Genomic DNA, 72,089 nt, shown 5'->3' with positions numbered 1-72,089 from the left:
GATTATGGAATTGTCGTCCTGTAGAACCGTTAGAGCATGACTTTCCTCTAACGTGAGGTTGGATGGATAGAACAGGGCACCTCTTTCTATATCATATCTCAACGTTTGGAATGAGTTTTGTACGAATGTCACAAAGGTTTCTACCGCATGTGAGGTATGGGGAGGACGAAAACAACTCTTATTACATAGGCCCTGTGATGCAGCGATGTCCTTGCTGTGCAGTGAGAAGGCAGTGACCCACATAAAGTTCAAAAACAAAGTCTTGTTTATTTTATTGCATACTCACAACCCGGGAAAAAAAATAAGCAAACAAGTCCTTCGGCATGCAGCCGGGAAAATAAAGATAGTCCACAATCCGTTGCTGTGAACGAAAACACCACCGTGTACGTTGGGGTGTCCGGCTTTTTAGGCTCTGCCTGGCCCGTGTTGCTCCACACGGAAAGAGCTCCTCATAAGCCTCCTGCAAGGTCTGACTCCCAGACCAATACTGACACACCCCAAACTCTCTTGCAAGGTTTTTTTTTCTTTCCTCCAGAAATGGCTATGGGCCACTATAAGATCTGGGCTGGAGGAACGGACCGGCCCCACTCCGTCCTGAATAATTTCTGGGTCAAATAACGACCCAGTTCACACTCACTTTTATTCTTCCCTGTGTTTCACAGGCAACCTGCTGTGAGCACAGGGCACTCCAACGGATCTAATATGTTTCTAAGCACATCCTGGGGGATACATAGCGACCCTCGCATATGACACCGGTCACTACCTCTCATACCCCCCCTGTTCAGACTTGTAGGGTTGAACATTTGTCAGCATACATGGTGGCCGTGACAGGGCATCTGCATTTCCCTGTGATTTCCTAGCCCGATGTTCCACAGAGAAGCTGAAGTTTTGTAGGGACAAGAACTATCTGGTGACTCAGGCATTCCTCTCTTTTGCATTTCTCATCCAGACGAGGGGTGAATGGTCCGTTACCAATCGCAACTGAGGCCCGAGCAAATAGTAGCGTAGGAACTCCAAGGCCCATTTAATCGCCAAGCACTCCTTCTCCACTACGCTATAATTTTTCTCTGCCGGGGTCAGTTTCCTGCTTATATAGGTGACTGGATGCTCATCCTCGTTCACCTCTTGCGACAGCACCACTCCTAAGCCTACCTCTGAGGCATCGGTTTGCACAACAAAGGTTTTCTTGAAGTCGGGGCTGATGAGGACCGTTTGTCCACACAACGCCGACTTCAGAGACTGGAATGCTTCCTCTGCTTGAGGATTCCACTTGACCATTACCGTTTTCTTCCCTTTTAACAGGTCCGTTAGGGAAGCCGATTAACCAGCAAAGTTGGGTATAAATCGACGGTAATACCCAATGATGCCAAGGAATGCCCTCACTTGTTTGGTACTTAAGGGCTTGGGCCAGTTTTGAATGGCCTCAATTTTGTTCACTTGAGGTTTGATAACCCCCTGGCCGATCACGTATCCCAAATACCGAGCTTCCGTGAGACCTATCGCGCATTTCTTTGGGTTTGCTGTTAACCCTGTGACTAGGGTTGAGCGAAACGGGTCGAACATTTTCAAAAGTCGCCGACTTTTGGCTAAGTCGGGGTTTCATGAAACCCGATCCGACCCCTGTGCGGGGTCGGCCATGCGGTACGCGACTTTCGCGCCAAAGTCGCGTTTCAATGACGCGAAAAGCGCCATTTCTCAGCCAATGAAGGTAAACGCAGAGTGTGGGCAGCGTGATGACATAGGTCCTGGTCCCCACCATCTTAGAGAAGGGCATTGCAGTGATTGGCTTGCTGTCTGCGACGTCACAGGGGCTATAAAGAGGCGTTCCCGCCGACCGCCATCTTACTGCTGCTGATCTGAGCTTAGGGAGAGGTTGCTGCCGCTTTGTCAGAAGCAGGGATAGCGTTAGGCAGGGTCCATTAACCACAAAACCGCTTGTGCTGCAGCGATTTGCACTGTCCAACACCACCCTCGGTGTGCAGGGACAGTGGAATTTTTTTTTTTTTTTTTTTTCCCCTCAGCGCTGTAGCTCATTGGGCTGCCCTAGAAGGCTCCCTGATAGCTGCATTGCTGTGTGTACGCCGCTGTGCAAACCAACTGCTTTTTTCAAAGCACAAATCCTCTTGTTCCTTCCTTTCTGCACAGCTATCTTTTTTGTTTGTCCACACTTTTTATTTCATTTGTGCATCAGTCCACTCCTTATTGCTGCCTGCCATACCTGGCTGAGATTACTGCAGGCAGGGAGATAGTAGCTGCCTGCCATACCTGGCTGAGATTACTGCAGGCAGGGAGATAGTAATTGTAGGACATTCCCTGTTTTTTTTTTTTTTTTTTTTTTGGTGGGAGATTAAGATTGGCAATTTGGCATTTCTGCTAGAGTGCCATCCCTGTGTGTGCCATCTCTCTCACATAGTGGGCCATAGAAAGCCTTTTCATTTTTCTGTATTTTTTTTTGTGGGGTGTATAAATTCTCCCTGATAAAAATACAGTGGGAGATTAATATTGGCCTTTGGGCTTGTGTGCCAGTCCTGAGTGTGCCATCTCTCTCACAAATAGTGGGCCATAGAAAGCCTATTTTATTTTTTTTTGGGTTTTATAAATTCTCCCTGAAAAAAAGGGAGATTAATATTGGCCTCTGGGCTTCTGTGCCAGTCCTGAGCGTGCCATCTGTGCCAGTCCTGAGCGTCCCATCTCTCTCACAAATAGTGGGCCATAGAAAGCCTATTTAATTTTTTTTTTGGTTTTATAAATTTTCCCTGAAAAAAGGGAGATTAATATTGGCCTCTGGGCTTGTGTGCCAGTTGTGAGCGTGCCATCTGTGCCAGTCCTGAGCGTGCCATCTCTCTCACAAATAGTGGGCCATAGAAAGCCTATTTAATTTTTTTTTTGGTTTTATAAATTTTCCCTGAAAAAAGGGAGATTAATATTGGCCTCTGGGCTTGTGTGCCAGTTGTGAGCGTGCCATCTGTGCCAGTCCTGAGCGTGCCATCTCTCTCACAAATAGTGGGCCATAGAAAGCCTATTTAAATATTTTTTTGGTTTTATAAATTCTCCCAGAAAAAAAGGGAGATTAATATTGGCCTCTGGGCTTCTGTGCCAGTTGTGAGCGTGCCATCTGTGCCAGTCCTGAGCGTGCCATCTCTCTCACAAATAGTGGGCCATAGAAAGCCTATTTAAATATTTTTTTGGTTTTATAAATTCTCCCAGAAAAAAAGGGAGATTAATATTGGCCTCTGGGCTTCTGTGCCAGTCCTGAGCGTGCCATCTGTGCCAGTCCTGAGCGTCCCATCTCTCTCACAAATAGTGGGCCATAGAAAGCCTATTTTATTTTTTTTTTGGGTTTCAGAAATTCTCCCTGGAAAAAAAAAGGGAGATTAATATTGCCCTTTGGGCTTGTGTGCCAGTACTAAGCGTTCCATCTCTCTCTCTCTCTCAGTCAGTGGGCCATAGAACGCATATTTTTGGTTTTATTTGTTTTCTAAATTCTCCCTGAAAAAATCATTTTATTTTATTTGGTTTCTAAATTCTTCCTGATAAAATCATATTTTTTTTATTATTTTTATTTCTAAAGTCTCCCTGAAAAAAAAAAAAAAAAAAAACAACCAAAAAAACAGTGGGAGATTAATATTGGCCTTTCTGCTTGTGTGCCAGTCTTGACTCCTGGGTGTGCCATCTCTCTCTCTCTCTCTCTCTCTCTCTCTCTCTCTCTCTCTCTCTCCAATTGTGGTCCATAGAAAGCCTATATTTTTTTTCCTTGATTTGGGTTCTAAAATCTACCAGAGAAAATAACTACATCAATCATTGGTAGAAAAATATTGGCCTCTGGGTTTGTGTGCCACTCCTGACTCCTGTGTGCGTCATCTCTCAGTCAGTGGGCCATAGAACGCCTATTTTTGGTTTTATTTGTTTTCTAAATTCTCCCTGAAAAAATTATTTTATTTTATTTGGTTTCTAAATTCTTCCTGATAAAATCATATTTTTTTTATTATTTTTTTTTCTAAAGTCTCCCTGAAAAAAAAAAAAAAAAACAGTGGGAGATTAATATTGGCCTTTCTGCTTGTGTGCCAGTCTTGACTCCTGGGTGCGTCATCTCTCAGTCAGTGGGCCATAGAACGCCTATTTTTGGTTTTATTTGTTTTATAAATTCTCCCTGAAAAAATCATTTTATTTTATTTGGTTTCTAAATTCTTCCTGATAAAATCATATTTTTTTTATTATTTTTTTTTCTAAAGTCTCCCTGAAAAAAAAAAAAAAAAAACAACCAAAAAAAACAGTGGGAGATTAATATTGGCCTTTCTGCTTGTGTGCCAGTCTTGACTCCTGGGTGCGTCATCTCTCAGTCAGTGGGCCATAGAACGCCTATTTTTGGTTTTATTTGTTTTCTAAATTCTCCCTGAAAAAATCATTTTATTTTATTTGGTTTCTAAATTCTTCCTGATAAAATCATATTTTTTTTATTATTTTTTTTTCTAAAGTCTCCCTGAAAAAAAAAAAAAAAAAAACAACCAAAAAAAACAGTGGGAGATTAATATTGGCCTTTCTGCTTGTGTGCCAGTCTTGACTCCTGGGTGTGCCATCTCTCTCTCTCTCTCTCTCCAATTGTGGTCCATAGAAAGCCTACATTTTTTTTCCTTGATTTGGGTTCCAAAATCTACCAGAGAAAATAACTCCATCAATCATTGGTAGAAAAATATTGGCCTCTGGGCTTGTGTGCCACTCCTGATTCCTGTGTGCGTCATCTCTCACTCAGTGGCCCATAGAAAGCATATAGTTTGTTACATTTGTTTTCTAAATTCTCCCTGCAAAAATCTATTTTTTTTTTTTTGGGGGGTTTCTAAAGTGTTCCTGAAAAAAATAAAAATAAAAAAAAAATAATAGTGTGACATTAATATTAACATTTGTGCTTCAGTGACAGTCCTGCGTGTGGGGCATCTCTCTAATTTGCAGCCACCAAAAAAAGAGTGTGTAACATTGGGCCTGATTTTCGCTGTGGTCTCACCAACCTGTAAAGGGGTAGCTAAATCATACAGAAGTTATAGCTCACCGTGTAAGTTGTGTGACTGCAACAAATAACGTTAGTTTGGTTACGTTTTTAAAACAATGAGGAAGTCTAGTGGAAGAGGTCGTGGCCGGGGGCGTTCATTGTCAGCTGGTAATGAGGGTAGTGGTAGTGGTGGAGCATCAGGTGGTCGTGGGGGAAAAAATATTGCACCTAAGTCTGGAGCTGTGGAGCCAGGTTCGTCGTCCGGCTACACAAGGCCTCGAACGCTCCCTTTTCTGGGATTAGGAAAACCGCTTTTAAAGCCGGAGCAGCAAGAGCAAGTTTTGGCTTATCTTGCTGACTCAGCCTCTAGCTCTTTTGCCTCATCTCGTGAAACTGGTAAAAGTAAAAGCAGCGCGTCGTTAGTGGATGTTCACGGTCAGGGACAAGTCACTTCCTTGTCCTCTTCAGCAAAAACAACAACAGAGAAGAATGCAGCAGGCGACACAACGGGTTACTCCATGGAGCTCTTTACACATACCGTCCCTGGCTTAGAAAGTGAAGCAGTTAACAGTCCATGCCCATTACAAATTGAATCTGACATGGAGTGCACTGACGCACAGCCACAGCCAGACTACTATGCTGGTCCTTTGACTCAGACCACAACATTGCCCTCGCAGGGTGCTGATCAAGAATCAGACCCTGATGAGACTATGTTGCCCCATCACGAACGCTATACCACCGAACGACACGGTGACACAGACGAAGTTGCGCAGGAGGTACAAGAAGAGTTATTAGATGACCCAGTTCTTGACCCCGATTGGCAGCCATTGGGGGAACAGGGTGCAGGCGGCAGCAGTTCTGAAGCAGAGGAGGAGGAGGGGCCGCAGCAGGCATCAACATCGCCACAGGTTCCATCTGCCGGGCCCGTATCTTGCCCAAAACGCGTGGCAAAGCCAAAACCTGGTGGAGGACAGCGTGGCCATCCGGTTAAAGCTCAGTCTGCAATGCCTGAAAAGGTATCCGATGCTAGAAAGAGTGCAGTCTGGCATTTTTTTAAACAACATCCAATTGATCAGCGCAAAGTCATCTGTCAAAAATGTTCTACTTCCTTAAGCAGAGGTCAGAATCTGAAAAGTCTCAATACTAGTTGCATGCATAGACATTTAACCACCATGCATTTGAAAGCTTGGACTAACTACCAAACGTCCCTTAAGGTTGTTGCACCCTCGGCCAATGAAGCTAGTCATCAACGCAACATCCCTTCCGGCAGTGTAGGACCACCATTTAGCGCACCACCTGCTGTATCTGTGCAGGTATCTTTGCCAGGCCAAAGCAGTCAGGGTCAGGGAATCACCAGTTTCGTAGTAGGAAACACTGCATCTAGGGCACCGGCGGCAACAATACCATCTCCCACCGTCTCTCAGTCTGCCATGTCCACCGGCACCCCCGCTAGTTCCACGATCTCCAGCTCTCCAGTCCAGCTCACCCTACATGAGACTATGGTTAGAAAAAGGAAATACTTAGCCTCGCATCCGCGTACACAGGGTTTGAACGCCCACATAGCTAGACTAATCTCGTTAGAGATGATGCCCTACCGGTTAGTTGAAAGCGAAGCTTTCAAAGACCTGATGGACTACGCTGTACCACGCTACGAGCTACCCAGTCGACACTTTTTTTCCAGAAAAGCCATCCCAGCCCTCCACCAGCATGTTAAAGAGCGCATCGTCCATGCACTCAGGCAATCTGTGAGCACAAAGGTGCACCTGACAACAGATGCATGGACCAGTAGGCATGGCCAGGGACGTTACGTGTCCATCACGGCACACTGGGTAAATGTGGTGGATTCAGGGTCCACAGGGGACAGCAAGTTTGGGACAGTTCTGCCTAGCCCACGGTCTAGTAAACAGTTGTCTGTAGCCGTTCGCACCCCCTCCTCCTCCTCCTCCTCGTCCTCCTGCAGAAGCAAGAGCTCGTCCACAGACCGCAGTCGCACAAACACTCCATCCGCACCTGCCACTGTTGCACACCAGGTCTCCCATTATGGGGCAGCTACTGGCATACGTCAGCAGGCTGTATTGGCTATGAAGTGTTTGGGCGACAATAGACACACCGCGGAAGTTCTGTCCGAGTTCTTGCAGCAAGAAACGCAGTCGTGGCTGGGCACTGTAGATCTTGAGGCAGGCAAGGTAGTGAGTGATAACGGAAGGAATTTCATGGCTGCCATCTCCCTTTCCCAACTGAAACACATTCCTTGCCTGGCTCACACCTTAAACCTGGTGGTGCAGTGCTTCCTGAAAAGTTATCCGGGGTTATCCGACCTGCTCCTCAAAGTGCGTGGACTTTGCGCACATATCCGCCGTTCGCCTGTACACTCCAGCCGTATGCAGACCTATCAGCGTTCTTTGAACCTTCCCCAGCATCGCCTAATCATAGACGTTGCAACAAGGTGGAACTCAACACTGCACATGCTTCAGAGACTGTGCGAACAGAGGCGGGCTGTTATGTTTTTGTGGGAGGATACACATACACGGGCAGGCAGTAGGATGGCAGACATGGAGTTGTCAGGTGTGCAGTGGTCGAAGATTCAAGACATGTGTCAAGTCCTTCAGTGTTTTGAGGAATGCACACGGCTGGTTAGTGCAGACAACGCCATAATAAGCATGAGCATCCCCCTAATGCGTCTGCTGATGCAAAGTTTGACGCACATAAAGGATCAGGCGTCTGCACCAGAGGAAGAGGAAAGCCTTGATGACAGTCAGCGATTGTCTGGTCAGGGCAGTGTACATGACGAGGTACCGGGCGAAGAGGAGGTGGAGGATGAGGAGGATGATGGGGATGAGTATATTTTTAATGAGGAAGCTTTCCCGGGGGCACGGGAAATTGGTGGCGTGGCAAGGCCGGGTTCTGGTTTTTTGAGGGACACAAGTGACGTAGATTTGCCTGCAACTGCCCCTCAACCAAGCACAACCGCAGATTTGACAACGGGAACTTTGGCCCACATGGCGGATTATGCCTTGCGTATCCTCAAAAGGGACACACGCATTACAAAAATGATGAACGATGACGATTACTGGTTGGCCTGCCTCCTTGATCCTCGCTATAAAGGCAAATTGCAAAATATTATGCCACATGAGAACTTGGAACTAATATTAGCAACAAAACAATCAACTCTTGTTGACCGTTTGCTTCTGGCATTCCCTGCACACAGCGCCCGTGATCGTTCTCACACGAGCTCCAGGGGCCAGCAGACCAGAGGTGTTAGAGGGGCAGAAATCAGAAGTGGCGTTGGACAGAGGGGTTTTCTGACCAGGTTGTGGAGTGATTTTTCTATGACCGCAGACAGGACAGGTACTGCAGCATCAATTCAAAGTGACAGGAGACAACATTTGTCCAGTATGGTTACAAACTATTTTTCATCCCTTATCGACGTTCTCCCTCAACCGTCATTCCCATTTGATTACTGGGCATCCAAATTAGACACCTGGCCAGAATTGGCAGAATATGCATTGCAGGAGCTTGCTTGCCCGGCAGCTAGTGTCCTATCAGAAAGAGTATTCAGTGCTGCAGGTTCAATACTAACAGAAAAAAGGACTCGTCTGGCTACCCAAAATGTAGATGATCTAACCTTCATTAAAATGAACCACAACTGGATTTCAAAATCTTTTGCCCCACCCTGCCCGGCTGACACCTAGCTTTCCTATGAAAAGGTCTTGCCTGTGGACTATTCTGAATGACTTTTCCAATCTCGTAATTTTCTTCACCTGATTGTCCAGCATACGACATGTTTCCACCTCACGAAATGGCCAAACTCCCCACACGGGGCCGTGCTATCGCCACTTTGCGCTTGGACCCTTGAGAGTGCTGTTTGTCTGAAGAGGTGGGTGTGGCCGCTTTTGGTCGACGGCACTGCCACTGGGTCCCTCATAGTACAATAAAGTGTCTCTGGCGGTGGTGGTGCGCACCCAACGTCAGACACACCGTTGTAATATGAGGGGCCCTGTGCCTGTACCGCCGGCCACAAGACAGTTCCCCCCCCCAGCTCAAACAGTGCTCTACCACTAGCAAAATTATCTCTCACAGCTTCACCAATGTGTAGTCTAGCCGCTGACATCCTTCAATGCCTGGCACTGACAATACCATTGTTTTGACATTTTTGTTATGTTAGGCCTTCGAAGCCTGTCTGCGGTCCCTTCTTTCTACAACTACTACACTGACCAGGCCACTGCTGGCCGTGTTACCCTGGAACCAATTTAAAAGTGCCTACAGTCAGCCCAATTTTGTTATGTTAGGCCTTCGAAGACTGTCTGCCGTCACTCCTTCCACTAGACTTCCACTGACCATACACTGCTGCCCATGTACCCCTGGAACCAATTTAAAGTGCCTACAGCCAGCCCAATTTTGTTATGTTAGGCCTTCGAAGCCTGTCTGCGGTCACTCCTTCCACTAGACTTCCACTGACCAGACCACTGCTGCCCGTGTACCCCTGGAACCAATTTAAAAGTGCCTACAGCCATGTGTTATTATTTTAGGCCTTCGATGCCTGTCTGCGGTCACTCCTTCCACTAGGCCTCCACTGACCACACCACTGCTGCCCGTGTACCCCTGGAACCAATTTAAAATTGCCTACAGCCAGCCCAATTTTTTTATTTTAGGCCTTCGATGCCTGTCTGCGGTCCATTCTTTCAACTACTACTACACTGACCAGGTCACTGCTGCCCGTGTACCCCTGGAACCAATTTAAAATTGCCTACAGCCAGCCCAATTTTTTTATTTTAGGCCTTCGATGCCTGTCTGCGGTCCATTCTTTCAACTACTACTACACTGACCAGGTCACTGCTGCCCGTGTACCCCTGGAACCAATTTAAAATTGCCTACAGCCAGCCCAATTTTTTTATTTTAGGCCTTCGATGCCTGTCTGCGGTCCATTCTTTCAACTACTACTACACTGACCAGGTCACTGCTGCCCGTGTACCCCTGGAACCAATTTAAAATTGCCTACAGCCAGCCCAATTTTTTTATTTTAGGCCTTCGATGCCTGTCTGCGGTCCATTCTTTCAACTACTACTACACTGACCAGGTCACTGCTGCCCGTGTACCCCTGGAACCAATTTAAAATTGCCTACAGCCAGCCCAATTTTTTTATTTTAGGCCTTCGATGCCTGTCTGCGGTCCATTCTTTCAACTACTACTACACTGACCAGGTCACTGCTGCCCGTGTACCCCTGGAACCAATTTAAAATTGCCTACAGCCATGTGTTATTATTTTAGGCCTTCGATGCCTGTCTGCGGTCACTCCTTCCACTAGGCCTCCACTGACCACACCACTGCTGTCCGTGTACCCCTGGAACCAATTTAAAATTGCCTACAGCCATGTGTTATTATTTTAGGCCTTCGATGCCTGTCTGCGGTCACTCCTTCCACTAGACTTCCACTGACCAGACCACTGCTGCCCGTGTACCCCTGGAACCAATTTAAAAGTGCCTACAGCCAGCCCAAGTTTGTTATGTTAGGCCTTCGATGCCTGTCTGCGGTCCATTCTTTCAACTACTACTACACTGACCAGGTCACTGCTGCCCGTGTACCCCTGGAACCAATTTAAAATTGCCTACAGCCAGCCCAATTTTTTTATTTTAGGCCTTCGATGCCTGTCTGCGGTCCATTCTTTCAACTACTACTACACTGACCAGGTCACTGCTGCCCGTGTACCCCTGGAACCAATTTAAAATTGCCTACAGCCATGTGTTATTATTTTAGGCCTTCGATGCCTGTCTGCGGTCACTCCTTCCACTAGGCCTCCACTGACCACACCACTGCTGCCCGTGTACCCCTGGAACCAATTTAAAATTGCCTACAGCCAGCCCAATTTTTTTATTTTAGGCCTTCGATGCCTGTCTGCGGTCCATTCTTTCAACTACTACTACACTGACCAGGTCACTGCTGCCCGTGTACCCCTGGAACCAATTTAAAATTGCCTACAGCCAGCCCAATTTTTTTATTTTAGGCCTTCGATGCCTGTCTGCGGTCCATTCTTTCAACTACTACTACACTGACCAGGTCACTGCTGCCCGTGTACCCCTGGAACCAATTTAAAATTGCCTACAGCCATGTGTTATTATTTTAGGCCTTCGATGCCTGTCTGCGGTCACTCCTTCCACTAGGCCTCCACTGACCACACCACTGCTGTCCGTGTACCCCTGGAACCAATTTAAAATTGCCTACAGCCATGTGTTATTATTTTAGGCCTTCGATGCCTGTCTGCGGTCACTCCTTCCACTAGGCCTCCACTGACCACACCACTGCTGTCCGTGTACCCCTGGAACCAATTTAAAATTGCCTACAGCCATGTGTTATTATTTTAGGCCTTCGATGCCTGTCTGCGGTCCATTCTTTCAACTACTACTACACTGACCAGGGCACTGCTGGCCGTGTACCCCTGGAACCAACATCAGAAAATATAAAAATAAGTATTTTGCTTATAAAAAAGAAAATACTGGTGAGATATCAAATGCAGACATTTTAACATTAAAAACAAACACACAACTCTAATCTGGTACAGTACTAAAAATGGCCACCAGCTACAATTACTTTCTCCTGCAAGTAGTTAACTGAAAGTTTTTTTAAATTGAAAACACACATATGGCATCCACCGAGTGTTGTCCTGTCGCGTCTTCTTTATATTATTGCCGAGAAGATGCAAAATAATGAAAATAATAAAATCATTAATTACCAAAATAATAGAGAAAGTCAACACCACATTGCAAATAAACATTCATTCCAAATAAAGAAGCAGGGCGCGTCCGAGGGTGAGTATATACCTAATAAGAATATAATCACCCTCGGACGCGCAATGCTTATTTCCAACAGCCTTCCTTCCTAAGAATCAGCCCTTCCGTCGTGTAGAGAGACGTTGTGTTACACTCCAAGGTGTTCCCCAGGTTGCCTTTCCTGAGCTTCGATCTTCCGGCTCTCGTTTAGTAGTTCTTGGAAACTACTCTGCATTAGGCCTTCAAATTGGGTATGGGGTGTAGAGAGATGGTGTGTTCCACTCCAAGGTGTTCCCCAGGTTGCCTTTCCTGAGCTTCGATCTTCCGGCTCTCGTTTAGTAGTTGTTGGAAACTACGCTGCATTAGGCCTTCAAATTGGGTATGGGGTGTAGCGAGAGGGTGTGTTACACTCCAAGGTGTTCCCCAGGTTGCCTTTCCTGAGCTTCGATCTTCCGGCTCTCGTTTAGTAGTTCTTGGAAACTACACTGCATTAGGCCTTCAAATTGGGTATGGGGTGTAGAGAGAGGGTGTGTTACACTCCAAGGTGTTCCCCAGGTTGCCTTTCCTGAGCTTCGATCTTCCGGCTCTCGTTTAGTAGTTGTTGGAAACTACGCTGCATTAGGCCTTCAAATTGGGTATGGGGTGTAGCGAGAGGGTGTGTTACACTCCAAGGTGTTCCCCAGGTTGCCTTTCCTGAGCTTCGATCTTCCGGCTCTCGTTTAGTAGTTCTTGGAAACTACACTGCATTAGGCCTTCAAATTGGGTATGGGGTGTAGAGAGAGGGTGTGTTACACTCTAAGGTGTTCCCCAGGTTTCCTTGCCATTGCTTCGGTCTTCCGACTCTCGTTTAGTAGTTGTAGAAAAGTACACTGCATTAGGCCATACAAAATGGGTATGGGGTGGAGAGAGATGGTGTGTTACACTCCAAGGTGTTCCCCAGGTTGCCTTTCCTGAGCTTCTATCTTCAGGCTCTCATTAAATTGTGGTTAAATGGAACAACTGCATTTGGCGTACTAGTTGGTTTGGGGCCTACTATCGGTGTCTGCCACTCCTTGCTGTTCTCCTCCACTGAACAAAGCTGTGCCGCCTGTTTACTACGGTTGCCAATTTTGAACTGCATTTCGACTACTTACTGATTTGGCCCTACTCTCTGTGTCAGCCTCTCATTCCAGTTGTCCTCCACTGCAATGCCCCCTGGTTATTCCTGTGTTACCAATTTTGAACTGCATTTAGCCCACTTTCTTCTTTGGGCCTATATCTGTGTTTCCACTTCATCGTGCCCATTGCCCAGCCAGTGATAGATGAGTCTGCTGGTACATTGACCCATAACGCAACATTCCCCGTGCACGCTACACAACAACATTGTGACCCTGCTGAAAGTCAGGTTGCTCTTCCCGCATACCATACCACCTTACACGGGGACAAAGAGGAAGGTGCAGATGAAAGTGCAGGTTCCTTCATCAGGTGGGGGGAGGAATACTAGTTGGCGACGTCACTGGCACAGGGCCTCTCATAGTACGCAAAAGTGTTGCTGCCGGTGGGAGGCGCCCCCGCCGTGCAAACACACCGCTGTACTTTGAGGGGCCCTGTGCCAGTGCCAATGCCAACGAGTGGGCCCCCCCTGCTTGCTCAGGTTCACAGCACTTGCAAAGTTGAAATACTTACCTCTCCCTGCTCCACTGCCGTGACGTGGTCCAGATTTCCTGGGCCCACTAATTACTTGAACCAGCCCTACCCCCCACAACTTTAGCCAAATGACCCCCAATTTCAAATGCCTTCCAATTATTATAAGGTAAATTACGCTTGACAAGCTTCATTAAGAAGAATGGATGGTTTTGACATTAAAATGGCCACTCTAGGTGTTTTCCTGGCCCCCACTCACTGCCGACTATGCTGCCCCATTGACTTGCATTGGGTTTCGTGTTTCGGTCGATCCCGACTTTACGTCATAATCGGCCGATTTCACTCGACCCGACTTTGGACATAGTCGGGTTTCGCAAAACCCGGCTCGACTCTAAAAAGGTCAAGGTCGCTCAACTCTACCTGTGACTCTAAGAGATTCCAACACTGCTTGTACCTGGGACAGATGGGTATCCCAGTCGGTACTAAAGATGACTATGTCATCCAAATAGGCCGACGTGTAATCTCTATGTGGCGCTAACACAATGTCCATCAGCCTCTGGAATGTGGCCGGAGCCCCATGTAAGCCAAAAGGTAAGACAACGTATTGATAGAGACCCTCTGGGGTTATAAAAGCAGTCTTTTCTTTTGCTGAGTCTGTCAAGGAAACCTGCCAGTAACCTTTTGTGAGATCCAGCGTGGTGAAGTACTGGGCCTCCCCCAGTCTCTCAATTAGCTCATCCACCTGTGGCATGGGATAGAGGTCAAATTTTGACACTTCATTTAACTTCCTAAAGCCATTACAGAAGCATAATGACCCATCTGGTTTTGTTATTAGAACAATGGGGCTAGTCCACTCACTTTGGAACTCCTCAATGACTCCCAACTGAAGCATTTGCTTTACCTCAGCTGTGATGGCTTGCCTTCGGGCTTCTGGCACTCGATACGGTTTCATCCGCACCTTTTCCCGGGGCTCAGTGACAATGTCATGCTGAATCACCGAGGTTCGCCCTGGCAGCAGTGAGAATACATCCATATTCTGCTGTACCAAAGCTCAAGCCTCCCGCTGCTGCTGTTTTGTGAGGGCATCATTCACTTTTACCTCACATCCGGCTGTGTCCTTGGCCAGTGCCAGAGGGACCTCCGATTGTATTACCGTAGGTGCTTCTGTGACCAAACAGTCTCGGTCCTTCCAGGCCTTTAGCAGGTTTACATGGTACAGCTGCTCGGGTTTTCTTTTCCTGGGTTGGTACACTTTGTAATTCACTTCCCCCACCTTCTCCCGTATCTCATAAGGCCCTTGCCACTTGGCCATGAGTTTACTCTCTGGGGTGGGTACTAGTACCAACACCCGGTCTCCTTCTTTAAAGGTCCTGACCGTGGCCCTTTTATTATATGTACGGCTCTGAGCGGCCTGGGCATCCAACAGATGCTTCTTTACTATGGGTTGCACGACCGCAATCTGATCCTTTATACTTGCCACATACTCGATAACATTCTTATGTGGAGTGGGCTCCTGTTCCCACGTCTCTTTGGCTACATTCAGCAGTCCCCTCGGGTGCCTGCCATACAATAGCTCAAATGGGAAGAATCCCGTGGACGCCTGCGGTACTTCGCGTATGGCGAACATTAAATATGGCAATAACATATCCCAATCCCTCCCATCCTTGGCGACCACCTTTTTGAGCATGGCCTTGAGGGTCTTATTAAACCTCTCAACCAACCCATCAGTTTGTGGATGGTACACTGACGTTCGTAATTGTTTAATTTGGAGCAATTTACATAGCTCCCTAGTCACTTTAGACATAAAAGGGGGTCCCTGATCTGTAAGAATCTCCTTGGGTAGCCCAAGGCGACAAAACATGGCAAACAGTGCACGGGCTATTAGTTTAGCCGAAGTGTGCCGGAGCGGTATTGCCTCTGGGCTGGAGGAACGGACCGACCCCACTCCCTTTCTGAATAATTTCTGGGTCAAATAACTTGACGCAGTTCACACTCACTTTTATTCTTCCCTGTGTCTCACAGGCAACCTGCTGTGAGCGCAGGGCACTCCAACGGATCTAATATGTTCCTAAGCACATCCTGGGGGATACATAGCGACCCTCGCATATGACACCGGTCACTACCTCACAGCCCAAACTAGAGGCCGAAATACATTTGGAATTGGTAGTAACCGGAGGATTGACGACAGAGGGTGATATACAAGAGAAGTGGGCCTTAAGTCTAATAAGTCTAAAGAACCGTTGTAGGTCCATCTCAAGATCGAATGTACGACAACGGTAGGAGGGGCAGTAAGACAGCCCCTTCTGTAACAAGAGATGTTCCGAGATACTCAGCGTTCTTGATGAAATGTTGACTACCAAGTTGTCCGTACCTTAGAGCAGGTGATGCGCCCCTTTCTGGTCCCTTCTTGTGTTTCTGTCCCCGTCTCGTTTTCGTCTGTAGTTGGGACGTCCTCGTTGACCTAAAAAGGGACTACAGTAGAAGAAATTAGTCCTTGCTCCTGCTCGGAGCCTGAAGTAGAGAAGTCTGATGTTTGTGGATGTTGAAGAGTGGTGGTGCGCCTCGAGCTGTCCTGCCATCTATACACCCGATTTAGTTTACAGTCACCGGCGTCCCTGTTTGTTCCGCTTTCTTGTCTCAATGTCCCGTTTATGGCGGTTGATGTGGTCCTCTATCTCGGTTTTTAGAGAGCTAAGTTCTCCCGGAGTGCCTGTTGTTGACAGCTGGGCCTCGATGACCTTAATCTTCTCCGAGCTGGAAACAATTGCTTATGGTGGAGTCATGAACACTGATCTTAACTGAGGCAAGTAAGGCCTGCAGTTCTTTGCCTGTTGTTGTGGGCTCTTTTGAAACCTCTTGGATGAGTGGTCACTGCACTCTTGTGGTAATTTTAGTTGGCTTGCCACTCCTGGAAAGATTTACCACTGTTTAATGTTTTTGCAATTTGTGGATAATGGCTCTCACTATGGTTCACTGGAGTCCCAAAGCTTGAGAAATGGCTTTATAACATTTTCCAAATTGATAGATCTCAAATACTTTGTTTCTCATTTGTTCCACAATTTCTTTGGATCACATTACAATGTCTAGGTTTCGTGGGCTCCTTCTATGAACTCTGAGCTTTAGTTTATTCCATAAATTTTCTATTGGATTCAGGTCAGGTGACTGGCTGAGTCATTCTAGCAGCTTTATTTTCTTTCTTTGAAACCAATTGAGAGTTTCCTTGGCTGTGTGTTTGGGATTATTGTCTTACTGAAATGTCCACTCACGTTTCACCTTCAATATTGTGGTAGATTGAAGCAAATTTTTTTTATAACATAGTAACATAGTTAGCAAGGCCGAAAAAAGACATTTGTCCATCCAGTTCAGCCTATATTCCATCAGAATAAATCCCCAGATCTACTTCCTTCTAAAGAAACTAATAACATGTCTCATCTGTTCATTCATCATTCCTTCAATTTCATGAAGTTTGCCAGTGCTGTATACTGAAAAACAGCCCCAGATCATGATGTTTCCCAATCCAAACTTCACTTTCAGTTTGGTGTTTTATCATGGTGTGCATTATGGCATCCAAAGAGTTACATTTCAGTCTCATCTGACCACATTATATTCTGCCAGTATTTCACAGGCTTGCTAAAGTTGTTGAACAAACTTTAAGCATGCTTGAACGTGGTTTTTGCTCAGTAATGGAATCTTGCGTGGTGAGCGTGCATACAGGCCATGCAGGTTCAGTGCATTGCTTATTGTTTTCTTTTAAACAATTGTACCTGGTGATTTCCAGTCCTTTCTTTGGCTTTCCAAATGTGGTTTTTGGACAACTCTTTGATAATTCTTTTCACTCCTCTGTCAGAAATTTTATGGGGAGCACCTGGTCATGGCTTGTTTATGGTAAAATTATGATCTTTCCACTTACAGATTATCACCCTAAAAGTGTTCACTGGAATCTTCCATAGTTTAGAAATTCTTCTGTCATTGACATCAGTATGTTTTTCAAAAAAGGCTGCCAAGGTCTTAAGACCACTTCCTGGTTTTACCCATTATCAGATATTTCTTGTGTGGCACATTGGTAATGAGTCACCTTTTTGTAGGCCATTAGTTAAACCAGATGACATTATTTTTCACTAAAGCTGGAGTCACACATAACGATATCGTTAACGATATCGTTGCAACGTCACGCTTTTTGTGATGTAACAACGATCCCGCTAACAATCTCGTTATGTGTGATAGCGACCAACGATCAGGCCCCTGCTGGGAGATCGTTGGTCGTTGGGGAATGATCAGGACCATTTTTTGGTCGCTGATCAACCGCTGTCATCGCTGGATCGGCGTGTGTGACGCCGATCCAGCAATGTGTTCACTTGTAACCAGGGTAAATATCGGGTTACTAAGTGCAGGGCTGCGCTTAGTAACCCGATATTTACCCTGGTTACCATTGTAAAAGTAAAAAAAAAAAAACACTACATACTCACATTCTGATGTCTGTCACGTCCCCCGCCGTCAGCTTCTCTGCACTGACAGTGTCAGCGCCAGCCGTAAAGCAGAGCACAGCGGTGACGTCACCGCTGTTACTGCCAGCGCTGACACAGTCAGTGCGGGAAGCTGACGGCGGGGGACGTGACAGACATCAGAATGTCAGTATGTAGTGTTTTTTTTTTTTTTTTACTTTTACAATGGTAACCAGGGTAAATATCGGGTTACTAAGCGCGGCCCTGCACTTAGTAACCCAATGTTTACCCTGGTTACCCGGGGACTTCGGCATAGTTGAAGACAGTTTCAACGATGCCGAAGTCGTTCCCCTGATCGTTGGTCGCTGGCGAGAGCTGTCTGTGTGACAGCTCCCCAGCGACCACACAACGACTTACCAACGATCACGGCCAGGTCGTATCGCTGGTCGTGATCGTTGGTAAGTCGTTTAGTGTGACTAAAGCTTAAGTGGCAGGAATGCTTTTTAATGACTGATAAATTTCAGCTGTTGTCATGATTACCCATGGCTTTTTGCATCTTTCTTTCTTCATGTATTGAATACTTTTTTCCTGTGTAATTTCCCATTAATACACATAGCTTAAATTGTGGTCATCTATGGTTTGACTTCTTGGCCTGTGCGGATTGGATGGATTATTACCGACATCTGGTGAAAATTTCATGTCAGCAGCATTTTTAGAAATGTATTTATTCAATACTTATTTCACCCACCGTGTGTATATATATATATATATATATATATATATATATATATATAGACTAAAAGTTTGGACACGCCTTCTCATTTAAAGATTTTTCTGTATTTCCATGACTATGAAAATTGTACATTCACACTGAAGTCATCAAAACTATGAATTAACACATGTGGAATTATATATTTAACAAAAAAGTGTGAAACAACTGAAAATATGTCTTATATTCTATGTTCTTCAAAGTAGCCACCTTTTGCTTTGATGACTGCTTTGCACACTCTTGGCATTCTCTTGATGAGCTTCAAAAGGTAGTCACCAAGAATGGTTTTCACTTCACAGGTGTGCCCTGTTAGGTTTAATAAGTGTGATTTCTTGCCTTATAAATGGAGTCGGACCATCAGTTGTGTTGTGCAGAAGTCTGGTGGATACACAGCTGATAGTCCTACTGAATAGACTGTTAGAATTTGTATTATGGCAAGAAAAAAGCAGCTAAGTAAAGAAAAACTAGTGGCCATCATTACTTTAAGAAATGAAGGTCAGTCAGTCCGAAAAATTTGGAAAACTTTGAAAGTGTCCCCAAGTGCAGTGGCAAAAACCATCAAGCGCTACAAAGAAACTGGCTCACATGAGGACCGCCCCAGGAAAGGAAGACCAAGAGTCACCTCTGCTTCTGAGGATAAGTTTACCCGAGTCACCAGCCTCAGAAATTGCAGGTTAACAGGAGCTCGGATTAGAGTCCAGGTCAATGCCACACAGAGTTCTAGCAGCAGACACATCTCTATAACAACTGTAAAGAGGAGACTTTGTGCAGCAGGCCTTCATGGTAGAATAGCTGGTAAAATAGCTGCTAGGAAACCACAACTAAGGACAGGCAACAAGCAGAAGAGACTTGTTTGGGCTAAAGAACACAAGGAATGGACATTAGACCAGTGGAAATCTGTGCTTTGGTCTGATGAGTCCAAATTTGAGATCTTTGGTTCCAACCACCTTGTATTTGTGCGACGCAGAAGAGGTGAACGGATGGACTCTACATGCCTGGTTCCCACCGTGAAGCATGGAGGAGGAGGTGTGATGGTGTGGGGGTGCTTTGCTGGTGACACTGTTGGGGATTTATTCAAAATTGAAGGTATACTGAACCAGCATGGCTACCACAGTATCTTGCAGCGGCATGCTATTCCATTCGGTTTGCGTTTAGTTGGACCATCATTTATTTTTCAACAGGACAATGACCCCAAACACACCTCCAGGATGTATAAGGGCTATTTGACCAAGAAGGAGAGTGATGGGGTGCTACGCCAGATGACCTGGCCTCCACTGTCACCAGACCTGAACCCAATCAAGATGGTTTGGGGTGAGCTGGACAACAGAGGGAAGGCAAAAGGGCAAACAAGTGCTAAGGATCTCTGGGAACTTTTTCAAGATTGTTGGAAGACCACTCCTGGTGACTACCTCTTGAAGCTCATCAAGACAATGCCAAGAGTGTGCAAAGCAGTCATCAAAGCAAAATGTGGCTACTTTGAAGAACCTAGAATATAAGACATAATTTCAGCTGTTTCACACTTTTTTGTTAAGTATATAATTCCACATGTGTTAATTCATAGTTTTGATGCCTTCAGTGTGAATGTACAATTTTCATAGTCATGAAAATACAGAAAAATCTTTAAATGAGAAGGTGTGTCCAAACTTTTGGTCTGTACTATATATATACACACACACACACACACATATATATTAAAATATATACCGTATATACTCGAGTGTAAGCCGAGATTTTCAGCCCACTTTTTTGGGCTGAAAGTCCCCCTCTCGGCTTATACTCGAGTCATACCCAGGGGTTGGCAGGGGAGGCGGAGCGGGGGCTGTGTAATTATACTTACCTACTCCTGGCGCGGTCCCTGCTTCTTCCAGCGCTGCAGCTTCTTCCTGTAGTGAGCAGTCACATGGTACCGCTCAATACAGTAATGAATATGTGGCTCCACCTCACATAGAGGTGGAGCTGCATATTCATTACTGTAATGAGCGGTAACGGTGACCGTTCACTACAGGAAGAAAATGCGGCGCTGGGAAACAGGCCTGCAGCGGTGGTGCCAGGAGCAGGTAAGTATGATGGGGGGCAGAGCGCGATACTCACCTGCTCCTCGTGCCACCGGCGGCGCCGCTGTGTCTTCCGCGTCCTCTGCAGTGACGCTCAGGTCAGAGGGCGTGGTGACGTGATTAGTGTGCGCCGCCCTCTTCCTGAACATCGGTGCAGAGGATGGGAAGACACAGCGGCGGTCAGCGGTGGAACGGGAAAGGTGAGTATGTAATTTTTTATTTTTTTAATCGCAGCAACAGCTTTTGGGCCAAATATCTGTATGCAGCATGTTATGTGGCCATGTGCAGCATTATATGGGGGCAAATGTCTGTATGGGGCATCTTATCCGGCCATGTGCAGCATTATATGGGGGCAAATGTCTGTATGGGGCATCTTATCCGGCCATGTGCAGCATTATATGGGGGCAAATGTCTGTATGGGGCATCTTACGTGGCCATGTGCAGCATTATATGGGGCAAATATCTGTATGGGGCATCTTATCCGGCCATCTGGCCATGTGCAGCATTATATGGGGGCAGATGTCTGTATGGGGCATCTTATCTGGCCATGTGCAGCATTATATGGGGGCAAATGTCTGTATGGGGCATCTTATGTGGCCATGTGCAGCATTATATGGGACAAATATCTGTATGGGACATCTTATCCGGCCATGTGCAGCATTATATGGGGGAAAATATCTGTATGGGGCATCTTATGTGGCCATGTGCAGAATGATATGGGGGCAAATATCTGTATGGGGCATCTTATGTGGCCATGTGCAGCATTATATGGGACAGTTATCTGTATGGAGCATCTTATGTGGCCATGTGCAGCATTATATGGGGCAGTTATCTGTATGGAGCATCTTATGTGGCCATGTGCAGCATTATATGGGGCAGTTATCTGTATGGAGCATCTTATGTGGCTATGTGCAGCATTATATGGGGCAATTATCTGTATGGAGCATCTTATGTGGCTATGTGCAGCATTATATGGGGCAAATATCTGTATGGAGCATCTTATGTGGCCATGTGCAGCATTATATGGGGCAGTTATCTGTATGGAGCATCTTATGTGGCTATGTGCAGCATTATATGGGGCAAATATCTGTATGGAGCATCTTATGGGGCCATGTGCAGCATTATATGGGGCAAATATCTGTATGGAGCATCTTATGTGGCCATGTGCAGCATTATATGGGGCAGTTATCTGCATGGAGCATCTTATGGGGCCATAATCCACGTTTGTGGAGCATTATACGGGGCAAATGTCTGTATGGAGCATCTTATGGGGTCATAATCAACATTTGTGCAGCATTATATGGGGCATATTTTAATATGGAGCATCTTATGGAGCCATCATGAACTGTATGGAGCATTATATGGGGCTCCTGATTCAATATGGATATTCAAAAACATGTAACCTACTGATGTCTCAATTAATTTTACTTTTATTGGTATCTATTTTTATTTTTGAAATTTACCGGTAGCTGCTGCATTTTCCACCTTAGGCTTATACTCGAGTCATTAAGTTTTCCCAGTTTTTTGTGGCAAAATTAGGGGGGTCGGCTTATACTCGAGTATATACGGTATTTATGTATGCATTCATTTTTACTTATACTTGTTACCTCATATTATAAATTGGGCTAGCTTTTTTGGCATATACGGTAAGTTAAATAAAGTAGTAAATGATACATTGTTAGAATCAGTGCCCGAGCCCCTACATCATGCTGCTCAGATTACATATCAAAAACCTGATCACAGATTCTTTTTAAGAACAATGTCTTGTTAACCATTAATTAAAAATTAATTTACTGTTTCCAGCACAGTATTAAGACTACTTTACATTATTAGTACAGTAAGTCAAATACTTCTAGATTATACAGATATTGTACACACCCACATTGAGCCATCTAATATATAATTGCCTAGAATACTACTTCCTGCAATTTGTGCCAACTTCCGTGGCTTTGCCCGGAGCTAATGTCCGGAGCTAATGTCCGGAGCTAATGTCCGGAGCTAATGTCCGGAGATTAATTGCCTAGAATACTACTTCCTGCAATTTGTGCCAACTTCCGTGGCTTTGTCCGGAGCTAATGTCCGGAGCTAATGTCCGGAGATTAATTGCCTAGAATACTACTTCCTGCAATTTGTGCCAACTTCCGTGGCTTTGTCTGGAGCTAATGTCCGGAGCTAATGTCCGGAGCTAATGTGCGGAGATAATGTCCGGAGCTAATGTCCGGAGCTAATGTCCGGAGCTAATGTCCGGAGATAAGTGACGTCAACAGTGTCCAGTGTCTGATTGGTTGCCGCCTGCTGCGAGCGACCAATCAGAAACGTGCCGTACTGTGACACACTCCGCCCGCCATTTTGGTGTGATTTTTGAATTTTTACCTCACAGCAAGTTTCTACTGCGTGGAGGCGGGCCCAGTGACGTTGCTCTTCAAGCTCCTGCCGAATTTCGTCAAAAAAATGATAATACCATTTACCAAAACTATATATATTTAGTTGTGAAGTGGTTCAGTAACATTTTCACACCAATTTTGAACTTTTGTTTGGTGTTTTCTCCATATACTGCCTATTATTCACTGACTGTTATACTGAGAGACTGCCGTTTATTAACCTCTTCTTTGCCACATTGGGTATATTGCTCTATTATTTGCCACATAAGGACATTGTCCATTATTGCCCAGCAATTTCTCTGCAATATAAACTGCCTATTTATTAATATCTGCATTCCTGCAAAGAACTATTGCCTATTATTAACTGGCTATTTTCCTACTACCTGACACTGCCTCTTATTAACCTGTTGTTTGCCACCACCACGCTTAAAGCTGTTTAGCTTAGCCAACATGAGCTCTAATAGTAAGGATACTAATGACACAGAGCCCAAAGCTGCTGATGGCGCACGTAAGATTAGGTCTGATAGAAAGTATACTAATAATGCAGAGCAAAAAGACGCCGATGCCGCTGCCATTTTTTGTTCTTTCTTACTATTATTTATTAATTGTATTATTCTTATATTTGAATAAATAAAGTATATATGGATTCTAGACTCCCGATTCTTTAGAATCGGGCTGCCATCTAGTCTATTATAATAACGTAAAGGGAAATTATGGCGAAAACCACATGCTTACAATACTGAGATAGGAATTACTACGAAGGTAAGGTAATCAAGTTGTAAAACTGACATCACCTGTACCCTTAAATAAATCATACAAATAGTTTGCTTGCATGTATGAAAGATAAATGTGTTTATGACGGAATAATAGTTTTATTGCTGTAACTAGAAGCTTGATAAATGCTGTGTATGTGACAGAAGGCACTCTCACCTGTTGTGCTTTTGTCTAGGAATACAATGAATATTGTGAGCATACACAAGGCCATGTGTCAAAAAAACATTAAGACATAACAAGGACATTTTAACCCCTTCATGACCAGAGGTATTTTTGGTTTTGCATTTTCGTTTTTTGCTCCCCTTCTACCCAGAATCATAACTTTTTCTATTTTTCCGTCAATATGGCCTTGTGTTTTTTACGGGACAAGTTGAACTTTTGAACGACACCACTGGTTTTAACATATCCTGTACTGGAAAACAGGAAAAAAATTCAAAGTGCGGATGAATTGCAAAAACAGTGCAATCCCACAATTGTTTTTTGTTTTGCCTTTTTACTATGTTCACTAAATGCTAAAACTGACCTGCCAATATGATTCTCCAGGTCATTACGAGTTCATAGACACCAAACATGTCTATGTTCTTTTCTATCTAAATGGTGAAAAAAAATTCCACACTTTGTAAAAAAGAAAAATTGCGCCATTTTCTGATACCTGTAGCATCTCCATTTTTCGTGATCTTGGATTGGCTGAGGGATTATTTTTTGCGCGCTGAGCTGACGTTTTTAATGATACCATTTTGGTGCAGATATTGCAACCAAAAAAACGTAATTCTGAATTTTTTTCTCGTTATGCTGTTTAGTGATCAGGTCATCCTTTTTTAATATAGATCGGGCGATTCTGAACGCTGTTATACCAAATATGTGTAGGTTTGATTTTTTTTATTGTTTAATTTTGAATGAGGCGACAGGTGATTTGAACTTTTTATTTTTTTATTTTTAAAAACATTTTTTTTTTTTACTTTTGGCACGCTTCAATAGTCTCCATGGGAGACTAGAAGCTGCCATAACCCGATCGGCTCTGCTACATACAGGTGATAATCAGATCGCCTCTATATAGCAGAGTTACCCACTTGCTACGAGCGCCATTCACCGGGTGGTGCGCAAAGCAAGCCGGCAGTGACAACCATAGAGGTCTCCAGGAGACCTCTGGTTGTCATGCCAACCCATCGGTGATCCATGATCACATGACGTGGGTCACCGATGGGCGGATTTCTGGCACGATTGCCGTAAGCGCATGTTAAATGCCGCTGTCAGCGTTTAACAGCAGCATTTAGTGGGTTAAATGCCGCGGGTGGATCACAATTCCACTCGCGTCTGTTCTGGGCACATGTCAGCTGTTCAAAACAGCTGACATGTGATGGGAAAGATGTGGGCTCACCGCAGGAGCCCATATCAAAGGGAGGGAGTCCGACGTGGGCGTACTATTATGCCCAACATCGGAAAGGGGTTGAAGGATCTGTTCACTACTGCACTACTTGCTCCAGTGTTGGCACTCTGTTCACCAGTAGTCACGCGACATAATCAATTTCATTTGACTGCCATAGCGAATCAGTGGCAACTTATCGCCTGCAGCCTTCACACGACATACAAATGTCATGTAACCGCCAGGGGACATACCACTGTCACTGTCGAAAAGTTGCCAGTCTAAGGCCGGCGTCACACTAGCGAGTTTTACGGACGTATGAGCGCAAAAAATACGTCCGTAAAACACGCCTAACAAACGTCCCAATTATTCTCTATGCCCCTGCTCCTATCTGCCGTATTTTACTGATCCTCTGCTGGTTGTTCCTGGAGCGTGGGAACTTTCCTAGAAAGCTCCCAGGCTCGAGTTCATATGAGGACAACCAGCAGAGGGCGCCTCACCGCAAATGAAGGTAAATATAGGTCATTGACCTACTTCACCTTCATTCCCGGGGTTTTGCAGCTAGGAGCACCGCTGCATTAACAGAGCTCCTGGCTGCAAAATATTTTAACCCCTTCAGGTGGATTTACATCGTGGGACCTTAGAGATCTTCGGAAGGTATGTATATTGTTGGTTTATTATTTGTTCTATGTTACAGAGCGAGGGTCTTCAGATGGATTGAGCGTAGAATAAATTATTACAACAACCTTTGTTTTTATTTCATTAAAATAATTTTTAATAATGTGTTTGTGTTTTTTTAACCCTTTACTACTATTGGATTAATAATGGATAGGTGTCATAATTGACGCCTCTCCATTATTAATTTGGCTTAATGTCACCTTACAATAGCAAGGTGGCATTAACCCTTCATTACCCCATATCCCACCGCTACACGGGAATGGGAAGAGAGTGACCAAGTGCCAGAATAGGCGCATCTTCCAGATGTGCCTTTTCTGGGGAGGTTGGGGGCAGATGTTTTTAGCCAGGGGGGGGGCCAATAACCGTGGACCCTCTTCAGGCTATTAATATCTGCTCTCAGTCACTGGCTTTACTACTCTGGCGGAGAAAATTGCACAGGAGCCCACACCAATTTTTTCCGCCATTTAACCCTTTAATTTAATAGCTAGAACGGCCAAATTTTGCATATACACATTACTAACATTAGTAGTGTGGGATATGCAAAAAAAATGGTGATATGAGATGGTTTACTGTATGTAAACCATGTCTCATATCATGTCGAGTTTAGGAAGGAGATAGCAAAAGCCGGCAATTGAATTACCGGCTTTAAAGCTATCTAGCGCTGTATGAAGTAATAATATATATACATATATGTGTCTACTGACATATATATATATATATATATATATATATATATATATATATATATATATATATATATATATATATATACAGTATATATGTTTTTTTTTTTTTTTTAAAACATGGATCCTTTGTATAGCTGTATGTCGGTTTTGCAAGCCTGCGAGAAAAACACGCAGTACGGATGCCATACGGATTACATACGGAGGATGCCATGCGCAAAATACGCTGATACACCCTGCCTACGGAGGAGCTACGGACCACTATTTTGGGGACTTTTCAGCGTATTACGGCCGTAATTTACGGACCGTATTGTCTTACGCTGAGTGTGACGCCGGCCTAAGAAGTATACAATTTTTTTTCATTTTGTGCTGCACAGTCGAGCTATTCATAATGGGTTGTCAAGTAGTGGAGATTTTTTTAAACAAATATCAAAATAAAAAAGTGTTTGAGCCTGATTCACATGTTTGCTATGTTCAAACCAGCATTGAACTTGGTGGATCAGCCTTGTCTGTAAATTATGGGCATGACTGGCTCTGTACACTCATTCGCATACTGGACAGATGCCGGAGCTGCCTGCTACATACGTGGAAAAGTCTTGTACGTAAACTAGTGAATGCTGCAAATTTTTAATGCAGAGCAGGGTTAGCATAAGAAGCGCCATTAATTTCCCACTGAAAATCTGCGCAAACAGGCGAATGTGAGTTTTGACTGATCTTCTTATTTCTACTTAGCACCCCAAAAAAACATTCATACAGCATCATTGAAGGTAAAATAGAAACGTTCTGGGTCTCGCAAATTTGCAACACAATTTTTTTTTACATGATTCACAGTTTTTTTTAACAATTAAAATCTGAAACAAAATATATAACATGTTGATATCACTGTAATTGGACTGACCTGTACTATAACATTGCAAGGCCTTATATACTAGACAATAAACTCTGTAAAATAAATGGCAGAATTGCAGCTTTTTTTCACCATTTCATCCCACTTAGAATTGTTTTCCCATTTATCAGTACATTGAAAACTACAATTTGTGTTGTATAAAAGAAGCCCTAAAACTTCTGTTAGTGGAGAAAAAAAATTGTACAGCTCTTGAAAGAAGGGGCAAAAAACCTAATGATCAAAAATTAAAAATTCCAAAGCATTAACAGAGTTAAATCTCTGCCAATTGAAAATAGTGAAAAAGAACTGTGTACAGAGTTTGCCATAATAAATGTGAAGCCTGAAGGGATGTTTCCGGCAATAAACGCATGGAACTGATGTGTGAAAGAGCATTTCCGGCGACCGAATCCGTTTTTAACACACTGAGCATGCCCAGAAGAGTCTCTCTCTCTCTCTCTCTCAGGAACTCTGCCGCAGTACATAGAGCCGGATCCAGCTAAAAAAACGGATCCAGTGCATCAGTTTGCATACGTTTTTTCACTATTTACACCGGATCCGTTTTTTAGCAAAGTTGCCGGATTGTACCTGAAACCAAAAACCTGATGTGTGAAAGTAGCCTTAGGGTACCGTCACACAGTGCCATTTTGATCGCTACGACGGCACGATTCGTGACGTTCCAGCGATATCCATACGATATCGCTGTGTCTGACACGCAGTAGCAAATCGTTTGGAACATTCTTTCGTCGCTGGATCTCCCGCTGTCATCGCTGGATCGGTGTGTGTGACACCGATCCAGCGATGCGTTCGCTTGTAACCAGGGTAAACATCGGGTTACTAAGCGCAGGGCCACGCTTAGTAACCCGATGTTTATCCTGGTTACCATCGTAAATGTAAAAAAAAAAAAACAGTACATACTTACATTCCGGTGTCCGTCAGGTCCCTTGCCGTCTGCTTCCCGCACTGACTGACTGCCGGCCGTAAAGTGAAAGCACAGCACAGCGCGCTGTGCTGTGCTTTCACTTCACGGCCGGCCGGCAGTCAGTCAGTGCGGGAAGCAAAGCAGACGGCAAGGGACAGACACCGGAAGGTAAGTATGTAGTGTTTGTTTTTTTTTACGCTGGTAACCAGGGTAAACATCGGGTTACTAAGCGCGGCCCAGCGCTTAGTAACCCGATGTTTACCCTGGTTACCCGGGGACCTCGGCATCGTTGGTCGCTGGAGAGCTGTCTGTGTGACAGCTCTCCAGCGACCACACAACGACTTACCAACGATCACGGCCAGGTCGTATCGCTAGTCGTGATCATTGGTAAATCGTATAGTGTAACGGTACCCTTAGGCTACTCTTTGTATTTACATATGGCTTAGTGTATGCACTGAGATATAATGATGTAACTTACTTTGCCATCTCATACACTTGCACTTTAACGATTGTTCTTTTGTATTTCTATGCTTTATACTGTAATGTTAGCGATATATGCTTTTGGGGTGTTTCGGCACATTTTTTGGAAATCTGCGCATCCTGTAACAAATGTGATGTTATAACTGGGTGCCTACCTGTTATGACCTGGTAGTCAGGACAATAATGGACCTGGTGGTTAAGAGCACACAGAATGACCTGATAGTTACTGATAATAAAGGACGAGCTCTGGGACGTGGGAACTCTGCTGACCGCAATCCCTAATCCTATCAAACACACTAGAAATAGCCGTGGATTGCGCCTAACGCTCCCTATGCAACTCGGCACAGCCTAAGGAACTAACTAGCCCTGAAGATAGAAAAATAAAGCCTAACTTGCCTCAGAGAAATTCCCCAAAGTAAAAGGCAGCCCCCCACATATAATGACTGTGAGTAAAGATGAAAATACAAACACAGAGATGAAATAGATTTAGCAAAGTGAGGCCCGACTTACTGAACAGACCGAGGATAGGAAAGGTTACTTTGCGGTCAGCACAAAAACCTACAAAAAGACCACGCAGAGGGCGCAAAAAAGACCCTCCGCACCGACTCACGGTGCGGAGGCGCTCCCTCTGCGTCCCAGAGCTTCCAGCAAGCAAGACACAATAAATATAGCAAGCTGGACAGAAAAATAGCAAACCAAAGAAATACAAGCTGGAACTTAGCTTCTGCTGGGAAGACAGGTCACAAGAACGATCCAGGAGTGAACTAGACCAATACTGGAACATTGACAGGTGGCATGAAGCAAAGATCTAAGTGGAGTTAAATAGAGCAGCCAGCTAACGAATTAACCTCGTCACCTGTGGAAGGAAACTCAGAAACACCCACCAGAGGAAGTCCATGGACAGAACCAGCCGAAGTACCATTCATGACCACAGGAGGGAGCCCGACAACAGAATTCACAACAGTACCCCCCCCTTGAGGAGGGGTCACCGAACCCTCACCAGAGCCCCCAGGCCGACCAGGATGAGCCAAATGAAAGGCACGAACCAGATCGGCAGCATGAACATCAGAGGCAAAAACCCAGGAATTATCTTCCTGACCATAACCCTTCCACTTGACCAGGTACTGGAGTTTCCGTCTCGAAACACGAGAATCCAAAATCTTCTCCACCACATACTCCAACTCCCCCTCAACCAACACGGGGCAGGAGGATCAACGGATGGAACCACAGGCGCCACGTATCTCCGCAATAACGACCTATGGAACACATTATGGATGGCAAAAGAAGCAGGAAGGGCCAAACGAAATGACACAGGATTGATAACTTCAGAAATCTTATACGGACCAATGAAACGAGGCTTAAACTTAGGAGAGGAAACCTTCATAGGAACATAACGAGACGACAACCAAACCAAATCCCCAACACGAAGTCGGGGACCCACACAGCGCCGGTGGTTAGCGAAACGTTGAGCCTTCTCCTGGGACAATGTCAAATTGTCCACCACATGAGTCCAAATCTGCTGCAACCTATCCACCACAGTATCTACACCAGGACAGTCCGAAGACTCAACCTGCCCTGAAGAGAAACGAGGATGGAAACCAGAATTGCAGAAAAACGGCGAAACCAAAGTAGCCGAGCTGGCCCGATTATTAAGGGCGAACTCAGCCAACGGCAAAAAGGACACCCAATCATCCTGATCAGCAGAAACAAAGCATCTCAGATATGTTTCCAAAGTTTGATTAGTTCGTTCGGTTTGGCCATTTGTCTGAGGATGGAAAGCCGAGGAAAAAGACAAATCAATGCCCATCCTTGCACAAAAGGATCGCCAAAACCTCGAAACAAACTGGGAACCTCTGTCAGAAACGATGTTCTCCGGGATACCATGTAAACGAACCACATGCTGGAAAAATAATGGCACCAAATCAGAGGAGGAAGGCAATTTAGACAAAGGTACCAAATGGACCATCTTAGAAAAGCGATCACAAACCACCCAAATGACCGACATCTTTTGAGAGACGGGGAGATCCGAAATAAAATCCATAGAAATATGGGTCCAGGGCCTCTTCGGGACCGGCAAGGGCAAAAGCAACCCACTGGCACGAGAACAGCAGGGCTTAGCCCGAGCACAAGTCCCACAGGACTGCACAAAAGAACGCACATCCCGTGACAAAGACGGCCACCAAAAGGATCTAGCCACCAAATCTCTGGTACCAAAGATTCCAGGATGCCAAGCCAACACTGAACAATGAATCTCAGAGATAACTCTACTAGTCCATCTATCAGGGACAAATAGTTTCTCCGCTGGGCAACGGTCAGGTCTATCAGCCTGAAATTTTTGCAGCACCCGCCGCAAATCAGGGGAGATGGCAGACAAAATTACCCCCTCTTTGAGAATACCCGCCGGCTCAGGAACACCCGGAGAGTCAGGCGCAAAACTCCTTGACAGGGCATCAGCCTTCACATTCTTAGAGCCTGGAAGGTACGAAACCACAAAATCAAAACGGGAGAAAAATAACGACCATCGAGCCTGTCTCGGATTCAACCGTTTGGCAGACTGAAGATAAGTCAAATTCTTGTGATCTGTCAAGACCACCACGCGATGCTTGGCTCCTTCAAGCCAATGACGCCACTCCTCGAATGCCCACTTCATGGCCAACAACTCACGATTACCAACATCATAATTACGCTCAGCAGGCGAAAACTTTCTAGAAAAGAAAGCACATGGCTTCATCACCGAGCCATCAGAACTTCTTTGCGACAAAACAGCCCCTGCTCCAATCTCAGAAGCATCAACCTCAACCTGAAACGGGAGCGAAACATCTGGCTGGCACAACACAGGGGCAGAATAAAAACGATGATTCAACTCCTGAAAAGCCTCTACAGCTGCAGAAGACCAATTGACCACATCAGCACCCTTCTTGGTCAAATCAGTCAACGGTTTAGCAACAGTAGAAAAATTAGCGATGAAGCGCCGATAAAAATTAGCAAAGCCCAGGAACTTTTGCAGGCTCTTCACAGATATCGGCTGAGTCCAATCGTAAATGGCCTGGACTTTAACAGGGTCCATCTCGATAGTAGAAGGGGAAAAAATGAACCCCAAAAATGAAACCTTCTGAACTCCAAAGAGACACTTTGACCCCTTCACAAACAAGGAATTCGCACGAAGGACCTGGAACACCATTCTGACCTGCTTCACATGAGACTCCCAATCATCCGAAAAGACCAAAATATCATCCAAATACACAATCAGGAATTTATCCAGGTACTCTCGGAAGATGTCATGCATAAAGGACTGAAATACTGATGGAGCATTGGAAAGCCCGAATGGCATAACCAGGTACTCAAAATGGCCCTCGGGCGTATTAAATGCTGTTTTCCATTCATCGCCTTGTTTAATACGCACAAGATTATACGCCCCTCGAAGATCTATCTTGGTGAACCAACTAGCCCCTTTAATACGAGCAAACAAATCAGACAGCAACGGCAAAGGATACTGAAATTTGACTGTAATTTTATTAAGAAGGCGGTAATCAATACAAGGTCTCAAGGAACCATCCTTCTTGGCCACAAAAAAGAACCCTGCTCCCAATGGTGACGACGACGGGCGAATATGACCCTTCTCCAAGGATTCCTTTATATAACTCCGCATAGCGGCGTGCTCTGGCACAGATAAATTGAACAATCGGCCCTTAGGAAACTTACTACCAGGAATCAAATTAATTGCACAATCGCAATCCCTATGAGGAGGTAGGGCACTGGCTTTGGGCTCATCAAATACATCCCGATAATCCGACAAAAACTCTGGAACTTCAGAAGGAGTGGAAAACGAAATAGACAAAAATGGAACATCACCATGTACCCCCTGGCAACCCCAGCTGGACACAGACATAGATTTCCAGTCCAATACTGGATTATGAACCTGTAGCCATGGCAACCCCAAAACGACCACATCATGCAGATTATGCAACACCAGAAAGCGGATATCCTCCTGATGTGCAGGAGCCATGCACATGGTCAATTGGGTCCAGTACTGAGGCTTATTCTTGGCCAAAGGCGTAGCATCAATTCCTTTCAATGGAATAGGATACTGCAAGGGCTCCAAGAAAAAACCACAGCGCCTAGCATACTCCAAGTCCATCAAATTCAGGGCAGCACCTGAATCCACAAATGCCATAACAGAATAGGATGACAAAGAGCAAATCAGAGTAACGGACAATAGAAATTTAGACTGTACTGTACCAATGGTGGCAGACCTAGCGAACCGCTTAGTGCGCTTAGGACAATCGGAGATAGCATGAGTGGAATCACCACAGTAGAAACATAGCCCATTCCGACGTCTGTGTTCTTGCCGTTCAGCTCTGGTCAAAGTCCTATCACATTGCATAGGCTCAGGCCCATGCTCAGATACTACCGCCAAATGGTGCACAGCTTTACGCTCACGCAAGCGTCGATCGATCTGAATGGCCTAGGACATAGACTCATTCAGACCAGCAGGCATGGGAAATCCCACCATGACATCCTTAAGGGCTTCAGAAAGACCCTTTCTGAAAATTGCTGCCAGGGCACATTCATTCCACTGAGTGAGCACAGACCACTTTCTAAACTTCTGACAATATATCTCCTCTTCATCCTGACCCTGACACAGAGCCAGCAAGATTTTCTCTGCCTGATCCACTGAATTAGGTTCGTCATAAAGCAATCCAAGCGCCAGGAAAAACGCATCAACATCACGCAATGCCGGATCTCCTGGCGCAAGGGAAAATGCCCAGTCTTGAGGGTCACCACGTAACAAAGAAATAATGATCTTTACTTGTTGAACAGGGTCACCTGAGGAGCGAGGTTTCAGGGCAAGAAACAATTTACAATTATTTTTGAAATTCAAGAACTTAGATCTATCACCAAAAAACAAATCAGGAATTGGAATCCTAGGCTCTGACATCGGATTCTGAACCAAAAAATCTTGAATGTTTTGTACCCTTGTAGTGAGATTATCCATCCAAGAAGACAGACCTTGAATGTCCATGTTTACACCTGTGTCCTGAACCACCCAGAGGTAAAGGGGAAAAGAGAGACAAAACACACTGCAAAAAAGAAAAAAAAATGGTCTCAGAACTTCTCTTATCCCTCTATTGAGATGCATTAGTACTTTGGGCCACCTGTACTGTTATGACCTGGTGGTCAGGACAATAATGGACCTGGTGGTTAAGAGCACACGGAATGACCTGATAGTTACTGATAATAAAGGACGAGCTCTGGGACGTGGGAACTCTGCTGACCGCAATCCCTAATCCTATCAAACACACTAGAAATAGCCGTGGATTGCGCCTAACGCTCCCTATGCAACTCGGCACAGCCTAAGGAACTAGCTAGCCCTGAAGATAGAAAAATAAAGCTTACCTTGCCTCAGAGAAGTTCCCCAAAGGAAAAGGCAGCCCCCCACATATAATGACTGTGAGTAAAGATGAAAATACAAACACAGAGATGAAATAGATTTAGCAAAGTGAGGCCCGACTTACTGAACAGACCGAGGATAGGAAAGGTTACTTTGCGGTCAGCACAAAAACCTACAAAAAGACCACGCAGAGGGCGCAAAAAAGACCCTCCGCACCGACTCACGGTGTGGAGGCGCTCCCCCTGCGTCCCAGAGCTTCCAGCAAGCAAGACACAATAAAAATAGCAAGCTGGACAGAAAAATAGCAAACCAAAGAAATACAAGCTGGAACTTAGCTTCTGCTGGGAAGACAGGTCACAAGAACGATCCAGGAGTGAACTAGACCAATACTGGAACATTGACAGGTGGCATGGAACAAAGATCTAAGTGGAGTTAAATAGAGCAGTCAGCTAACGAATTAACCTCGTCACCTGTGGAAGGAAACTCAGAAACATCCACCAGAGGAAGTCCATGGACAGAACCAGCCGAAGTACCATTCATGACCACAGGAGGGAGCCCGACAACAGAATTCACAACACCTACCCTATAGTTTGCACAAATGTAATATGGTGGACTCATGAGAGGGGTCTGGATCCCAAATGACAGCATTATACAGACCGGTTTGGGTACTGGTGCGCATGTCTCCGGCGCCTCCTGGTAATGACATGTGCGGGTCACTGACGTCGTTGGGGAGTTCCCCGCGATCTGCACCGCCATGATGGCGCCAGGAGTGGTGCAGTTTCCAGCTCTCGCGTTTGGCCACATGCGCCGAGATTAACTGAAAGTACAGACACCTGGTATTGGGACCTATAAGAAGGGCATTGGGGACATCTTATTTCATCTTGGGCCCCTCAGGAAACCGACGCGAAACGTGCGTTGGGGTGCTTGTGGCACCGCAGACATAAATATGGGTAAGAGCCATCTAATGGTATGATTCATGTTACCATTATCAAGGTTATTACTTGTATGACTAGTTGACCTGACAATATATACCTTGACTTGTTTTTCTTTGGTGTGGTTTCATGAATCTGCCATTACACATTTCTTTGTAATTAGCAGCACTGTCAATTTATTTAGATACTTGCCTGAATAAATAGGCTCTCTTTCACCATACTGATGTACCTGAGATCTGGTTTAAATAGCTCTGTCATTAATATTTTTTTCTGATTTATGTGTTGCCTTGTATACTATGAATTATGTATTAAAATATTAATCTTCTTTTGGATGATACACTCCATGTGTTTCTGTTTATAATTCTATAAGGATCTCCAATGGCTATTGCCTGCAGCAGTCCTGATAGATAGGCTTTGGACTGTTTTTCACTAATATGGTTTTTGTTTCTGAGATCCTGTATTATACTTTTTCCTTCTTCGTGTTGCAATTTCAGTGTTGAGGAGTGTATACATGGGAGTTCATTTATAGCATTGATTTTTTTTATATCTTATTTTTGTGGAAGGTCGGTGCTCTATGAATTTGCAGTTCACTGTAATTGACCTATATGTTACATGACTATTCTTTACACACTATTGAGCTAACTGATTAGGCAATTATACATATCTTTATTGCTGTTTTTACTCTCTGCCTTGGTTATTATTTTTAAGTCAGTAGCTATTATTCCCATGTACATTGGATGGTTATTCATGAGATATTACCGGCCTTTCCTATAAGAATGTATGTTATTCTTTGAGACCTCCTGTAGTAATGTGTTTATGATGTAAATATGTATATAGAATAGTGTGTATTTATTACTGCATTACACAGACTGACTCATATTTGTCCTTTTCCTTTGAAGAGACTGAAAAAAAACTTGGAAAATCTAAAAATCTTGATGAACATTGAGTCTGATGGGCCTGGTGCAAGATTGGGCCCCCCACCCTGAATAAATTACATAGATATACTGTACATATGGTATATGTGCCCTCCATCCTGGCATATATATCCCCCATCCTTGTATATGTCCCTTATCCTGGGCCTCATTCGGAGATACTGTATATATATATATATATATATATATATATATATATATATATACATATATATATATATATATATATACATATATATCTACTATATAATTGTCTAAGGGTCACTTCCGTCTTTCTGTCTGTCCTTCTGTCTGTCACGGATATTCATTGGTCGCGGCCTCTGTGTGTCATGGAAATCCACGTCGCTGATTGGTTGCGGCAAAACAGCCACGAACAATCAGCGACGGGCACAGTCCGCAAGAAAATGGCCACTCCTTCCTCCCTGCAGTCAGTGCCCGGCGCACGAATACTCCCCTCCGGTCAGCGCTCACACAGGGTTAATGGCAGGGCTGACTGCGGTGTAACACACTCGGTTAACGCTGCTATTAACCCTGTGTGACCAACTTTTTACTATTCATGCTGCCTATGCAGCATGAATAGTAAAAATATCTAATGTTAAAAATAATAAAAAAAATAAAAACTAGTTACATACTCACCCTCGGTTGGCCCCCGGATCGAAGCGACCGATTACCGCGACGCCCCAGTGACCGCTCCATGCATTGCGGTCTCGCGAGATGACGACGTGCTGTCTCGCGAGACCGCTACGTCATCATCTTGTGAGACCGTAATGCACTCTTCAGACCGGAGCGCGCGACAAGCATCGGTAACCGGCCGCTTCGATCTGGAAGGTAAGTATGTAACTATTTTTTATTTTAATTCTTTTTTTTTACAGGGATATGGTGCATACTACGTGACTGGGCAATATACTACGTGGCTGGGCAGTATACTACATGTCTGTGCTGTATACTACGTGGCTCTGTGCTGTATACTACGTGACTGAGGGGGCTGAAAGGTGGCAGATGAGGTTTAACAATGATAAATGTAAGGTTATGCACATGGGAAGAAGGAATCAATATCACCATTACACACTGAATGGGAAACCACTGGGTAAATCTGACAGGGAGAAGGACTTGGGGATCCTAGTTAATGATAAACTTACCTGGAGCAGCCAGTGCCAGGCAGCAGCTGCCAAGGCAAACAGGATCATGGGGTGCATTAAAAGAGGTCTGGATACACATGATGAGAGCATTATACTGCCTCTGTACAAATCCCTAGTTAGACCGCACATGGAGTACTGTGTCCAGTTTTGGGCACCGATGCTCAGGAAGGATATAATGGAACTAGAGAGAGTACAAAGGAGGGCAACAAAATTAATAAAGGGGATGGGAGAACTACAATACCCAGATAGATTAGCGAAATTAGCGAAATTAGGATTATTTAGTCTAGAAAAAAGACGACTGAGGGGCGATCTAATAACCATGTATAAGTATATAAGGGGACAATACAAATATCTTGCTGAGGATCTGTTTATACCAAGGAAGGTGACGGGCACAAGGGGGCATTCTTTGCGTCTGGAGGAGAGAAGGTTTTTCCACCAACATAGAAGAGGATTATTTACTGTTAGGGCAGTGAGAATCTGGAATTGCTTGCCTGAGGAGGTGGTGATGGCGAACTCAGTCGAGGGGTTCAAGAGAGGCCTGGATGTCTTCCTGGAGCAGAACAATATTGTATCATACAATTATTAGGTTCTGTAGAAGGACGTAGATCTGGGGATTTATTATGATGGAATATAGGCTGAACTGGATGGACAAATGTCTTTTTTCGGCCTTACTAACTATGTTACTATGTTACTATGTTACTGGGCAATATACTGCGTGGCTGGGCAATATACTCTGTGCTGTATACTACGTTGCTGTGCAATATACGTAGCTGTGCAATATACATAGCTGGGCAATATACTACGTGACTGGGCAATATACTACGTGGCTGGGCAATATACTACGTGACTGGGCAATATACTACGTGGCTGGGCAGTATACTACATGTCTGTGCTGTATACTACGTGGCTCTGTGCTGTATACTACGTGACTGAGGGGGCTGAAAGGTGGCAGATGAGGTTTAACAATGATAAATGTAAGGTTATGCACATGGGAAGAAGGAATCAATATCACCATTACACACTGAATGGGAAACCACTGGGTAAATCTGACAGGGAGAAGGACTTGGGGATCCTAGTTAATGATAAACTTACCTGGAGCAGCCAGTGCCAGGCAGCAGCTGCCAAGGCAAACAGGATCATGGGGTGCATTAAAAGAGGTCTGGATACACATGATGAGAGCATTATACTGCCTCTGTACAAATCCCTAGTTAGACCGCACATGGAGTACTGTGTCCAGTTTTGGGCACCGATGCTCAGGAAGGATATAATGGAACTAGAGAGAGTACAAAGGAGGGCAACAAAATTAATAAAGGGGATGGGAGAACTACAATACCCAGATAGATTAGCGAAATTAGCGAAATTAGGATTATTTAGTCTAGAAAAAAGACGACTGAGGGGCGATCTAATAACCATGTATAAGTATATAAGGGGACAATACAAATATCTTGCTGAGGATCTGTTTATACCAAGGAAGGTGACGGGCACAAGGGGGCATTCTTTGCGTCTGGAGGAGAGAAGGTTTTTCCACCAACATAGAAGAGGATTATTTACTGTTAGGGCAGTGAGAATCTGGAATTGCTTGCCTGAGGAGGTGGTGATGGCGAACTCAGTCGAGGGGTTCAAGAGAGGCCTGGATGTCTTCCTGGAGCAGAACAATATTGTATCATACAATTATTAGGTTCTGTAGAAGGACGTAGATCTGGGGATTTATTATGATGGAATATAGGCTGAACTGGATGGACAAATGTCTTTTTTCGGCCTTACTAACTATGTTACTATGTTACTGGGCAATATACTGCGTGGCTGGGCAATATACTCTGTGCTGTATACTACGTTGCTGTGCAATATACGTAGCTGTACAATATACATAGCTGGGCAATATACTACGTGACTGGGCAATATACTACGTGGCTGGGCAATATACTACGTGACTGGGCAATATACTATGTGGCTGGGCAATATACTACGTGGCTGGGCAATATACTACGTGACTGGGCAATATACTACGTGGCTGGGCAATATACTACGTCACTGGGCAATATACTATGTGGCTGGGCAATATACTACGTCACTGGGCAATATACTATGTGGCTGGGCAATATACTATGTGACTGGGCAATATACTATGTGGCTCTGTGCTGTATACTACGTCACTGGGCAATATACTATGTGGCTGGGCAATATACTACGTGGCTGGGCAATATTCTACGTGGCTGGGCAATATACTACGTGGCTGGGCAATATACTACGTGACTGGGCAATATACTACGTGGCTGGGCAATATACTACGTGGTTAGGCAATATACTACGTGGACATGCATATTCTAGAATACCCGATGCGTTAGAATCGGGCCACCATCTAGTATATATATCTTCCCCATCCTGCTATACAGTGGGGGAAATGAGTATTTGATCCCTTGCTGATTTTGTAATGTTGCCCACTGACAAAGACCTGAACAGTCCATAATTTTAAGGGTAGGTTAATTCTAACATTGAGAGAATATCACAAATAAAATCCAGAAAATCACATTAAATAAGTTATATAAATGTATACATCCGAGTGCAGTCCAATGTTTTCCACTCACCCATAGACTTGAACGGGTTTCTTCTAATGTTAGAGTGAAATCACAGCATGCTGCGATTTTTTTTTTCCCCTCAGATTTTATTAGTGAAAAATTGGTCATCAGCACTGCCCCATTGAATGACATTGGAACAAGTGAAAAATCGCATAGGACGGTGGTGTGGGCGAGCCATTAGAGACAAAGAGGGGGGGGGGGGGGGGGAAGCCTTGAAAAAACTATGCAAATAAAGAAATCAATGGAGGATTTCACAAAACTCGTGCTTTGCCAGGATTTTGGTGTAAAAAATGCAGCGGCCAAATGTTTTCTGTATGTGAATAAGGAATATTCACTATCAGGGTCTTGTCTTTTTGCTTTTCATAGGCCAAGTTCACATGTTGAGTATTTCAGTTTTTCACCTCAGTATTTGTAAGCCAAAATCAGGCGTGGAACAGTCAGAGGAAAAGTATTCATCAGCTGATAAACTCCGGTGAACTTTCTCACGGCAGCTCAGCGCTACACACTGCAGGAGCAGTTACCTCAGGCTGGGACAGTGTCAGCCTGCTGTCCTTGAGAGCAGTCACATTAGTGACTGCAGATGTGACTGCTCTCCAAGTCATCAGGATCGTCATGGGACATTATGGATCATCTCTTCACTTCGAACCGGTGACAAGGGCATGGGGGATTAGGTGTTAAGGTTGAGTATAATGTGTTTTTTTTATTTTTAAATAAATTGTAGTCATTTATTTCAAATAAAGGACTTTATTCTGGGTGTTTTTATTTACAATTTGACTATGGGGTTAGTAATGGGGGCGTCTTATAGATGCCTCTCCATTACTACCTCCTGAGCTTCAAGTCAGCTGCCAATACAAGGCGGACATGAACCCCCCAACCCTATTACCCCACTTGCCACCGCATCGGATGACCGGCCAAATGTTTGAAATCTGACCAGTGTCCCTTTATGTGGTAATAACTCTGGAATGCTTCAACAGATCTCAATGATCTTGAGAATGTTTTTTCGTGGCACATTGTAATTTATGATAGTGGTAAATTTAGGGCGATATGTTTTGTTTATACAAAATATCAGAAATTTGACAAAAATGTAAAAATTGCAATTTTCAAACTTTGAATGGTTATCCCTTTAATCCAGATAGTTATACCCCTCAAAAAATTAATGTTTTTTGCATGCGTTTGCGGTTTCGGACAATACGCTGCGGACTCAACCGCAAATGTGAAACTAGCCTAAGCACACAGCTGTCACCTGATATTAATAGCCCGGGAACCTTTATCTTATTGACCCCATAAACAGAACATTAACTTAAACAGCTGTCGGCTTTCCCTCTGCTGGTTCTGAAAATTACGCGGGAGCCCACGCAATTTTAATAAATTAATGTCAGCGTGGGAGGTCGTCGATATGAACTGGAATAACCCAACACACGTCACCGCCACCAGGTATCGCATTGTGCACGGAGTTCTGCCAGTTGCTGTTTGGTTACAGCCTATGTAGGTTCATTCTGTGAACGCTCCTACATAGGCTGGTGACGTGGGACATTGCTTTAACCCTTGGTTTTCTGTCGGACCTGGGGTGAGTATATTGGGTTAATTTGTTATTAAAGAATGTGTTTAACTCTTTACTTACTGGTTCAATAATAAGCGTGTCTGGCTGACACCTCTTCCTTACCAAATCCAGAGCTTGGGGTCAAGGACAGCTACTGACACCAACCCGTAAGCCCATTACCCTGGTGCGCACCAGGAGGAGCCTGAGCTAAGTGCCACAATTTGCGCTTCAAACATGAAGTGCCATTTCTAAGGCACCTGAGGGCTGGTATTTTTAGCCTTGACTGGGGCAAATAAGGTTAAAACAATGAAATTACACCACAAAACTTATGCGTTTTCCTTTTTCAAATATCTTTATATTTAGCTTCAAAAAGCATTCATTGCTGTACAAAAAAAACGCATAAAAAATGCAACAAACACGTGTCAAAACCATGCACATTCTCAGCGCTTTTGGTGTGTTCTTTGCCCTAGTGAAGGTTTTTTTTTTGTTTCTCCAGGATAAAGAATCGTGATTAACCACAAACGACTCCTATATTGTACTCAGGTCTGGGCTACTACATGCAGGAATCTGGTGGCCATGGACGGACAGTGCTGCACACCGGCACACGCTAAACGCAGCCTAGTATATTTGAAGCCCAAATCCGACGAACAATTTAGTTCCCTTGGTAACGGGCGCCTGTAGGAAGGAGGAAGTGACGTCATGGGCCGGATCCGGAAGTGAATGTGAAGCAGCGTGGATGCGGGGGAGACGAGTTTACTGTAGGTAGTAAGTCGCGTGTTTCTGGGTCCGGGACACCCGCTGTGCTGTCTGTGCGGCGCGGGTAGATGTGCAGGAAGCCGCCGTGTGTGTCCTGTGCTCAGTGCGGCTTCTAGTAAGGTTCTATAGCTAACTGTCTCTCTCCAGGGCAGTGGCAGACGCGGGCACTTTCACCTCTGGAGCCGCAGTACACAACCTCCGCACCATTAATCGTGTAGAGCAGGCCAGTAGGAAATGAGTGGAGCGGTGGTCAGGCCCATGCATTGCTATAGGTCTCAGACAGGTGGATGTGCCCTGCTCTGCCCAGCCGTCAGACCCCCCATGATCTATAGGTTATCAGCACTTACATGTATTGGAGAGCCTCTCTACTACAGCTGTATGCAAAACCTGCATGACTGTAACATTATGAGGCTGATGCCAGCCTATGGGCATGGTGGACATGCTGGGATAATCACACAGGTGAAGTGTGCAGGCGACCATCTGTCATAGAAACCTCATGACTGCAGCAGGATTGGTGCTCTCTGCAAGATTCAATGACAAAAATAAAAAAGAATTATGAAATTCAATTGTTCAAACCTCTAACTCACACATGGGCAAATTGGGGTCCACATCTGAGCCCTAGGTTATTTCTGCAGGCATGGACGGGAAGCCAAATGTAATAGCAGTTCTGTGGTGGTTGTAAGGCGCAGTGGGCTCCTGATCTGGGCAGATGTCTATAGGTGCACATGTTGTGTACTGCACTCCTGCCTGCTGCTGCTCCTCGCAGTGCGCCCAGCTCTGTCTATCCGCTCCTCCTGATCTGGGCAGATGTCTATAGGTGCACATGTTGTGTACTGCACTCCTGCCTGCTGCTCCTCGCAGTGCGCCCAGCTATGTCTATCCGCTCCTCCTGATCTGGGCAGATGTCTATAGGTGCACATGTTGTGTACTGCACTCCTGCCTGCTGCTGCTCCTCGCAGTGCGCCCAGCTCTGTCTATCCGCTCCTCCTGATCTGGGCAGACGTCTATAGGTGCACATGTTGTGTACTGCACTCCTGCCTGCTGCTCCTCGCAGTGTGCCCAGCTCTGTCTATCCGCTCCTCCTGATCTGGGCAGATGTCTATAGGTGCACATGTTGTGTACTGCACTCCTACCTGCTGCTGCTCCTCGCAGTGCGCCCAGCTCTGTCTATCCGCTCCTCCTGATCTGGGCAGATGTCTATAGGTGCACATGTTGTGTACTGCACTCCTGCCTGCTGCTCCTCGCAGTGTGCCCAGCTCTGTCTATCTGCTCCTCCTGATCTGGGCAGATGTCTATAGGTGCACATGTTGTGTACTGCACTCCTGCCTGCTGCTCCTCGCAGTGCGCCCAGCTATGTCTATCCGCTCCTCCTGATCTGGGCAGATGTCTATAGGTGCACATGTTGTGTACTGCACTCCTGCCTGCTGCTCCTCGCAGTGTGCCCAGCTCTGTCTATCTGCTCCTCCTGATCTGGGCAGATGTCTATAGGTGCACATGTTGTGTACTGCACTCCTGCCTGCTGCTCCTCGCAGTGCGCCCAGCTCTGTCTATCCGCTCCTCCTGATCTGGGCAGACGTCTATAGGTGCACATGTTGTGTACTGCACTCCTGCCTGCTGCTCCTCGCAGTGTGCCCAGCTCTGTCTATCCGCTCCTCCTGATCTGGGCAGATGTCTATAGGTGCACATGTTGTGTACTGCACTCCTACCTGCTGCTGCTCCTCGCAGTGCGCCCAGCTCTGTCTATCCGCTCCTCCTGATCTGGGCAGATGTCTATAGGTGCACATGTTGTGTACTGCACTCCTGCCTGCTGCTCCTCGCAGTGTGCCCAGCTCTGTCTATCTGCTCCTCCTGATCTGGGCAGATGTCTATAGGTGCACATGTTGTGTACTGCACTCCTGCCTGCTGCTGCTCCTCGCAGTGTGCCCAGCTTTGTCTATCCGCTCCTCCTGATCTGGGCAGATGTCTATAGGTGCACATGTTGTGTACTGCACTTCTGCCTGCTGCTGCTCCTCGCAGTGCGCCCAGCTCTGTCTATCTGCTCCTCCTGATCTGGGCAGATGTCTATAGGTGCACATGTTGTGTACTGCACTTCTGCCTGCTGCTGCTCCTCGCAGTGTGCCCAGCTTTGTCTATCCGCTCCTCCTGATCTGGGCAGATGTCTATAGGTGCACATGTTGTGTACTGCACTTCTGCCTGCTGCTGCTCCTCGCAGTGTGCCCAACTCTGTCTATCCGCTCCTCCTGATCTGGGCAGATGTCTATAGGTGCACATGTTGTGTACTGCACTCCTACCTGCTGCTGCTCCTCGCAGTGTGCCCAACTCTGTCTATCCGCTCCTCCTGATCTGGGCAGACGTCTATAGGTGCACATGTTGTGTACTGCACTCCTGCCTGCTGCTCCTCGCAGTGCGCCCAGCTATGTCTATCCGCTCCTCCTGATCTGGGCAGATGTCTATAGGTGCACATGTTGTGTACTGCGCTCCTGCCTGCTGCTGCTCCTCGCAGTGTGCCCAGCTCTGTCTATCTGCTCCTCCTGATCTGGGCAGATGTCTATAGGTGCACATGTTGTGTACTGCACTCCTGCCTGCTGCTCCTCGCAGTGCGCCCAGCTATGTCTATCCGCTCCTTCTGATCTGGGCAGATGTCTATAGGTGCACATGTTGTGTACTGCACTTCTGCCTGCTGCTGCTCCTCGCAGTGTGCCCAGCTATGTCTATCCGCTCCTCCTGATCTGGGCAGATGTCTATAGGTGCACATGTTGTGTACTGCACTTCTGCCTGCTGCTGCTCCTCGCAGTGCGCCCAGCTATGTCTATCCGCTCCTCCTGATCTGGGCAGACGTCTATAGGTGCACATGTTGTGTACTGCACTCCTGCCTGCTGCTCCTCGCAGTGCGCCCAGCTATGTCTATCCACTCCTCCTGATCTGGGCAGATGTCTATAGGTGCACATGTTGTGTACTGCACTTCTGCCTGCTGCTGCTCCTCGCAGTGCGCCCAGCTCTGTCTATCCGCTCCTCCTGATCTGGGCAGACGTCTATAGGTGCACATGTTGTGTACTGCACTCCTGCCTGCTGCTGCTCCTCGCAGTGCGCCCAGCTATGTCTATCCGCTCCTCCTGATCTGGGCAGACGTCTATAGGTGCACATGTTGTGTACTGCACTCCTGCCTGCTGCTCCTCGCAGTGCGCCCAGCTATGTCTATCCGCTCCTCCTGATCTGGGCAGATGTCTATAGGTGCACATGTTGTGTACTGCACTCCTGCCTGCTGCTGCTCCTCGCAGTGTGCCCAGCTCTGTCTATCTGCTCCTCCTGATCTGGGCAGATGTCTATAGGTGCACATGTTGTGTACTGCACTTCTGCCTGCTGCTGCTCCTCGCAGTGTGCCCAGCTTTGTCTATCCGCTCCTCCTGATCTGGGCAGATGTCTATAGGTGCACATGTTGTGTACTGCACTTCTGCCTGCTGCTGCTCCTCGCAGTGTGCCCAACTCTGTCTATCCGCTCCTCCTGATCTGGGCAGACGTCTATAGGTGCACATGTTGTGTACTGCACTCCTGCCTGCTGCTCCTCGCAGTGCGCCCAGCTATGTCTATCCGCTCCTCCTGATCTGGGCAGATGTCTATAGGTGCACATGTTGTGTACTGCGCTCCTGCCTGCTGCTGCTCCTCGCAGTGTGCCCAGCTCTGTCTATCTGCTCCTCCTGATCTGGGCAGATGTCTATAGGTGCACATGTTGTGTACTGCACTCCTGCCTGCTGCTGCTCCTCGCAGTGCGCCCAGCTATGTCTATCCGCTCCTCCTGATCTGGGCAGACGTCTATAGGTGCACATGTTGTGTACTGCACTCCTACCTGCTGCTGCTCCTCGCAGTGCGCCCAGCTCTGTCTATCTGCTCCTCCTGATCTGGGCAGATGTCTATAGGTGCACATGTTGTGTACTGCACTCCTGCCTGCTGCTCCTCGCAGTGTGCCCAGCTATGTCTATCCGCTCCTCCTGATCTGGGCAGACGTCTATAGGTGCACATGTTGTGTACTGCACTCCTGCCTGCTGCTCCTCGCAGTGCGCCCAGCTATGTCTATCCGCTCCTCCTGATCTGGGCAGACGTCTATAGGTGCACATGTTGTGTACTGCACTCCTGCCTGCTGCTCCTCGCAGTGCGCCCAGCTATGTCTATCCGCTCCTTCTGATCTGGGCAGATGTCTATAGGTGCACATGTTGTGTACTGCACTTCTGCCTGCTGCTGCTCCTCGCAGTGCGCCCAGCTATGTCTATCCGCTCCTCCTGATCTGGGCAGACGTCTATAGGTGCACATGTTGTGTACTGCACTCCTGCCTGCTGCTCCTCGCAGTGCGCCCAGCTATGTCTATCCGCTCCTCCTGATCTGGGCAGATGTCTATAGGTGCACATGTTGTGTACTGCACTTCTGCCTGCTGCTGCTCCTCGCAGTGCGCCCAGCTCTGTCTATCCGCTCCTCCTGATCTGGGCAGACGTCTATAGGTGCACATGTTGTGTACTGCACTCCTGCCTGCTGCTGCTCCTCGCAGTGCGCCCAGCTATGTCTATCCGCTCCTCCTGATCTGGGCAGACGTCTATAGGTGCACATGTTGTGTACTGCACTCCTGCCTGCTGCTCCTCGCAGTGCGCCCAGCTATGTCTATCCGCTCCTCCTGATCTGGGCAGATGTCTATAGGTGCACATGTTGTGTACTGCACTCCTGCCTGCTGCTCCTCGCAGTGTGCCCAGCTCTGTCTATCCGCTCCTCCTGATCTGGGCAGATGTCTATAGGTGCACATGTTGTGTACTGCACTCCTGTCTGCTGCTCCTCGCAGTGCGCCCAGCTCTGTCTATCCGCTCCTCCTGATCTGGGCAGATGTCTATAGGTGCACATGTTGTGTACTGCACTCCTGCCTGCTGCTGCTCCTCGCAGTGCGCCCAGCTCTGTCTATCTGCTCCTCCTGATCTGGGCAGATGTCTATAGGTGCACATGTTGTGTACTGCACTCCTGCCTGCTGCTGCTCCTCGCAGTGCGCCCAGCTATGTCTATCCGCTCCTCCTGATCTGGGCAGACGTCTATAGGTGCACATGTTGTGTACTGCACTCCTACCTGCTGCTGCTCCTCGCAGTGCGCCCAGCTATGTCTATCCGCTCCTCCTGATCTGGGCAGATGTCTATAGGTGCACATGTTGTGTACTGCACTCCTGCCTGCTGCTGCTCCTCGCAGTGTGCCCAGCTCTGTCTATCTGCTCCTCCTGATCTGGGCAGATGTCTATAGGTGCACATGTTGTGTACTGCACTTCTGCCTGCTGCTGCTCCTCGCAGTGTGCCCAGCTTTGTCTATCCGCTCCTCCTGATCTGGGCAGATGTCTATAGGTGCACATGTTGTGTACTGCACTTCTGCCTGCTGCTGCTCCTCGCAGTGTGCCCAACTCTGTCTATCCGCTCCTCCTGATCTGGGCAGACGTCTATAGGTGCACATGTTGTGTACTGCACTCCTGCCTGCTGCTCCTCGCAGTGCGCCCAGCTATGTCTATCCGCTCCTCCTGATCTGGGCAGATGTCTATAGGTGCACATGTTGTGTACTGCGCTCCTGCCTGCTGCTGCTCCTCGCAGTGTGCCCAGCTCTGTCTATCTGCTCCTCCTGATCTGGGCAGATGTCTATAGGTGCACATGTTGTGTACTGCACTCCTGCCTGCTGCTGCTCCTCGCAGTGCGCCCAGCTATGTCTATCCGCTCCTCCTGATCTGGGCAGACGTCTATAGGTGCACATGTTGTGTACTGCACTCCTGCCTGCTGCTCCTCGCAGTGCGCCCAGCTATGTCTATCCGCTCCTCCTGATCTGGGCAGACGTCTATAGGTGCACATGTTGTGTACTGCACTCCTGCCTGCTGCTCCTCGCAGTGCGCCCAGCTATGTCTATCCGCTCCTTCTGATCTGGGCAGATGTCTATAGGTGCACATGTTGTGTACTGCACTTCTGCCTGCTGCTGCTCCTCGCAGTGCGCCCAGCTATGTCTATCCGCTCCTCCTGATCTGGGTAGACGTCTATAGGTGCACATGTTGTGTACTGCACTCCTGCCTGCTGCTCCTCGCAGTGCGCCCAGCTATGTCTATCCGCTCCTCCTGATCTGGGCAGATGTCTATAGGTGCACATGTTGTGTACTGCACTTCTGCCTGCTGCTGCTCCTCGCAGTGCGCCCAGCTCTGTCTATCCGCTCCTCCTGATCTGGGCAGACGTCTATAGGTGCACATGTTGTGTACTGCACTCCTGCCTGCTGCTGCTCCTCGCAGTGCGCCCAGCTATGTCTATCCGCTCCTCCTGATCTGGGCAGACGTCTATAGGTGCACATGTTGTGTACTGCACTCCTGCCTGCTGCTCCTCGCAGTGCGCCCAGCTATGTCTATCCGCTCCTCCTGATCTGGGCAGATGTCTATAGGTGCACATGTTGTGTACTGCACTCCTGCCTGCTGCTCCTCGCAGTGTGCCCAGCTCTGTCTATCCGCTCCTCCTGATCTGGGCAGATGTCTATAGGTGCACATGTTGTGTACTGCACTCCTGTCTGCTGCTCCTCGCAGTGTGCCCAGCTCTGTCTATCCGCTCCTCCTGATCTGGGCAGATGTCTATAGGTGCACATGTTGTGTACTGCACTCCTGCCTGCTGCTGCTCCTCGCAGTGCGCCCAGCTCTGTCTATCCGCTCCTCCTGATCTGGGCAGACATGTATAGGTGCACATGTTGTGTACTGCACTCCTACCTGCTGCTGCTCCTCGCAGTGTGCCCAGCTCTGTCTATCCGCTCCTCCTGATCTGGGCAGACATGTATAGGTGCACATGTTGTGTACTGCACTCCTACCTGCTGCTGCTGCTCCTCGCAGTGTGCCCAGCTATGTCTATCCGCTCCTCCTGATCTGGGCAGATGTCTATAGGTGCACATGTTGTGTACTGCACTCCTGCCTGCTGCTTCTCGCAGTGCGCCCAGCTATGTCTATCCGCTCCTCCTGATCTGGGCAGATGTCTATAGGTGCACATGTTGTGTACTGCACTCCTGCCTGCTGCTGCTCCTCGCAGTGCGCCCAGCTCTGTCTATCCGCTCCTCCTGATCTGGGCAGATGTCTATAGGTGCACATGTTGTGTACTGCACTCCTGCCTGCTGCTCCTCGCAGTGCGCCCAGCTCTGTCTATCCGCTCCTCCTGATCTGGGCAGATGTCTCTAGGTGCACATGTTGTGTACTGCACTCCTGCCTGCTGCTCCTCGCAGTGCGCCCAGCTATGTCTATCCGCTCCTCCTGATCTGGGCAGATGTCTATAGGTGCACATGTTGTGTACTGCACTCCTGCCTGCTGCTGTTCCTGGCAGTGCGCCCAGCTCTGTCTATCCGCTCCTCCTGATCTGGGCAGACATGTATAGGTGCACATGTTGTGTACTGCACTCCTACCTGCTGCTGCTCCTCGCAGTGTGCCCAGCTCTGTCTATCCGCTCCTCCTGATCTGGGCAGACATGTATAGGTGCACATGTTGTGTACTGCACTCCTACCTGCTGCTGCTCCTCGCAGTGTGCCCAGCTCTGTCTATCCGCTCCTCCTGATCTGGGCAGACATGTATAGGTGCACATGTTGTGTACTGCACTCCTACCTGCTGCTGCTCCTCGCAGTGTGCCCAGCTATGTCTATCCGCTCCTCCTGATCTGGGCAGATTTCTCTAGGTGCACATGTTGTGTACTGCACTCCTGCCTGCTGCTCCTCGCAGTGCGCCCAGCTATGTCTATCCGCTCCTCCTGATCTGGGCAGATGTCTATAGGTGCACATGTTGTGTACTGCACTCCTGCCTGCTGCTGCTCCTCGCAGTGTGCCCAGCTCTGTCTATCTGCTCCTCCTGATCTGGGCAGATGTCTATAGGTGCACATGTTGTGTACTGCACTTCTGCCTGCTGCTGCTCCTCGCAGTGTGCCCAGCTATGTCTATCCGCTCCTCCTGATCTGGGCAGACGTCTATAGGTGCACATGTTGTGTACTGCACTCCTGCCTGCTGCTCCTCGCAGTGCGCCCAGCTATGTCTATCCGCTCCTCCTGATCTGGGCAGATGTCTATAGGTGCACATGTTGTGTACTGCGCTCCTGCCTGCTGCTGCTCCTCGCAGTGTGCCCAGCTCTGTCTATCTGCTCCTCCTGATCTGGGCAGATGTCTATAGGTGCACATGTTGTGTACTGCACTCCTGCCTGCTGCTGCTCCTCGCAGTGCGCCCAGCTATGTCTATCCGCTCCTCCTGATCTGGGCAGACGTCTATAGGTGCACATGTTGTGTACTGCACTCCTACCTGCTGCTGCTCCTCGCAGTGCGCCCAGCTCTGTCTATCTGCTCCTCCTGATCTGGGCAGATGTCTATAGGTGCACATGTTGTGTACTGCACTCCTGCCTGCTGCTCCTCGCAGTGTGCCCAGCTATGTCTATCCGCTCCTCCTGATCTGGGCAGACGTCTATAGGTGCACATGTTGTGTACTGCACTCCTGCCTGCTGCTCCTCGCAGTGCGCCCAGCTATGTCTATCCGCTCCTCCTGATCTGGGCAGATGTCTATAGGTGCACATGTTGTGTACTGCACTTCTGCCTGCTGCTGCTCCTCGCAGTGCGCCCAGCTATGTCTATCCGCTCCTCCTGATCTGGGCAGACGTCTATAGGTGCACATGTTGTGTACTGCACTCCTGCCTGCTGCTCCTCGCAGTGCGCCCAGCTATGTCTATCCGCTCCTCCTGATCTGGGCAGATGTCTATAGGTGCACATGTTGTGTACTGCGCTCCTGCCTGCTGCTGCTCCTCGCAGTGTGCCCAGCTCTATCTGCTCCTCCTGATCTGGGCAGATGTCTATAGGTGCACATGTTGTGTACTGCACTCCTGCCTGCTGCTGCTCCTCGCAGTGCGCCCAGCTATGTCTATCCGCTCCTCCTGATCTGGGCAGACGTCTATAGGTGCACATGTTGTGTACTGCACTCCTACCTGCTGCTGCTCCTCGCAGTGCGCCCAGCTCTGTCTATCTGCTCCTCCTGATCTGGGCAGATGTCTATAGGTGCACATGTTGTGTACTGCACTCCTGCCTGCTGCTGCTCCTCGCAGTGCACCCAGCTATGTCTATCCGCTCCTCCTGATCTGGGCAGACGTCTATAGGTGCACATGTTGTGTACTGCACTCCTGCCTGCTGCTCCTCGCAGTGCGCCCAGCTATGTCTATCCGCTCCTCCTGATCTGGGCAGATGTCTATAGGTGCACATGTTGTGTACTGCACTTCTGCCTGCTGCTGCTCCTCGCAGTGCGCCCAGCTCTGTCTATCCGCTCCTCCTGATCTGGGCAGACGTCTATAGGTGCACATGTTGTGTACTGCACTCCTGCCTGCTGCTCCTCGCAGTGCGCCCAGCTATGTCTATCCGCTCCTCCTGATCTGGGCAGATGTCTATAGGTGCACATGTTGTGTACTGCACTTCTGCCTGCTGCTGCTCCTCGCAGTGCGCCCAGCTCTGTCTATCCGCTCCTCCTGATCTGGGCAGACGTCTATAGGTGCACATGTTGTGTACTGCACTCCTGCCTGCTGCTGCTCCTCGCAGTGCGCCCAGCTATGTCTATCCGCTCCTCCTGATCTGGGCAGATGTCTATAGGTGCACATGTTGTGTACTGCACTCCTACCTGCTGCTGCTCCTCGCAGTGTGCCCAGCTATGTCTATCCGCTCCTCCTGATCTGGGCAGACGTCTATAGGTGCACATGTTGTGTACTGCACTCCTGCCTGCTGCTCCTCGCAGTGCGCCCAGCTATGTCTATCCGCTCCTCCTGATCTGGGCAGATGTCTATAGGTGCACATGTTGTGTACTGCACTTCTGCCTGCTGCTGCTCCTCGCAGTGCGCCCAGCTCTGTCTATCCGCTCCTCCTGATCTGGGCAGATGTCTATAGGTGCACATGTTGTGTACTGCACTCCTGCCTGCTGCTTCTCGCAGTGCGCCCAGCTATGTCTATCCGCTCCTCCTGATCTGGGCAGATGTCTATAGGTGCACATGTTGTGTACTGCACTTCTGCCTGCTGCTGCTCCTCGCAGTGCGCCCAGCTCTGTCTATCCGCTCCTCCTGATCTGGGCAGACGTCTATAGGTGCACATGTTGTGTACTGCACTCCTGCCTGCTGCTGCTCCTCGCAGTGCGCCCAGCTATGTCTATCCGCTCCTCCTGATCTGGGCAGACGTCTATAGGTGCACATGTTGTGTACTGCACTCCTGCCTGCTGCTCCTCGCAGTGCGCCCAGCTCTGTCTATCCGCTCCTCCTGATCTGGGCAGATGTCTATAGGTGCACATGTTGTGTACTGCACTCCTACCTGCTGCTGCTCCTCGCAGTGCGCCCAGCTCTGTCTATCCGCTCCTCCTGATCTGGGCAGACGTCTATAGGTGCACATGTTGTGTACTGCACTCCTGCCTGCTGCTCCTCGCAGTGCGCCCAGCTATGTCTATCCGCTCCTCCTGATCTGGGCAGATGTCTATAGGTGCACATGTTGTGTACTGCACTTCTGCCTGCTGCTGCTCCTCGCAGTGCGCCCAGCTCTGTCTATCCGCTCCTCCTGATCTGGGCAGATGTCTATAGGTGCACATGTTGTGTACTGCACTCCTGCCTGCTGCTTCTCGCAGTGCGCCCAGCTATGTCTATCCGCTCCTCCTGATCTGGGCAGATGTCTATAGGTGCACATGTTGTGTACTGCACTCCTGCCTGCTGCTGCTCCTCGCAGTGCGCCCAGCTATGTCTATCCGCTCCTCCTGATCTGGGCAGACGTCTATAGGTGCACATGTTGTGTACTGCACTCCTACCTGCTGCTGCTCCTCGCAGTGCGCCCAGCTCTGTCTATCTGCTCCTCCTGATCTGGGCAGATGTCTATAGGTGCACATGTTGTGTACTGCACTCCTGCCTGCTGCTGCTCCTCGCAGTGCACCCAGCTATGTCTATCCGCTCCTCCTGATCTGGGCAGACGTCTATAGGTGCACATGTTGTGTACTGCACTCCTGCCTGCTGCTCCTCGCAGTGCGCCCAGCTATGTCTATCCGCTCCTCCTGATCTGGGCAGATGTCTATAGGTGCACATGTTGTGTACTGCACTCCTGCCTGCTGCTCCTCGCAGTGCGCCCAGCTATGTCTATCCGCTCCTTCTGATCTGGGCAGATGTCTATAGGTGCACATGTTGTGTACTGCACTTCTGCCTGCTGCTGCTCCTCGCAGTGCGCCCAGCTCTGTCTATCCGCTCCTCCTGATCTGGGCAGACGTCTATAGGTGCACATGTTGTGTACTGCACTCCTGCCTGCTGCTCCTCGCAGTGCGCCCAGCTATGTCTATCCGCTCCTTCTGATCTGGGCAGATGTCTATAGGTGCACATGTTGTGTACTGCACTTCTGCCTGCTGCTGCTCCTCGCAGTGCGCCCAGCTCTGTCTATCCGCTCCTCCTGATCTGGGCAGACGTCTATAGGTGCACATGTTGTGTACTGCACTCCTGCCTGCTGCTCCTCGCAGTGCGCCCAGCTATGTCTATCCGCTCCTCCTGATCTGGGCAGATGTCTATAGGTGCACATGTTGTGTACTGCACTTCTGCCTGCTGCTGCTCCTCGCAGTGCGCCCAGCTCTGTCTATCCGCTCCTCCTGATCTGGGCAGACGTCTATAGGTGCACATGTTGTGTACTGCACTCCTGCCTGCTGCTGCTCCTCGCAGTGCGCCCAGCTATGTCTATCCGCTCCTCCTGATCTGGGCAGACGTCTATAGGTGCACATGTTGTGTACTGCACTCCTGCCTGCTGCTCCTCGCAGTGCGCCCAGCTCTGTCTATCCGCTCCTCCTGATCTGGGCAGATGTCTATAGGTGCACATGTTGTGTACTGCACTCCTACCTGCTGCTGCTCCTCGCAGTGCGCCCAGCTCTGTCTATCCGCTCCTCCTGATCTGGGCAGACGTCTATAGGTGCACATGTTGTGTACTGCACTCCTGCCTGCTGCTCCTCGCAGTGCGCCCAGCTATGTCTATCCGCTCCTCCTGATCTGGGCAGATGTCTATAGGTGCACATGTTGTGTACTGCACTTCTGCCTGCTGCTGCTCCTCGCAGTGCGCCCAGCTCTGTCTATCCGCTCCTCCTGATCTGGGCAGATGTCTATAGGTGCACATGTTGTGTACTGCACTTCTGCCTGCTGCTGCTCCTCGCAGTGCGCCCAGCTCTGTCTATCCGCTCCTCCTGATCTGGGCAGATGTCTATAGGTGCACATGTTGTGTACTGCACTCCTACCTGCTGCTGCTTCTCGCAGTGCGCCCAGCTATGTCTATCCGCTCCTCCTGATCTGGGCAGATGTCTATAGGTGCACATGTTGTGTACTGCACTTCTGCCTGCTGCTGCTCCTCGCAGTGCGCCCAGCTCTGTCTATCCGCTCCTCCTGATCTGGGCAGACGTCTATAGGTGCACATGTTGTGTACTGCACTCCTGCCTGCTGCTGCTCCTCGCAGTGCGCCCAGCTATGTCTATCCGCTCCTCCTGATCTGGGCAGACGTCTATAGGTGCACATGTTGTGTACTGCACTCCTGCCTGCTGCTCCTCGCAGTGCGCCCAGCTCTGTCTATCCGCTCCTCCTGATCTGGGCAGATGTCTATAGGTGCACATGTTGTGTACTGCACTCCTACCTGCTGCTGCTCCTCGCAGTGCGCCCAGCTCTGTCTATCCGCTCCTCCTGATCTGGGCAGACGTCTATAGGTGCACATGTTGTGTACTGCACTCCTGCCTGCTGCTCCTCGCAGTGCGCCCAGCTATGTCTATCCGCTCCTCCTGATCTGGGCAGATGTCTATAGGTGCACATGTTGTGTACTGCACTTCTGCCTGCTGCTGCTCCTCGCAGTGCGCCCAGCTATGTCTATCCGCTCCTCCTGATCTGGGCAGATGTCTATAGGTGCACATGTTGTGTACTGCACTCCTGCCTGCTGCTTCTCGCAGTGCGCCCAGCTATGTCTATCCGCTCCTCCTGATCTGGGCAGATGTCTATAGGTGCACATGTTGTGTACTGCACTCCTACCTGCTGCTGCTCCTCGCAGTGCGCCCAGCTCTGTCTATCCGCTCCTCCTGATCTGGGCAGACGTCTATAGGTGCACATGTTGTGTACTGCACTCCTGCCTGCTGCTCCTCGCAGTGCGCCCAGCTATGTCTATCCGCTCCTCCTGATCTGGGCAGATGTCTATAGGTGCACATGTTGTGTACTGCACTTCTGCCTGCTGCTGCTCCTCACAGTGCGCCCAGCTATGTCTATCCGCTCCTCCTGATCTGGGCAGACGTCTATAGGTGCACATGTTGTGTACTGCACTCCTGCCTGCTGCTCCTCGCAGTGCGCCCAGCTCTGTCTATCCGCTCCTCCTGATCTGGGCAGATGTCTATAGGTGCACATGTTGTGTACTGCACTCCTACCTGCTGCTGCTCCTCGCAGTGCGCCCAGCTCTGTCTATCCGCTCCTCCTGATCTGGGCAGACGTCTATAGGTGCACATGTTGTGTACTGCACTCCTGCCTGCTGCTCCTCGCAGTGCGCCCAGCTATGTCTATCCGCTCCTCCTGATCTGGGCAGATGTCTATAGGTGCACATGTTGTGTACTGCACTTCTGCCTGCTGCTGCTCCTCGCAGTGCGCCCAGCTATGTCTATCCGCTCCTCCGGATCTGGGCAGACGTCTATAGGTGCACATGTTGTGTACTGCACTCCTGCCTGCTGCTTCTCGCAGTGCGCCCAGCTATGTCTATCCGCTCCTCCTGATCTGGGCAGATGTCTATAGGTGCACATGTTGTGTACTGCACTTCTGCCTGCTGCTGCTCCTCGCAGTGCGCCCAGCTCTGTCTATCCGCCCCATGCCACCTGCACAGAATTTAGTAAAGCTCCGCTACCTTAGCAAAAAGTGCTGTAACTCCCTGTCGTCTGTGAACAAAATCTTGTAAAGGACCTGCTGGCAGGTCCATGTTAAGGAAGCGTGTAAACTGATGTTTCATTGAATGACTAAAATATCTTGTCACCCAGATAAAAGTTTGCATATGGAACAGAATAACGATCAGTGTTCGGAAATAAGCGTTGGGCCAGGTGAAAAGACATTTGGGCCTCATGCATATGTGACAAATATCTTTTTCTGTACACATGAAAATAACTAAGTGAGCAGTTATCTAACGTCCCCAGCTCCAGCGATGTTGGGGTGCTGATGGGGTGTATTTTTAACGGCTGCTGCTGCGGTGACTTGCGCGGGTAACCTTCGATTTTCTGGAACTGCTAATACATGATGGGGCTTATTGTAACCAGTATTACCAGTAGCAGCTAATCTGGACCATACAACTTTCTGCTTGTTATAAAGCGTAAAAAAGTATTGAGCATAATTAAGCTCGGGTGATTGATTTGGCCCTCCAGAACAGTTCCAGTTTGCAATGTTTCCCCCTTGGGAAAATGAGTTGCCCACTTCTGATGTAATCTATACACTTTCTAAAAGCAGACACTTGTAAAGTTGCCACTCGGCACTTTAGACGCATGCATACCTTTATGCAGAGGGCGTAATAACTCTTCTACACAGATCTGTGACCACTGATTGCTGAGGAAATGATCAGAATGGAGGCACGGAGCGGTATGTGAGTGTTTTGCTGAGGAGTGCTGTGTGCCTGGAGGATGGAGCGAGCCCAGTATCCTAGCCGTGGCTGCTAGCTAGATATGAATTGGCCAATTTTTGTGCTAAGTGTATTCATTTTTTTTATCCTAATTTCTAGAGCAGTAATGCAATTTCATTTATTTCATGTAGTGTTACCGCAGAAATACAGAAAGTTAAAAAAAAAAAGTCACAAATGTAACGAACTTCCTTAGGTCGTCATCCTTTAGTAGAAAAAAAGAACTGCCTAAATGCAGTTAGTAAAGGTGGGGGATTATGTAACACAACTTCCCATATGTGAGAATGCATGCTCAGGCTAGCTTTTTGTAGCGCTATTTTTTTTTTTTTTTTTTTTTTTTGCTGGGAGGGGTTGTATTGATCCATTGGAAAACCAACCGGGGGACATTTTGTGATCAGCGTTTTGTCAAGGAACCCTTCTAAAGAGTGGGTTAGGATTTCTCTTTTGCAAAATATAACTTGGTCCTCTTTGATATGTTCTTATTTTCCATGTGAAAAGATAGTCCTAGACTGATCTGTCTTATCTTTACTGTCAGAGTACTATAAAATATGGCCGGAATTTTGTTTGAAGATATCTTTGATGTGAAGGATATTGATCCTGAAGGACGAAAGTTTGATCGAGGTAAATATTATCCTGGGTTATTCAATATTGTGTAATCTGCTTTAAAGGGAATCGTCGAAGCAACCTTCCTAAGCCATCTACATGGGCATATGCAGGCCGTAAAAAGTTCAGTGAAACGATACCTTAATATCTGTGATCCAAAGTTTTATTCCAGAGGAACCCATGTTTTTCTTAATATGTATATGAGCTGTTAAGATTTATTTTTTTTATATAGCGCTAATATATTCCACAGCGCTTTATAGTTTGCACACATTATAATCGTTGTCCCCGATCCCTATCAGTATGTCTTTGGAATGTGGGAGGAAACTGGAGAACCGGGAGGAAACCCACGCAAACACGGGGAGAACATACAAACTCCTTGCAGATGTTGTCCTTGGTGGGATTTGAACCCAGGGCTGCAGTGCTAACCACTGAGCCACCGTGCAGATCTATGGGCAGTACATAGATCTCCAGGAGACTCTGCCTCCAGAGCTTACTTTAAATGAAAAGGGACATTACCAGTTTCCCACTACAGAACTGTGTGAGATAACTAGCACGGTATAGCTGACCTGAGGTTAGTTTCATTAACAAACACCTCTTCACTTCTCATCTCATAATTGTTAGCTCTGCTGCCTGATAATAACTAACACATTACAGCAAAGTTGAACTTTGTCTCATTACAAACACATTTGCAGCAGCAACTTCTCACAGTACTTTCAGCTCTGCTGTACGGCCTTCCTCCCATAGTTGCTGCTTGTGAGATGGAAGCTGAAACACTATGAAAGGACAACTGCAGCTGCAAATGTGTTTGTAATGGGACAATGTTCAGCTCTGCTATACTAGTAGTTATAATCACACTCCGCTCTGCAGTGAGATCAGGAGGGCAGACTGTCAGTCATTACATGTCTCACACCTGTACCATCCCCTTTTATTTAAATAAGCCCTGGAGGCAGAATCTCAAGAATACCTGTGTCCAGCCCATATATCTTTAGCTTATTTATATATTAAGAAAAATGTGGATTTCTCTTGAATAAGACATCGGATCACAGATATCAAGGTATGATTTTATTCAGCTTGCTATGATCTACATTCCAATATAGATGGCTTAGGAGGGTGACCTAATGACTAGGGTTGAGCGACCTTGACTTTTTTAGGGTCGAGCCGGGTTTCGCGAAACCCGACTATCTCAAAAGTCGAGTCGAGTGAAATCGGCCGATTATGGCGAAAAGTCGAGGATCGACCGAAACACGAAACCCAATGCAAAGCCAATGGGATTTTTTTTTTTTTTTTTTCCTCTCTCTCTCTCTCCCTCTCCCTCTCCCTCCGTCCCTGAACTGAAAAGCTGGTGTTACACATTGCAAATCGCTACAGCGCACAAGCGACAACATGGCGATAGGTCTTAGGGGCGTGGACGCCTATGTCATCACTCTGCCCACGCCCCTTCATTGGCTGAAAAAAATGGCGCCAAGCGCGTCATACGAAACGCGACTTTGGCGCGAAAGTCGCGTACCGCATGGCCGACCCCACACAGGGATCGGGTCGGTTTTGCCAAAAGTCGGCGACTTTTGAAAATGAACGATCCGTTTCGCTCAACCCTACTAATGACCAGTTCCCTTTGACAATATGTCTACTGTTTTGATGCAACTTTGTATAATTTGCAAATCAATTTTAGTTGGCAAAGTTCCACTGATTCCCCAATTTCTTCCATGTCTCAGGCTGTAGTAGCTGCTCTTTTAGTTCTGTGCTTGATGAAGGTGAGTATTCAATGTGTTGGCTGTGAAGGGGCTGGCTAACTTCTCATTTTGATAGCTAAGTGAAGCGCTTTTGTGTCATGGCCTATGCATAGACACAGAGGAATGGTTTACCTATATAAACGAGCAGTCCGCATGGGCTATGTGCAGACACCAGAAACCCCTTCCTGTGTTTAACACAAATTCAGAATTGGAACAGCCAAGACTGAGATTGTCTGAGGCATCGGTGGAGCTTTGCTAATGACATGTATTATTAGTAAGCTATGTAGAATTGCATAAATATCAGATCTAATCATTTGCTGCCTGGAGTGTGTGGTTTGTAATGCAAATGGGAAAAGGCACCGGCACTGATTCATTCGAGTTTTTATGCCCAAAAATTCATAGTAAGCTGTGGTGATCCCTCCGCCAGAAATCTTACTACAGTCGATGACTGGAGTGAGATTTCTGGTGTGGCGCATGGAGTCCCACGCCACTAGTCAAATGCTTCAGTTTCATGAAGAGGCTTGTACCTCTTCATGAATTAGGAGCGTCTGACTCCTGCACGCCCCCTCATCAAGATTGGCAAGAAAATGGCTGGTGTTGATGATCCAGGTTCACAATGTTGGCTCTTTATGACAGTAGACACAGATGACCGCAAACTTATAATGGTGTTTTGCGTTGCTGGAAGGATTGAGAAGTAGGTGAAACTATTCTACTATTAAAATAAATGATGTAAAGCCCTTGTATCCATATATTTTCAGAAACAAGAAGTCTTGATGTAATGTTACATCAAAGTGAAATATTTTAAAGAAATGCGTACACAATTACCACAATGTGGTTCATAGTTTAATCCAATTACAAGAAACCTCTCCGAAAAATAAAGGTTCAAAATATGCAGAGTTATTGCATGTTACCCATATCTTTGATTGCATGCACATATATCCACTAAAACTAAAAAGATAAAAAAATGTCTGAAAAGTGGGTAAACATTTGAGTCACAAAATTGACAAATGGTCTGATTAGATATTTGAAGAAGAAAAACGAAAGTCCCTGCATTGGCTTCTCCTTGACTTTCCCCCAGAGTCACTGGAAGATGTACAGGACAAACATGACAGTAATATAGTGTGATCTTCCTTCCGGACGTCACTTGCAGCCTCATCCTCCCATCACACAGACACCAAAGCTGTGAGTTAAACATTGCAGCACCTTGATTATTGCTCCTGGAGCTTTAATCCTGTGATTCAAAAGCTCAGTTCTGGAATTTTTTTTATATACTTATATTTTAGGTTTGGTAATTATATAAAGGTGTGACATTTAATACTTCTATTGCAATCAAATGATTAAAATTTGCTTAACTTTTTTTTTTTTTTTCAGTTTCAAGGCTACATTGTGAAAGTGAGTCCTTTAAGATGGATCTGATTCTTGATGTTAATATACAAATTTATCCTGTGGATCTGGGTAAGTTTGGATTACTTTGTGTTATTTAACCCTTTCACCCCTGGGCCAATATATATATATATATATATATATATATATATATATATATATATATATATATATATATATATATATATATATATATATATATATATATATAATTTTTTTTTTTTTTTTTTTTTTTTTCCACCCCTTATATCCAAGAGCCGTAACCTTTTCTGTCGATATAGCTGTGTGAGGATTTGTTTTGCAGGGTGAGTTGTACTTAGAATGACACTATTGATTTTACCATATAGTAAAACGGGAAAAAAATCCAAGTGCAGGGAAATTGCAAAAAAGCGCAATTCCACAACGTTTTTTGGGGTGTGGGGGGGTTTATTTACCATGTTCACTATATGGTAAAACTGACCTGCCAATATGATTTCCCAATAATCAGATTAAACACCTGAGATGTTGTACTGATAAAGAATGATTACTCGCATACTGAATTCCTGCCATTCTTCTGCCTATGTCTCTGCCAGTTTCTCAGCTTCCTTTTTATGGCAGAGGACGTCGTGTGTCTGCTGCAGGCATTCAGTAGCTGGTGATTGGCTGCAGCAGTCATGTGACATCCTCACTGGAAGAGGAAGCCAGGAGATTGGCAGGGGTCTGGAAGGTGAGCATACGTTCTTATTTTCTTTTAATACCCTTATGGGTATTAAAAAAAACAAAACCAAAATGGCATTCTTCCCATCTTCAAAGTAAAGCAACAAAGCAAACAACTTTGTAATGTACTAACTAAAATCTGGCCCCATTATTCCCATATAATTTTTTTTTTGTTTACTATGGAATTTATCTTGTAAGCTCCGCACTGAGGCTGGATGGGACCTCTGTAGTGCAATGTTTGTGCCGGATCCTGGTTAGCTTCAGTTCCAATGCGTTTGATACTTCAGAGTGAAATTTGCTTAATAGCAGCATTCGGAGTGCATAGTAGGGGCTGTCCTTAACTGTGAGGAGGATGGGAAGCCGTGCATTCCTGAGAAAAAGAGAAAATTACCTTTTAAATATTATATATGCATAAGTGATAAAGTGTCATGCTCTCATTTTACCACTGTAAATTTGTTTTTGTTAATTATACATGCGCTATAAAGGAGCAAGAGTCAAAATGTCCAAAAACATTGGGGTCATAAGTTAGGATTCCTGACTCCACAGGTATAATATTATGGAGGTTTTTTTTTGTACAATAGTAATAGGGGAAAATTAGGTGGTGAGAAATCAAAACTGACAATGTAAGCAACGCTCCTATGTTCCGTGGATGAAGAGAGCACGTTTTCCATCCTTTGGTCGCTAATGTTGTAAATGATTACCATGCAGCTCCTGACCTTTTTAATCCCTTAACCCCTCTGTGACCTTGGACGTACTATCCCGTCGAGGTGCCCTGGGCCTATCTGACCCTTGACGGGATAGTACGTCCTGCCCTTTAATGCGATACCGCGACTTAAGTCGCGGTGATCGCATTAAAATTCCGACGCCATCTCACCTGGGGGGAGATGGCCTCGGCATCCAGGGCATTGTCGCCGCCCACCCGCCCTCTCGATCGCTGTGATTGGCTGTTCAATTCTGAACAGCCAATCACAGCCATTCTCATTGTTTCAGCCAATCGGAGCGGCTGAAACAATGAGGTCACAGGCTAGGATCGAGTACCGATGTACTCGATCCTAGGTCCGGTGCCTGGCAACGCCAGGCACCGGCAAGAACACCCCGGATTGGCCCGATCGCGCCAATCGCAGGGCACCGCGCGGTATTACCGCGCTGTGCCCTGCCGGAACCTGCGTGGATCGGTGCTCTAATAGCACCGATCCTAGGATAGGACACAGTGCAGGCCCAGCAGGGCCTGCAGGAGCCGATTGGCGCGATCGATGTCATCGTCGATCGCGCCAATCACAGGGCGCAGCGGCGATCACGCTGTGACCGCTCTGTGCCCTGCAGGTGACCTGGCTGTGACCTGCCTAGGATGGCGCGAACAGATCCGATCCTAGGCAGGTCACAGCCAGGTCACCAGGAAAGCTCTGATTGGTGGGATCGATGTTATGGTCGATCCCACCAATGACAGGTCACAGCAGCAGCATGACCGCTCTGTGACCTGTCTGTGTCACCTGCCTGACCTGTGTATGACCGCTCTGCAGGGTCCTCATTCTAGCTGAGGATTCCTACAGAGCGGTCATACTGCTGGATCTCCCTGCTGGATTTTGTGCCTGGATCTCCCTGCCGTGCTGGGTATTGTGGTGCCACAGCAGCCTGTAGCACCACAATCCCTGCTAAAGAAAGAAGACAACTAAACGTAAGTTTTATCCCTGATCCCTGCCCAATCCCCGTTCATCCACCCCAATCCCCGTTCATCCACCCCAATCCCCGTTCATCCACCCCAATCCCCATTTCCCCCTCTTTTTACCCCCTCCACCCCCATTTGTGCCGCCTCCGTGCGCACATTTAGTAGCCGCCGAGCGTTGATTGGTGACGCAGTTCACCGATCAACGCTCGCGCTCGCTTTTTTCCCTCGCCCCCGTTGCGCCAACTCCGTACACACATTCCGCAGCCGCCAAAGTTTGATAAGTGACGCAGTTCACTTATCAGAGTTTGTGCCTGCCGTTTTCCTTTTTTTTTTTTTCACCCCCCTTTTGCGCCACCTGACTACAACCGTACGTTTTGATCACTGATCCCTGCCCAATCCCCACTTCCACCCCCATCTCCCTTCCCCCTCTTTTTACCCCCCTTTGCACCTCCTTCCGTGCGCCCATTTAACAGCCGCCGAGCGTTGATTGGTGACGCAGTTCACCGATCAACTCTCGCGCTCGCTTTTTTCCCTTCAGCCTTTTTGCGCAACCTCCGTACACACATCCCGCAGCCGCCAAACTTTGATAAGTGACGCAGTTCTCTTATCAGAGTTTGTGCCTGCCTTTTTTTTTTTTTTTTTTACAGGTTTTTCTTCTCCTTTTAGCATTTTCTTTTCAGATAAGTTTGCACAAATCACTATCCCCCCACACATACAGTTATCAATAAAGTGCACCCAATCGCCATATTCACACAAAAATGTCCCGCTCGTCCCGTTCGTCCCAACAGCGCTATTCATTGGAGGAGGCATATGCTTTCCTTGCCTCCGACACTGATAGCGAGGGAGAGGATCCCACTTTTCTTCACTTTTCTGATTCTTCATCCTCTTCCTCCTCCTCCTCATCTTCCTCCTCGGGTCCTGCGGAACCACCACGCAGACGCCCCAGGACAGAAGATGAGGCAGCCCCCACCACTCCTGAACCAGCGCTCCCCACTGCGGAACCCACATGGACCTCGCCCTCCCGAAAATTACGAGCCACTGATTCCTGATTTTGTGGCAGAATCAGGAATCAAGTTTGACACCACGGGCCTCACAGAAACAGACTTTTTCAAAGTCTTTTTCTCTGAGGATTTTATTAACCTCATGGTGGAGCAAACTAATTTGTATGCTCGTCAATTTTTGGAGCAAAACCCCGGTACATCATTTTCCAACTGGTCTCCTGTAGACGCACTTGAAATGATGCAGTTTTGGGGCCTGGTCCTCCACATGGGGATCGTGAAGAAGCCAGAAATGCGGCAATATTGGAGTGTAGATGTTTTATATAACACTCCAGTATTCCGAATGGCCATGGTTCGGAGACGTTTTGAGGCCATCCATAAATTCCTGCATTATTCCGATAATGCACAGTGTCCCGCACGAGATGACCCCAACTTTGACCGTCTGTTCAAAGTTCGGCCGGTCATCGAACACTTCAACAAAAAGTTTTCTGAAGTGTACGTGCCCAAAAGGGACATCTGCGTGGATGAGTCCTTGGTCCATTTTAAGGGGCGGCTCGGATTCCGTCAATACCTGCCCAACAAAAGGGCCAGGTACGGAATCAAACTCTACAAGCTGTGTGAGAGTGCCTCAGGGTACATCCACAGGTTTAGAGTGTATGAAGGGAAGGACAGCAGGATTGAACCCCCTGAGTGTCCTCCTGTCCTGGGAGTGAGTGGGAAGATCGTGTGGGATTTGGTGCACCCACTGCTGGATAAAGGTTATCACCTCTATACTGATAACTTTTATACCAGCATCCCACTCTACAAATCCCTCTCTGCGCGAGGTACCGCAGCCTGCGGTACTGTGCGCAAAAATCAGAGAGGCCTCCCAAAGACGCTACTTCGGCAGATGCTCAGAAAAGGTGAGAGCAAGGCCCAATGTAGCGACCACCTGCTGGTGGTCAAGTACAAGGACAAGAGGGATGTCCTTCTCTTGACCACCATACATGGTGATGGCAGAGCCCTCAGCACTGTACGGGGTACCTCTACACAGGTCTGCAAACCGGACTGTGTACTGGGCTACAACAAAAGCATGGGGGGGGGTTGATCTCTCTGATCAACTCCTCCAACCATACAGTGCTTTGAGAAAGGCCAAGGTGTGGTACAAAAAGTTGGCCGTCCACATCGTACAAATGGCAATGCTCAACGCTTTCCTGCTGTTACGATGTGCACGCCACACCGATACGTCGTACCTTCAGTTCCAGGAGGTAGTGGTTAAGGCCCTGATATTTGGTACTCCGGAAGGAGAGGGCCCCAGTACTTCCGGAACTGAAGGTGCTCGTATCGTACCAGGCCAGCATTTTCCGGGGGTGGTCCCGCCAACCGGCAGAAAAGGTAAGCCGCAAAAAAGGTGCCGAGTGTGTTACAAAAGGGGAATACGCAAGGACACCATTTATCAATGCGATACCTGCCCCGAAAAACCTGGCCTGTGTATGAAGGATTGCTTCAGATTGTACCACACCTCCATGCACTACTAATTTACTTTACAAGAAAGCGTACATTAGTTCCAAAAAGGGGGCACATCTAGATAAGTTCCTTGGGGGGGGTCTAGGTTCCAAAATGATGTCACTTGTGTTTTTTTTTTTTACTGTTTAGGCACATCAGGGGCTCTGCAAACGGAACATGACGACCGCAGACAATTTCTGCATTCCAAAACGTCACAACTTCCCTTTCGAGCCCCAACGTGTGCCTAAACAGTTTTTTCCCACATATGGCGTACCAGCGTAATCAGGACAATTTGGACAACAACTTTTGATGTCCAATTTCTCCTGTTACCTTTGGGAAAATTAAAAATTGGGGACTAAAATATCATTTTTGTGGGAAAAAATAGGATTTTTTATTTTCACGCCTGGGCATTATAAACTTTAGTGAAGCACGTAGGGGTTCAAATTTCTCACCAAACACCTAGATAAGTTCCTTAGGGGGTACAGTTTCCAAAATGGGGTCACTTGTGGGGGGTATCTACTGTTTAGTCACATCAGGGGCTCTGCAAATGGAACATGATGCCAGCAGAACATTCCATCAAAGTCTGCATTCCAAAACGTCACTACTTCCCTTTCGAGCCCCAACGTGTGCCCAAACAGTAGTTCCTCCCCACATATGGGGTATCAGCGTACTCAGGACAAATTGGACAACAACTTTTGGGGTCCAATTTCTCCTGGTACCCTTGGGAAAATTAAAAATTGGGGACTAAAATATCATTTTTGTAGGAAAAAATAGGATTTTTTATTTTCACGCCTGGGCATTATATACTTTAGTGAAGCACGTGGGGGTTCAAAATTCTCACCACACAACTAGATAAGTTCCTTAGAGGGTCTAGTTTCCAAAATGGGGTCACTTGTGGGGGGTTTCCACTGTTTAGGCACATCAGGGGGTCGCCAAATGCGACATGGCGTCCGATCTCAATTCCAGCCAAAGTTAGCTTGAAAAAGTCAAACGGCGCTCCTTTCCTTCTGAGCCCTGCCATGCGCCCAAACAGTGGTCCCCCCCCACATATGGGGTATCAGCATACTCAGGACAAATTGGACAACAACTTTTGGGGTCCAATTTCTCCTTTTACCCTTGAGAAAATAAAAAATTGGGGACTAAACGATCATGTTTGTGGAAAAAATAGGAATTTTTTTTTTCACGCCCGGGCGTTATAAACTTTCGTGAAGCACTTGGGGGATAAAATTGCTCATGACACATCTAGATAAGTTCCTTAGGGGGTCTAGTTTCCAAAATGGGGTCATTTGTGGGGGGTTTCCACTGTTTAGGCACATCAGGGGGTCGCCAAACGCGACATGGCGTCCGATCTCAATTCCAGCCAAATTTAGCTTGAAAAAGTCAAACGGCGCTCCTTTCCTTCTGAGCCCTGCCATGCGCCCAAAAAGTGGTCCCCCCCACATATGGGGTATCAGCGTACTCAGGATAAATTGGACAACAACTTTTGAGGTCCATTTTCTCTTTTTACCCTTGGGAAATTAAAAAGATTATTGCTGAAAGATCATTTTTGTGACTAAAAAGTAAAATGTTAATTTTTTCCTTCCATGTTGCTTCTGCTGCTGTGAATCACCTGAAGGGTTAATAAACTTCTTGAATGTGGTTTTGAGCACCTTGAGGGGTGCAGTTTTTAGAATGGTGTCGCTTTTGGGTATTTTCTGCCATATAGACCCTTCAAAATGACTTCAAATGTGAGGTGGTCCCTAAAAAAAAATGGTTTTGTAAATTTGGTTGTAAAAATGAGAAATTGCTGGTCAAATTTTAACCCTTATAACTTCCTTGAAAAAAAAAAAAGTTTGTTTCAAAAATTGTGCTGATGTAAAGTAGACATGTGGGAAATGTTATTTATTAACTATATTGTGTCACATAACTCTCTGGTTTAACAGAATAAAAATTCAAAGTTGGAAAATTGTGAAATTTTCAAAATTTTCGCCAAATTTCCGTTTTTTTCACAAATAAACGCAAGTTATATCGAAGAAATTTTAGCACTATCATGAAGTACAATATGTTACAAGAAAACAATCTCAGAATCGCTAAGATCCGTTGAAGCGTTTCGGAGTTATAACCTCATAAAGGGACAGTGGTCAGAATTGTAAAAATTGGCCTGGTCATTGACGTGCAAACCACACTTGGGGGTAAAGGGGTTAACGATCACCGATACGCATTAACATGGCTGTCGGTAAGGGTACCCCTTATAAAGCGATCGGGAATAAGTCTGTAGCGCCCACCCGAAACCTTTGCATCGGATCCGACATTACCCTGGTTCCCCTCTCCTGGTGATGAAAGAAAATGGCGGGCCCGCATGGTCAGTGCGCCCATCAAGATCTGACTCGCTGCACCCCGCATCCGCTGAGAGTGACCCCATCACAGCAATCAAAAATTTGATTTTTGGTACTTTCTCTTCACTGACAGGGCAGCACTCGGACATAGTGTCTTTCTTTTCTCTCCCAGAACAACTACAAGGAGAGAACAGAGAGGAACAGCCCAAGTGCTGCCATATTTACAAGTATTGGGAGCTTTCTACCTCCCTAAACCTCATTGATCATCACCCCCCCCCCCCTTCTGTCAATACCCATGTCTGATTACATATTTATCACTGCTGAAGTTTGAGGCAGGACCAAGTACTGCAGTCCCTCCAACACTCTGGTATCACAGTTAATTTTTCCCACAAATTCCACCTTTTTATTAACAGCCCCTGGTATAAAACTTAATGTAGCCAATTTTGTCCTCTTTGATTTTTTTTTTTTCAAAATTGTCATTACCCCTGAAGTCCTACAATTGATTGCCCACCAAACCAATTTGTATGCCCTTTAATATATTGCCCAATAACCCTCTGCCTGTGCGCCCCGGCCCCTCCTGTGCTGTGCCTGTGCGCCCCGGCCCCTCCTGTGCTGTGCCTGTGCGCCCCGGCCCCTCCTGTGCTGTGCCTATGCGCCCCAGCCTAGCTTAATTGTTTGGCCAAATTTAGCAGGATACAATTCAAGTTAATCATTTTGTATGGCCCCCCGAATGATATAGTAAATATCCACATGGCCCCTGGAAGAAAAACTGTTCCCCACTCCTGCATTAATGCCTCCCCTACATACAGGGGTATATAAGCTGTGCTTTTATTCTCTAATATTCAAGCAGGGTTTTATAAAAGGGAATTTATGCTGTCAGTTATGATTACAAGTGGTATATTAACATTCTTTTCTATATTCATACATGGCACATCTTTTCTTTAGGTGATAAATTCCGTTTGGTTATTGCCAACACCCTATATGAGGATGGGACACTTGATGATGGCGAATACAATCCTAATGATGACCGTCCATCCAGGTGTTTATATTTTAAGATGTGAAGATGGGTAACCTTCGGGATCCTTTATTCCACTGCGGTCAGCTGATAAATTTTGTCTTCTTTATAGAGCTGACCAGTTTGAATACGTTATGTATGGAAAAGTATATCGGATAGAAGGAGATGAAACGTCCACCGAAGCTGCCACTCGCTTGTAAGGAGTCCTATGAACTTTCCATTGCTTCATCTTTAGAATGTTGCATAAATAAATCTGGTAAATGTTTTGTTTTTTCTTTTATAGGTCGGCATATGTGTCATATGGTGGTTTGCTAATGAGGCTACAGGGTGACGCTAATAACCTGCATGGGTTTGAGGTCGATTCTCGCATTTACCTTATGATGAAGAAATTGGCCTTTTGATCCGGACACATAGGAGGAGACGTTACTGCTCAGTATTGTGCTTCCATATTAACTCCTCAATCTAGGCTCCAATAAGTGGTAGCAACTTTCCTACCGTGTATGGTTTATGTTTGTATTTAATTAAAATATATTTTTTTAATGTTTGCTATTGCTATTTGGTGACAAAAAGTAGCAGGAAATTGTTTCTTTGATATAAATAAAAGTGCGACCAGTACAGCAAGCTTTTCAATAAGAAAAACACTTTTAAAGTATTTGGAAGCACCTAACTTTATTAACATCACATGACAAACACTACTTCACTATTCCTCATTATTAAGATTGATGGATTCTTTGTGGTCAGTCCCCCACTTGAAGTGTATAGTACTACTAAGATGTGCCATCTATAAATTAAAGCAATATTTTTATTATATTTCGGGGTTCCAGGGGTTTTTTCTCCTTCGCCTCATCGAGGGGACACAGGACTGTGGGTGTATGCTACTGCCGCCAGGAGGCTGACACTAAGTAGACACAAAAAAAAGCTTTAGCTCCTCCTCCGTCGTATACAGCCTGACACGGGCCGAAGGCAAACCCAGTTTATGCTTCGTGTCTGAAGGAGGCACACGTCTGATTTTCAGACTCTCAATATTCCTTCTCTTCACATCTAAATGAGACAGGGCGACGGACCCTTTTAAAGGGGTCCGATCTCCCCAAACCAACAACAGGCGAGCACATGGAGTGTCGCCTTCATGTATCCTCTCTCGCGACGTGGGACCCGTTGCCAGACTCGGCCCTGACCACCCTAAGGTAACGAAACCCTAGGCTGTACAGGTGCATATGTGCTGTACAGGTGCATATGTGCTGTACAGGTGCATATGTGCTGTACAGGTGCATATGTGCTGTACAGGTGCATATGTGCTGTACAGGTGCATATGTGCTGTACAGGTGCATATGTGCTGTCCGTGCGGCTTCCACTGCATCACCATTGCGTAGACAGCGGTGATACAGAGGAGGCGGACGGTCCCTCTCCTCATCCCCTGAAGGGAAGATGGAGTTAGGGTGCCTGCACCGTCCTTTTTAACAGCCCCCCCCTCTGACCTTAAGCTCCATCGCTTGGTGGGGGGCTGGGAGGGTTCCTGCAGCAGCAACATCCAGGGGACAGCGGGCGCTGCGGTTTTTTTCTGCCGTTGGCAGAGCCACTCCGCAGGGATCCCGGCCTCTTCATCCTCGTGCAGGTCCGGGTAAATCTTTATGCCCGATGTTTGCCGACATGCCGCGGTCGAAAGTCCCGCCCCTTCCGGTCACGTCATCGGCCAGCGGGCCCCGCCTCCCTCCCTCTGTGTTGGGGGAAAAAAAATCTAGGCCCCGGCTTCTGCCGTGTTAGGCCGCGGGCGGAAGCCCCGCCCCTTCCGGCCGCGACATTGGCCGTATGCTCCTCCCCCCCGCAACACCGAGGGGGGGAAAGAAAAATTTTTTTAGGCCGGCTTCAGATCCCCATAGGTCAGTGGACTGAAAACGCCACCATTTCCGGCGGGACCACCCACCAAGGAAGCGCTCCTTTTAAAGGGAACAGCGCAGTTGCGTCGCCCTGTGACAGGTTCCACAGGACTGGGGTAAGTGCTACTCCCCCCTGCCTGACAGCTGCCATATCTGTTTTTTGCAGCCTATCTAAAACGCTGTTTATAGCATCAGCAGGACCATGTCTAGAAGGACCAAGTTTCACAGTTTTATACACCGCATGTGTAGCCTGTCCCGCTTTTCCGCATGCCCAGAGTAAGCATCTGTGAGGCCTGCGATTCTGAACGCGCTCAGGAACCCTCCCCTGCGACTCAGGCAGAAACTGTTGTTTCTCCCCTGGAATGGGTCACGTCCTTGTCGCAATCTATGGCATCCCTAACCAAGGCAATTGAATCCCTCCAAACCCCAGCTGGGGCCAGAGACAGCGGTTCTTCTACCTTGGAGAGGTCTTCCAACTCACTGGAACCTCCATCCTGCAGGGGCCGCAGTCTCACTAGGCAGACGCGGGGGAAGCGAACCCATAGAGCGTATCCCGGACCATCAGGTGCATCTGCATCCTTTAGTTCCGCCTCTCGTTCACCCTCACCAGCGGAGGTTAGTGAACAGGGTTCGGACTACGATTCTGAAGGGTCCCTCGATTTTGAGGCACCTGGTTATCAGGAGTCAGTAGACAGCCTAATTGAGGCAGTCAACCAAACCTTGGGTATAGAGGACGAATCTACCTTGGCCTCGGGTCATAAGGTATCATCCAAAAGGATCAAGCAGCCTCATAGGGTGTTTTCCACTCACCCTGAGTTTGAGGACTTAGTCCCACGGCATAGAGGGCGTCCGGACAGACGGTTCTCGGGACAAAAGACTCTAAATACAGGATACCCTTTCGCCCCTGAGCTGCGTAAGAAGTGGGCAGAATTCCCGTCGGTAGATCCACCAGTTTCTCGTTTGGCCTCCAACACACTGTTATCCCTTCCCAACGGTTCCTCTATTAGGGATCCAACTGATCGGCTCATAGAAAGTTTGGCCTGTTCAGTTTTCGAGGCCTCAGGTTCGGCCCTCTCTTGTGGCGACTTGGGTAGCTAAAGCCATGATATCTTGGTCAGAAACTTTAAGGCTCTACTGGAGAGGGACCTACCGGCGGATTTAACAGATGTCAAATCAGAGAGCCCTAGCTGGGAGCTACCTGATCAATGCATCTTTGGATGCAGCAAATGGTGCAGCATTAGCTGCCGCAAACGCAATTGCCATTAGACGGGCCCTTTGGTTGAGAACATGGCGGGCGGATTCTACCTCGAAAAAATCCCTTACAACTCTCCCATATCAAGGTGGTCGATTTATTTGGGGAAAAACTGGATCAGCTCATTTCTGATTCCACAGGGGGGAAAAGCAATTTTCTCCCACAGCAAAAGATTAAACAACCCTTTCGTCGCCAGTTTCAGGCTCGTTTCAAATCTTTTCGTAACCCCAGGTACACTCCAACGTCAAACCCCGCTGGCCCAGGTCAACCTAATCAGGACAGAGATCATCAGATCTCCTACAGGGCCAACCCATTGGGAAGAATGCGGTCCCAGCTACCTAGGTCAAGGGGATCTAG

The 72,089-nt window shown here is 47.1% G+C and overlaps 1 protein-coding gene across 2 annotated transcripts; it reads left to right on the top strand.

Moving 5' to 3' along the window:
* The first annotated feature begins 41,988 nt into the window (after window positions 1-41,988).
* On the top strand, window positions 41,989-69,221 carry POLR2H (RNA polymerase II, I and III subunit H). Of its 2 annotated transcripts, none has more exons than XM_069726929.1 (6): window positions 41,989-42,069; window positions 57,251-57,336; window positions 60,420-60,503; window positions 68,537-68,630; window positions 68,719-68,802; window positions 68,890-69,221. In XM_069726929.1, the coding sequence occupies exons 2-6, from the start codon at window positions 57,264-57,266 to the stop codon at window positions 69,005-69,007; spliced, it is 453 nt and encodes a 150-aa protein (XP_069583030.1). In that variant the 5' UTR covers window positions 41,989-42,069; window positions 57,251-57,263; the 3' UTR covers window positions 69,008-69,221. The 2 variants fall into 2 exon arrangements, with proteins under 2 accessions (XP_069583030.1, XP_069583031.1); XM_069726930.1 differs by having other exon boundaries at window positions 42,012-42,076.
* The last annotated feature ends 2,868 nt before the right edge of the window (window positions 69,222-72,089 follow it).

Source organism: Ranitomeya imitator, chromosome 5, assembly GCF_032444005.1.
Source record: "Ranitomeya imitator isolate aRanImi1 chromosome 5, aRanImi1.pri, whole genome shotgun sequence".
NCBI classification, from domain to species: Eukaryota; Metazoa; Chordata; class Amphibia; order Anura; family Dendrobatidae; genus Ranitomeya; species Ranitomeya imitator.
This window is presented reverse-complemented; position numbering and strand designations above follow the sequence as displayed.

Bases quoted from the DNA above. Each gene is read 5' to 3' on its own strand.
- POLR2H (XM_069726929.1), top strand. From the start codon at position 57,264: ATGGCCGGAATTTTGTTTGAAGATATCTTTGATGTGAAGGATATTGAT. The intron at 57,337-60,419 runs GTAAATATTATC...TTTTTTTTTCAG, and splicing joins AGGACGAAAGTTTGATCGAG to TTTCAAGGCTACATTGTGAA. The intron at 60,504-68,536 runs GTAAGTTTGGAT...TCTTTTCTTTAG, and splicing joins AATTTATCCTGTGGATCTGG to GTGATAAATTCCGTTTGGTT.